Source organism: Dreissena polymorpha, chromosome 12 (assembly GCF_020536995.1).
Source record: "Dreissena polymorpha isolate Duluth1 chromosome 12, UMN_Dpol_1.0, whole genome shotgun sequence".
NCBI classification, from domain to species: Eukaryota; Metazoa; Mollusca; class Bivalvia; order Myida; family Dreissenidae; genus Dreissena; species Dreissena polymorpha.
In genome coordinates this window covers 2669062-2741150 of record NC_068366.1, presented here as the reverse complement: position 1 = coordinate 2741150, position 72089 = coordinate 2669062, and the positions used below count along the sequence as shown (strand labels likewise).

General features: G+C 34.8%; 1 protein-coding gene across 1 annotated transcript; it reads left to right on the top strand.

The window, feature by feature from the left end:
* Positions 1–20222: 20222 nt before the first annotated feature.
* LOC127854046 (cubilin-like) lies at positions 20223–50228 on the top strand. The gene is made up of 9 exons (XM_052388987.1): positions 20223–20367; positions 37757–37851; positions 38264–38468; positions 39492–39685; positions 40549–40737; positions 46505–46649; positions 47558–47640; positions 48120–48269; positions 48533–50228. Exons 2-9 carry the CDS (start codon positions 37788–37790, stop codon positions 49057–49059), a joined length of 1557 nt encoding a protein of 518 aa, XP_052244947.1. The 5' UTR covers positions 20223–20367; positions 37757–37787; the 3' UTR covers positions 49060–50228.
* The last annotated feature ends 21861 nt before the right edge of the window (positions 50229–72089 follow it).

Below are 72089 nucleotides of genomic sequence, written 5' to 3'. Positions count from 1 at the left end.
CCGTTTTGAAGTCCAGTTTCAGTCTCTGCCAGCAGTACGATATCGTCTGCATATAACAACAAACATAATTTTAAGATACCTTTATATAGCCCTCCGAAGTCACGTGATATAAAATATTCTTCAATGTCGTTAAGGTACATTGAAAATAAAAATGGTGAGAGCGATTCACCTTGTCTTACACCAAGAAAGCATTCAAAATCTTCACTCAGCTGATTTTTATTTTGTACTTGCGATCTGACGGTAATATACATCGCTTTAATTATATCAAGCATTTTACCTCTAACCCAAAATTTTATCAATTTTAACCAAATAACATCCCTAACCAAGTAATCAAATGCCTTAGTAAAATCGACAAAAGCTGCATATAATTTCTTACCATTTTTTATCAGATGCATAATAGCACTATGTAATACAAAAATGTTGTCTACTGTTCCCATTTTCCCTCTAAAACCTGCCTGTGCTTCGATATATACATTATATTTCTCTGCCAAATTATTTGACCTTTTATTAAGGAGTTTTGTAAACAATTTTCTGAATGTGCTTAATAACGTAATGCCCCTATACTTTTCTGGTAAAGATGCGTCCCCCTTTTTATAAATCGGCACTATATGCTCTTCCGCCCATTTATCTGGAAAATGACTAGCGTTAAACAATTTATTAAACAACTTCGCAGAACATTAATAAATGAAACATTTTGCACTCCGCATTTGAAGAATTCATTAAGAAGTTTATCTGATCCAGCGGACTTGCTATTGTTTAAAGTTGCACATGCCCTTTTAATTTCCTCTGCACTTATGTGACTATTCAGTTCATCGAACATCAACTGTAGTTCTCCGTTTAAATATCTTTCATTAAAGTATATAATGTCTTCGTCTGGTTGAAAAAACACAAATTGGGGATCATTTACAGATTTAAAATATTCAAAAAATTGTTGAGTACTTATGGGACTCTTATCTTGAACAACCGTTCCTTTTAATAGTTTCCTGTACATTTTAGCATTATCGAGTTTTTGCTTTTCTAATTTTTGAGTTTTATTTTCATCAAAGATATTTTTTTCTTTCTTACTGTGTTCTTATTAGTATTTCGTGCCTGTACCATTTCCTGTCTTGTTTCTATTTTCGGGTGATTCCTATAGGTATTAAGCCATTTATAATATTTTGATTTGGCATCGTTACAATCTTTATCAAAGTATAATTTGTTTTCGATATTTTTAAATTGTTTAGTTTTATTTATGTTTAATTGTTTTCTAAAAAGAGGACTACAAACACTTTCTACAATATCACAAAATGATTGAAGATTACAATCCAAATCACTACTACTATCAGATAAATCAATAGTTTCTGTAAGTTCATCAAATTTCCTTGTAATGTTTTCATCTGAGAGAGCATTAAGATATTCATCTTCCTTATTGGAATCCAATTTACATTTGCAAGGTAAAAAAGTTTGCATTATTTTCAAAAACAATTGCATTTTCATCATAAACAACAGCATTAATGCTAAAAGTTGTTACACAATGATCAGAAATAATATTGGGTTCTAGTACTTCAAAACTATTCACATGTTTAAAAAAAGTTGGTTTACACAATACATAATCAACAACACTACATCCTTGAGTACTTACAAATGTAAATTTTCCAATATTGCTATCAACACCACATCTCCCATTTAATATTCTCAACCATGTTGATTTACAAACATCTAATAAATTCTTGCCATGTTCATTAACACATTTATCCTGGCTCATTCTTGGTAATTCAACATCAAAAGCATATCCATCAGGTAAGATATTTGATACAAAAGAATTTTCATTTTCAACATAATCGGCTTTCCCCCCTACTCTAGAATTTAGATCTCCAGTAACAATAAAATGTAAGTCTTTTCCATACATTGTTTCAAATTTAATGATATCATCAGTAATTGTTTCAAAGATATTATTTTCGCTTAGTAAAAATCTGCTTCTCCCCTGAGGGACATTATATGTTAGAAATAATTAAGTATCTCTTTCTAGATTGAACAAGTTCCCTTTTTATTTTATCCATATAATACAATCATCAGAATTTTTACAAAGTCAACATACCCTTTTAAAGAATCATGTATGTAAACAATACATACCGCCGCTATTCCGTTTTGATCCTACTCGCTTGTCTCTATTTAATATAAATGAGTGAAAGTTTGGAACATCATAATTATAAAAATCATTAAGACATGTTTCCGTAAATAGCAAAATTGCGTGAGACGTAAACAGTCTTTTCATTTCTTCGTCATCTAATGTGTTATAGGTTTTACCCACAAGTCCTTGAACGTTCAATAAACACATTCTGTCCTCGTTTAACCCCATACCGCATTCCTAATTACGTTTTTGATTGGTCGATCTTTCTGCACTCCGTGCTTCCTCGGTGTCGACTTGCTGGGATCCCAGCGAGTAGTCACGTTTTACCTCATCGGACGGGTTTTCTTGTCTATTTTTAGATTCGCGTTTTGTCTTTGTCGCATTTCCACGTGGTTCCGGTTTTGATTTGTTTGTTGGCGTGTTCTTGTGCAAGTGTTTATTATCATTCTTGTTTTTGATTTGTGTTGACATTACCACTTCACTAAAGGATTGATAACGTCCTTCTGTAGCTGATGAATCTGGGCGTTTTTCAGCACAAGGTTTGTTATTGATTTCATATTGGTTTTCTCCATGGGTCGCTGTTTTATGTGATTTGTTTACTTTCGTGTGGGCGTTGCCCCTGTTACTTTCTTCGCAGCTGTGTTCGCGATTTTCGGCTACTTCGGCTACCTCGAACACTTCGTAATTTTCAGATTGACTTCTCCGATCTGCTCTTGTGATTGTACTGTTGACAACTGTGTCATTCGAATAAATACTAGTGTTTTCGTTCTTGGTTATCTCTTGTATTAGTCGTGGTATTACCCAGTCGGTCCATGTTCAGGGTTTCATACCAGTCTGGGAATTTATCCTCAACCATTTTCCCTTCAACATATAGTCTTGCAGGGTATCTGATCTGCATTTTTAAGCGTCTACTTCTCACGTCACGCGCTTCATGGCTATTGTACAGCTCTGATCGTGCTCCGGATATTTCCCTGGGATATTGCCTGTCAATGCCAAACGGTGTTCCTTTCAATTTATATACCTTTTCCATTATGATTCCTGTGTCAACATAATCCCTGAACCGTATAACCATCGGCCCCTTTCTTTCATTGGTTCGTGGGCCCTTTTCTATTCGATGTGCTCGCCCTATATACATTTCACTAATGTCAATATCTAGTTCATTCTCAATAAAGGCTCGAACTAAGTTGTTTGCATCCCTATGAATATTCTCTGCAAGGCCATATATAACTATATTATTTCTCATGTTTCTCGCTTCAGCGTCAATAGCTTTGTATGATAGCGCTGAAGACTGTAAAGCCTGTGTTTTGCATAGATTTTCCATTTTCTGTAGCCTATGATCTAAGTCCAGGTAACTCTGTTTGATATTTTTCATATCGTTGATGCATTTGATTTGCTTGCTTTCGATAGTTCTTATTTTGTCATACGTTTTGTTTGTTTGTTCAAAAATGCATACAAGTTTTTTATCAGTGTTCATACTCACAAAGGCATTTGTTGAACCGCTGCTTTGTTTTTTTTTCTAATTCTGTTGACAGGTTCAAAACCACCAGACCCGCCATGGCGTCTTTGTTTAAACCGGTTTGTTATGGGAACACTATATTCAAAAGTGATTTTCTCTTCACTCCCCAAAAAACACTAATCTTCCGTCACAACACTTAAACTATCCATTTGTTCCACTTGATATATTTATTTAGTTTTAATATAGTCTCATCATTTACAAACATTTACTACAATTTACTATAACTGTTATAAAAACAGAGACTTACACCACCGACCTTGACCTTTAAATACATCCGCTCTAAGCATGAGCATGCATCGTCGAGTGGTCTAGGCGGGAGTCTTTTTACTCCAGGACTCCAGGGGTCAGTGTTTCGAGCCCTGTTGAGGGTTGCTTTTTTCCTTTTTTAAAGTTGTATTCTTGTTGTTTTTTTCCTGGAGATTTTAGGGTCAAATGTTTAAATTTGCCAATATAAAGCATTTAATGACATGCTTCAATACATGCCAAAATCTTTAAAACGGCCCCTTTAAAGCGTATTGGATTTGAATGTGTGTACTCAAATTTTAGCACTATAATAGAAGCATATTTTTAAGTATTAGTTGAGTAAAAAGAATAAACTTAGACTGTAATGTTTCAAAATGCTATGGCAGAAAATAAACAACTTTAACATACATGAAGTTAAATTAACATATGTACTTTGCTGATCCGACTTTGTGTATTTAGACCATACTTTGTTACTAAAACATACATTAAATGATTATCTATCTGAGATCTGGTTATCGAAATACATGATTATCATTTATATGAAAATATCATCTCGTAGCATTAATCATTTTAAACTATCTTCATGTGGCATAACCAACAAGAATAATTAATTGATTTATTTTCGGAGAGATTTATCCTCTGTCAAAGTCGAGAGGTAAAATTCGTTCAGCAGCGTAATTTAGGTCCGAGAGCTTTAGTCCGATGGCTTTATGTTGCGATGCCGGCCCGATATGCTATACCGCACCTGCTTGACCGATTAATGTATTATTTTATTACATGAGAGCTTCAACAATGACACTAAGAGTTTTCCGTCGACATCTTCAATACTACGTAGCATTGTATCCGAAATTGTATGAATGTGTCTTATGCTTATCATAACAAATGATGAATGATGACATAATTGCTGTTTAAAATCGACGTTATAAAATAGTGCAATGCGCATATGTTGCTTTGTTACGTCTCTGGCGATCGAGTGATTCATTTTCTTAAACTGGATTAGAACAACAAGATCAAAGACCAAGAATGTTTGCTTCGGATGTCAGGGGACATAAATGGTCCAATATAAACATTGGTTATATGCCGACAAGCTCTTGACTTAGTTTGTCTTGAAACAGATTTGTATTTGATGGAATTCTGCCATCCCATGTAAATCAATATGCTCAATTTATTAGTTGAATGTATTTTAAGATTTGATTAAGCTTAATCATTAATTTGATAATACATTCAGCGTTCTGAGAAATGTGTTTGAGTTGTTCAGTGATATAAATAAATCGTGGCTGCTGTTTGAGGAATGTGAATTTGATTGTAGACCGATATCTAAGTATTTATTGTAGTTCAAATGACGTTCCTATTCTAAAATAAATTTTCTTTTTAAACCTAGCGAAATGGATATAAAAATTTTTACTCAGAATATTTTTAATAGTTTCTTGGACAATAAATAACAATGTTGCAAGAACGGAACAATCAACGTTTCTTAACCGATAATAATGCGAATATTATTTCGATTTTAACGTGACTTATCAAATGTTTGTGCAACACTATGTTGGAATGATGTTCTGGACTTCTTGTTTAATTAGTAAGATAACTATGTCCAAAAGACAATCGATTAGAATCTTAAATTCAACACTTAACCATACATTGAACAATATGCGGGCTGGAATACACATCCGACGATCACGTGTATTATCCCCGACTCTTTGTATTTACTTTTGGGTGCGTATGGATTATGAAATCTTTTGTTTGGCCGTTTTCTCCCAACTCTGATTCAAGTAGAACAGTTGTCAGTTACCTGCATAAATATGTACAATTAGCACTGGTCCCAACTAATCCAGGAAAAAGTGTATACCAGTGAACACTTGATATGTCTTAACTACTGTTGAAATCGGGGAAATTTAAAAAAAAGTAAACAAGCAATCGTTTAATATTCCCCTTTATTCCAGACACGTTCTATCTTGAGATCGCTTCTAACCAGCATGAACAAGCATTTATAATCATAAAGAATGGTACTGTATTAGAATCGAAGCAAATTATATCAAAAAGCTTAATAAACAAGCAAATTCGTTGAATTGATATCTCCCGCCAATATGCTTCTGGACACAAAAGTGTTATATTTGACTCTAAAAAAAGCATTTTTTCAAGCTACAAAGAGCCATATCTCCGTTATTAACAGATGCTGTACAATGCCATTTGGCGTGCATCATGCTCTTATCAATATATATACTCATACCAAGTTTCAATGAAATCCGCCAAAGCACTTCCAAGATATGGCTCCGGACGGACTGAAAGACGGACGGAAGGACGGAAAGACGGAAGGACGGAAAGACGGAAGGACGGAAAGACGGACGAACGGACAACACCAAAACAATATCCCTCCGCCTATGGCGGGGGGTAATTAGGTAACGCTAGACACAGATGAATTTAAGTAGTTAATTTGAAACTCCATTAACTTAAATAATTACTGGTGGTTTCATCAAGGAAACTTTTAATAGAATAATTGTATTCCGAAAACGTTCCACCTTTTGTTTTTCTTCACGAACACTGAATTTAACCAGGCAGAAGAAATCGTTTCGTATTGTCAGCACGTTATTGTAATCACATAGTTGGTGTATCATTAAATTAGTGACCACAATTTTCTAACGCTTATATTGATTTCTATTCATAACGTTTAGATTCGGTATTTGTCAGACACAAGATCCACGTTTCTACACTGTGTATGCCCACATGTCCCTAAATACACTGCAATTAATCGATGCCATCATTAAATAATCTCAGTTGACAGTGTTTCAAGTATAATCCATCATATATTATTTAATTAGTGTTTAATTATTTAATTGTGTTTGTCATTGAATAGAGCGTGTTTTTAGAACTACTATGTAACAATTAATCGAGCTGGTTAATTCAGTAGATGTCATACGTGTTGCATGCACAGACAATATACATTACAACTGATTTAGGACATTATTTGTTAACTTCCATTGCGCGTCCATATTTAATTACGTAAAACGGTTGTGATTAAAATTATATATTAACACTATGTTCTGGTTCATAGTGTTTGTTTTATCAAAACAACATTCGTATTGCTATGTATCAGAAACTTATATCTGTTAGATAATACGACTCTGCAAGCTATATATCATAACATAAACGTCATTTGCAATTACTTTATAAACTGGAACATGTTACAAACAGTGTTGTATGGAATGGTTTGCTATCAAAAAGACAATCACTTGACAACCACTAAAATGTATATAAAACATTAAAATGTTACAATATATTAAATTCACTATTAAAACAATTTAACCGAACACATTGTCTGCAAAAATGTCAGTTAAACGCTTGTTACCTTAAACATCGTCTGGTGAACAACCTGTCAAATTCTTGAAGCCTAAAATATCGTCTTGGAACGGTCGGTACAAGATTATTTCGTAGAACCTAAGGGTGTCACGGTACTCCGGGGGACGGTATATCGTAATAGTCTCCCCTCGGTACGGTTCACGATACGCCTCCGAGTCCATACGGTACGGTACGGTACGTCATTTTCCATGACGCATTTCAAGGGAAGTAACTGTAAATCGCCCAAAAAATGGCGGAAGTTTAATTGAAATCATCTCCAGCGAGCTTCTAATAAAAAAATATGAAAGAATGTTGTGTTATCAGAAGGAAAGTGGTAGGCGTTTATTTCGTATAAACATTTGTTTTATATCAAGACTTTAGTCGCTACGAATTTCCTAAGCAGGAGCTGTAATTTTGTGATTCCGCTGAGAATTTCGCAAATTCTTTGAAACCATTAAAATTAAATTTCAAAGTTTGAACACTCAAAAATGTGCTGTGTCGCCTACGTCACGAAACAAGGTGCAATATTTGACTGGTTCTAAGAATTGCGCTTGGAGTTTTGTTACCGCACAAGCAAAGATTGGCACAAGCCAGTTTGACTTGTTAGTAAACACGTTTTAATTTTACCTTAAATAATCTATCGCAGTAAAAGAAACTTAAAGCAGTCCGTATGTTTCAAACATATTCATAATTTCGTCTTCATATTTAATCAAAGTTTTAGATTTGTAAATAATAATAACAAATTGTCAATTCATGTACTTTCATGATATTATATGGTATTTTGTATATTGTAAGACACATATGTAGAGGTCTTTAAATAAAATTGAAAAATGGTTTAAAATGGTTTGTATGTTGTTTCCATCTGACGATACGTATCGCGATACGTATTGTATCGTACACACTGTACCACGATACGTATCGTATCGTAAGGTGAGCCGATCGTGACACCCTTTGTAGAAACACGTTTGAATCACGAATATTAGACATTTAAGTGTAAGTTATAAACCTGTTTGTGAAGTTTTATCTGATGTATGCTTTAAACATTCAAACCATACAATTAATAAATGTATGCATGTAAACTCATTGTCTGTTTCTAAAACTACGTATGTAGTAAGTAAACCACATTACATACAGTAACTTACAAATAACAATGTCAGGCACACCAAGATGAACGATACTACAGAGAGATAAACTTTCATTTCCCGTGTGGTCCCTTGCACATACGCAATCCTCTTTGACATATCTAATAAGTGCCAAATAGTTTCTAAACTGAGTCACGGCAATTGAATTACATGTCGGTAATAGTTTATTTAGTAATATTTCAAGTTTCTGATTCTCCACGTTCATAAAGCGATTGCGCATCGATTATGCTATTCGAATTCAAATCAAGAGTCCATTGGCAATGGTGAATGTTCAACTTTCTTCCTGAAATTGTGTTTAAGTATTTGACACAAGATGGTTGATGATAACACGTACTACTATTTCTTCAGGATTAATCTGGAGTGCGATATCAAAGATTACTATTGAAGAACGTTTGCATACTTTTGTTATGTTAATCCATGTGTTTATGCAATTTATGCAAAAACACGATAATCACTTCATATAATTTCCTCGTTTTGCGTATTATGCCATCGTGTCGAGTGTTTTTACGTGTACGATTGTTTTTAATATTAGTATAATTAAAATGAATCTCCATCAGGAGAGTAATTATTGCTATCATCCGCAAGTATTATACGATATTTTAAATACATACCGGTAATTCAGCCCACTGCCAAAACGATTAAAGCTGGAGGGCCACCACATTAAAATGGATAATGTATAGCATTTGGGTTTTAAACGGTTAAAATACTTAGCCCAGAAATAACAATAGACCATTGCCGGGTTGTCCTGCATCTTAAAAAGCCGTCATTCGTTGTTTAGAATGCAAAATTTTACAAATTGGTTATATGTCATTTTTATTTATAATTTTGAAATCTGCAATTTCATACCAGTCAAAAGATAGACAAACTGATATTAACAGTAATAAACTAGGTCTATGTCTAAAAATATATTTTTCCCATTGAGAACACCTTTTCGAATATGTCACCATATTTTAATTATATGTAAATTTTAACGCCAAATAGTATGTAACAGTTGGACGTTGTTGCAATTGACGTCATGTGATTTTGACGTCATTTCCTTTATTTTATTACAAAATGTTTACTATTGATGAAGGTCTTTGACCGTTTAGTGAATAAATATTGAAACACAATTAAGGTGTTTCTCTGTTTTATTATTATCACCATATTTTCAAAATTTTAATTCGACAATCTTCAAGCTATTCGATGTAATGTAATTTGTATTTTCTATAAAAACTGTTCTGTCCTGCATTTGCCGTACTACCTTTCCTTTCTGTTTCTGTTAACATGAAAATATCTAACGTCTACCGAGCTGATTTAATGTGATTATAGTACAGACAGTTGTACTTCACAGTTAATCACACGAATATTGCATCAAACACAAAATAGATACCGATTGGTTATACTTCCCAACTTGGATGTCTTGCTAAAATCAGAGCAAATTTATAATTGTTTTGTTTTGTTTTTGTTAGTTTTGTTTGTGTTGTTCTTAAAGTTTAATCAACAAAAGGTGTAATGAACATAAATAATCTAGAACACTTTATAGAAACTGCTGTAACAATGAAATGTCACACTACTGTGATTAAATAAAATAGATATTCGTATGAAATGCATTGGCTCTTTCCCTTCCGATGATTTAATAAGAATAAACACGATGCTTATTTTAAGATAAGCAGTTTCCGTGCTCAAATTAAACGTGACAGCATATCGCTCAATTCTAATTAATGAAAACCACTGTTAAAAACTGGTTTGTATTTAATGGTATATAAGTATACAGTATATGCTGTACGACACGAAAGTAATTCATACATCGTCACAATATTAACTATTCAACAAACTGGGTACTAAATGCAAAACAAGAACACACATGAAGACCATTTAACAATAAGTGTTTAATGATTTCATCTTAAATTTAAAAATTCAACACACAGTTGTGTTGTTTCTAGTAAAATAAATCAGCGCGAACAATAATGTATTACTTCTAAACGCATATTTCAAAATTACTCCGACGACTTTCGTGCAATTTTAGTCATTCTAGTTTACAAGCATATTCTTAACTACATTGTTAAATTACAAACAGAATGCATTTGTCATGAATGCTAATTATAACTTGCTTGCGAATCTTCATTTTAGAGTTCTTAGCCATAAATCCATATCTCGCAAATTGTTTAAATGATGTTAGGAGGCCAAATATATTTCACTAAAAAAAATTATGGTCACTGTTAAAATAAAAACCTTTAAACCCTTCATATACTGCTTCCGAATGTTGAATTTTAGGTCAAACATAAATGACACCTCAAATCCTGAAACAACTTTCAAGTACAAAGCTTAATAGCCGCGCCTATTAACAATGAATATCAAATAAGACATCTGAAATGGCAAGTGTTCCGAGGATGTTTTGCCGAGATCAATTAATTCAAGTATGAAGTCTCTGCTGTAAGCAGCGGCTCCTCGAGTTATCGAATTCTTTGAAGGAAGGTAGTTCAACGAACCTTGACTCTGAAGCCAAACCCAGACATTCGACAAGGCAGAATAGTGCTTCCATGCAAGGAAGTATCATATATTTGTAATAAAAATAATAATTTTTGCAATTCAACATTGTATCGAAAATGCGACGTTAATTCAGGATTATATCAGCAGATATGTTATAAACATCTGCTCATGATAGGCAATCATCTTTTATTATTTGCAGTAATGTATTGATGCTATTGTTAACAACAGAAACAAATGAAAGCGTTATTTTCACCTTTAAAATGCCTTATGTATGTTAAAATGCGCTGCAGTTTGTTTTTACATTTGAATGTCTTGCTCAATAGACCCTATTCACAATAGGCCAAAATTGATAAGAGCGCACAGTCACGTGACTCGCAGAACTCCAGAACGAGGCTGAACGTGTATAAATATCCAATAGTCCCGCGCAACGCGTCATCTGATTTTAACCTTTCACTCTTTTAAACATTTGGCGATGTAATGATTTAAAAAACACAATATGACATTGTCAGAATAAGTTATAAATATGTACTAGACATTATTAGTGTCAAAACATAAAAAAAAATGTCTTGATTAAAGTACTTGTTTTTCTTCTTGTTTTTTTTCACACATTTGACACGCTTTGTAAGAGCTTTTTATCGCGCTGTTTGAATAAAGATCTATCTTGTTTATTGATACATCTGTGGTTTAATAACCCCTGTGTTCCGGATAATCCCATTATCTCGTTATAATCAGATACTGGGCCGACAAAAACTAAATAACAGCATGGTGTCATATACCACCCGTGGTAGATGCCTGGTCATTGAAAACCATGTATGGTACCCCAATGTCTTTTCGTTGTAGAAGTATTACGTATAGTCATTTCTAATGTAACGCCAAATACTCAAACTAAATACAGTACTGGATTGATATTAGCCAGTTAATCATAATTATACAGTGAATGCTGGACATTCGTCCTAGCCTATTTTAAACACAGGCGGACATTCGTTCCTATGTTTTTTGACAACCTGAACATTCGTGCCATCGTTATTTTGACAATGCGGATAATGGTTTCTACATAATTTGGACAGCCCAGACATTCGTTCCTTCGTTATTTGGACAACCCGGAGATTCGTTCCTGAATAATTGATATCCCGGTCATTAGTATCACATTTTATCAAAATAATATGACACTAGTACTCTGGGCATTTTATCGGGTATTTTAATGTGTCATTGGAAAAAAGTTATAAAATGCTCATATTTTGTGTTATACTTTTTATTGTTGAAAGATTTTATCGTGATCATGAGAATGATAACGTTAAAATATATTCGATTATATCAACTTACACTTTGATCTGTAATTTTCCAAACCTTGCAGAAATCTGTGCGTTAAAACTATGTAGGAGTATATATCCGGTCTGTCAAAATAATATTGGAACGATTGTCCGGGATGTCTAAATAGCGTGGGAATGAATGTCCGGGTAGTTAAAACAACAAATAAACGAATGTCCGCCTTGTCAAAATTAGCGTAGGAACGATTTTCATTGTGTAAGAATTTTCGGATACATAATTAAGTGCTTAATACTTTTAAATACATTTGAAATATTCATAAGCTTTTATGCTAAACACGAAACCTATTTAGCGGGTACCGCTTAAATAAAACTCCGTCCTTACATAGTCTTATAAAGAGTGTTCGTTAGTGTATGGAAGAACACAATTAAAACAAGCATTTTCATTGACCACAAAGGGGTTAAAGAGTGTTTCCGAAAAATAAACACACACACACACACACACACACACACACACACACACACACACACACACACACAAGAGAGATTTATGACACTTTCGTTTTTTTTTCACCTGTATAAAAGAAGTCTTCAATTTTGTCTTTTTCATTAAAAGAACATTACTTAAAGTAAAAAAAAAATGACATAACATTTAAATAGATCATGTGCTTTGCATTTTCTATTGCTTTTTCGTATGATTGAGTCCACACACATTTTACACGTTCGATCGTTCGTGAAGTATATTACAGACCAACAAACATACCTTTGAGAATTTAAGTTATTTAATAATGTTTTGTGTTATACGACTTGTGTATATCTTTGTTTTGTGCAATTAGCAATTATTGTCTATTCTTCAGATCACATTTGCTCTGATGACAATGTGTATCTTGAATTTGAATCAAGATTAAATAAAATGTATATATACGTATAATATATACACTAGTGGTACTAAATAATATGGCTTTGAAATATGACTTAGGTGTGAGAATGTTTATTTTATAACCCCTGATCAATGTATTGACTAAACAACACATGCATGTGTGCATATGTTTGTCGTTATTGTTATCAGTGTCAATACTCATAAAAATCGCGAATGTAATAAATAAAATTCAACTGGTTACTAACCATCGATATTCTTCGCCAAAGATCTATACACGTTCAGCCTCGTTCTGAAATTCGACGCGTCACGTGATATCTAAAAATAGCAACAGCGGTAGTATTGTGTAACTAGTCTATTGTTGCATTTCACATATAGCTATGAAGAGCGTGTATGTGTCGCCGCAGTAATTTGTGTTAAATACAAATGCCAATCGAACGATGAAGAACATTACAATATGACTGAAAGAAAATCCCGTTTTCATGTGGCAATTCATACTTTGTAGGGATACATCGTCGTGAAATGTATGATAATGAAACCAAACATAAGTGGTGTCGTTGATGTAATAACCGTTTAGTATCAACATGTGTTCCAATATGAAAATACTTACACATCTTGCTAGCAGCAATCATATAAACTAACCTTAATTGCCAAAGTTATTTCATAAGAGCCTTTGTAGTAAGAAAATGGGTCTTATGAAATAAACGGCTTACGTCTTGCCTTGTCCGCTGAACCTCGCCGATCGCATATTGCATAAGACATCTTTTCGCAAACGAAATTGAAGGAATAACCCTAACCCTAACCCAAAAGAAATAGAAGAAATATCATCAATGTGCTAATTCGAATTAGAAAGGGTTTCCACGAGAAAACTTTTTTTTGTTTACTTTTCATAAAATGTTGACAACTTGTATCTATAAGTAAACATATGAAAACAATAACCTTCGAATCATTATCAGAATATAATGTTGTATTACAATCCGCAAGTATTTATTTAAGTGAACAATTGTGTAAACTTCCATGTGGATTATTGTTCATTTTGTAAAAAAAACAACATGAAAAGTGAAGATTTCTGGGTTTTTTCCACGGGCTAAGTTTAGGTATGAGCGAATGTCTTTGTAATTTAGTTCGGATATTATACCAAACAAAGTCCGTAGAACATTTCCCTGAGCTAGACCTAAGCCTTTCTAATTGCAGTCCAATTGATTTTATACAGGCTCACAACAAAATGATTTCCCACACAACAAATCTAATAAACAATCAGTTTTCTTCTATGTAAAATACAATGCATTATGCAAATTTAACGTATTGATTACTTTTCTGTAACCATGATAAAATTTATACAAATAAGGTAGGCAATGTAAACTTTTAGAACTTAACAAATACAATTTGGTGAAGGAAAACGAATCGTGTAAGACTCCATCGAATACAATGATCTGATAAGGTGGTTAGATTTTCATCAAAAGACATTATTATTGCCCAGCATTGTATGTTGCGATTCAGAAACCGAAAACATGAATACAAAACTACTTATGATAAAAAGGGATATAGTTTAGAATATCGTTCATGGATGTGCGAGCAAGCGTTTAACTGCATTGTAGTGGCCTCGAATAATAAGGTATATATGTGTGTTGTCCAAATTATAATAATGGTCAATCATCAGATACATATCTGAATGTTGTTACATTATAATCGCAATTTACCATTCAAATACCAACATTCACTATTGTAAGATAACATGTTTTATGCGTATCCAACATTTTGAAAAATTCATCATAATGGCCACGGTCATGAATTCTAATGAATACTTATCCATAGACAAATGACTTGGCCTATGCTTGTAGTTGTTTCTGCGTAGAGAGAAATAGGAAAATATAAATACGAATCTATTCGAATATAAAAATACAATTATTTATTAATATGTAATTTATTCTCCAGTTAGGGACTTGTTTCTCTTTAAAAAAAGCAAAGACCTAACGGTAATGGTGTACAAAGATGTACCTCTGCAGGATAAATTGTGTCCTACAAGTGAATACTTTGTATACTATTTATTTATAAATGAATTCGGATCATCGTACGACCCTTCGAAGAAATTTCCTTGGAGAGTATATACAAATAATTAATGAAATTACAACGAGCGCCTGGGGCATGCCTTATAAGATATATCGGACCCCTTATTTTACACAGAAAGTTTAACTGAGTGACGTCATTTTGCCTTGGAAGTTATTTACAAAAATAAACTGCTGTTGGTCAGTCAAATCATTTACCTTTGCAAAACTCTCCAGATGTGATTTTGTATTACGCTATATGTAACATACACAATATTAGCGTTAATTGTATAATACGGAAACAAGGTGTAGCACGTTAAATGTTTTCTTATTAAGTTTAATTTTATGTTCATACAACCTGTTTTAGTAGTGAAATTAAAGTACTACTTGCACAGCAGAAATAAACGAGGTCGTAAGTTTTTCTTAAAACGCTTGAACATAAGTTTTTCTCTGATATATATGTTTAAGGTATCTGCAATAATCGATTAAGTGAACGGTTTTGCATTCCATGTTTGAATCATGTTTTATTTACATGGCCACTTTTAGTGTCTGCAATCTTTATTGCTATTAGTGTTGTCACCCGTATTCTAGTTTGCTAGTTTATTCCCAAAATATGATGTTGATCTATTTGAGATAGTTTGAAAAAGAAATATGTTATTATAATATGTTTTATAGTATGTGTGTTAAAATAAAGAATTGAAACTCCAGCAGCTTGAGCAGTATTGTATTTTCATTATATACAATTAGTTGGTCCGTTATTTAAGGCAAGTGACCAATTGCCAAAAGAGTACGAAACAGAACAATACGAAACAAGATACATACATAGAAATATAAAGCTGGGGTCACCGCCTTGGAACGGTCAATGCAAAGCATTGAGGGTTTAAAACCGGTTTTAGAGCGCTCAACCTCACACTTGGTCCAGCAATAATCCATGTTACATATAAGTATAAATAAAATTTAACCTCATAGAATTGCAACTAAAATTAAACAAAAATAAAAGGGAACTAAAACGCATTAAATTCAATTACCATTTAATTACTCAATTGTAGGAAGGAGACCAGAGCAACAGAATTAACGATGAAATGAAATTGCAACCAAGTGTCAACTACAGCCCTTCTTTTTATTAAGCTTACAATGAGGCTGTTCTGAATACGTCACATGATTAGGCTTACAATGAGGCTGTACTGAATACGTCACGTGATTAGGCTTACAATGAGGCTGTACTGAATACGTCACGTGATTAGGCTTACAATGAGGCTGTACTGAATACGTCACGTGATTAGGCTTACAATGAGGCTGTAGTGAATACGTCACGTGATTAAGCTAACAATGAGGCTGTAGTGAATACGTCACGTGATTAGGCTTACAATGAGGCTGTAGTGAATACGTCACGTGATTAGGCTTACAATGAGGCTGTACTGAATACGTCACATGATTAAGCTTACAATGAGGCTGTACTGAATACGTCACGTGATTAAGCTTACAATGAGGCTGTACTGAATACGTCACGTCATTAAGCTTACAATGAGGCTGTAGTGAATACGTCACATGATTAAGCTTACAATGAGGCTGTAGTGAATACGTCACATGATTAAGCTTACAATGAGGCTGTACTGAATACGTCACGTCATTAAGCTTACAATGAGGCTGTAGTGAATACGTCACATGATTAAGCTTACAATGAGGCTGTAGTGAATACGTCACGTGATTAAGCTTACAATGAGGCTGTACTGAATACGTCACATGATTAAGCTTACAATGAGGCTGTACTGAATACGTCACATGATTAAGCTTACAATGAGGCTGTAGTGAATACGTCACGTGATTAAGCTTACAATGAGGCTGTACTGAATACGTCACGTGATTAGGCTTACAATGAGGCTGTAGTGAATACGTCACGTGATTAAGCCTACAATGAGGCTGTACTGAATACGTCACGTGATTAGGCTTACAATGAGGCTGTAGTGAATACGTCACGTGATTAAGCTTACAATGAGGCTGTAGTGAATACGTCACGTGATTAAGCTTACAATGAGGCTGTAGTGAATACGTCACATGATTAGGCTTACAATGAGGCTGTACTGAATACGTCACATGATTAAGCTTACAATGAGGCTGTACTAAATACGTCACGTGATTAAGCTTACAATGAGGCTGTTATGAATACGTCACGTGATTAGGCTTACAATGAGGCTGTACTGAATACGTCACGTGATTAAGCTTACAATGAGGCTCTTCTGAATACGTCACATGATTAGGCTTACAATGAGGCTGTTCTGAATACGTCACATGCTGGCTTACAATGAGGCTGTACTGAATACGTCACATGATTAAGCTTACAATGAGGCTGTACTGAATACGTCACATGATTAGGCTAACAATGAGTCTGTAGTGAATACGTCACGTGATTAAGCTTACAATGAGGCTGTACTGAATACGTCACATGATTAAGCTTACAATGAGGCTGTACTGAATACGTCACATGATTAAGCTTACAATGAGGCTGTAGTGAATACGTCACATGTTTAAGCTTACAATGAGGCTGTACTAAATACGTCACGTGATTAAGCTTACAATGAGGCTGTACTGAACACGTCACGTGATTAAGCTTACAATGAGGCTGTAGTGAATACGTCACATGATTAGGCTTACAATGAGGCTGTACTGAATACGTCACGTGATTAAGCTTACAATGAGGCTGTACTGAATACGTCACGTGATTAAGCTTACAATGAGGCTGTACTGAATACGTCACATGATTAAGCTTACAATGAGGCTGTAGTGAATACGTCACATGATTAAGCTTACAATGAGGCTGTACTGAATACGTCACGTGATTAAGCTTACAATGAGGCTGTAGTGAATACGTCACATGATTAAGCTTACAATGAGGCTGTACTGAATACGTCACGTGATTAAGCTTACAATTAGGTTTTGTGAATACGTCACATGATTAAGCTTACAATGAGGCTGTAGTGAATACGTCACGTGATTAAGCTTACAATGAGGCTGTAGTGAATACGTCACGTGATTAAGCTTACAATGAGGCTGTACTGAATACGTCACATGATTAAGCTTACAATGAGGCTGTACTGAATACGTCACATGATTGAGCTTACAATGAGGCTGTACTGAATACGTCACATGATTAGGCTTACAATGAGGCTGTACTGAATACGTCACATAATTAAGCTTACAATGAGGCTGTAGTTAATACGTCACGTGATTAAGCTTACAATGAGGCTGTACTGAATACGTCACATGATTAGGCTTACAATGAGGCTGTTCTGAATACGTCACATGATTAAGCTTACAATGAGGCTGTAGTGAATACGTCACATGATTAAGCTTACAATGAGGCTGTACTAAATACGTCACATGATTAGGCTTACAATGAGGCTGTTCTGAATACGTCACATGATTAAGCTTACAATGAGGCTGTAGTGAATACGTCACGTGATTAGGCTTACAATGAGGCTGTACTGAATACGTCACATGATTAAGCTTACAATGAGGCTGTAGTGAATACGTCACATGATTAAGCTTACAATGAGGCTGTAGTGAATACGCCACATGCTGGCTTACAATGAGGCTGTTCTGAATACGTCACATGATTAGACTTACAATGAGGCTGTAGTGAATACGTCACGTGATTAAGCTTACAATGAGGCTGTACTGAATACGTCACGTGATTATGCGAAGAACTATAAGTATCCTTATAACTCAACACCGCAAATAAACATTTAATATTGTATCGCAATTATAAGTTAAAACATTGATGTTTAAGTTCAAAATATTCAGTCAAAAATCAAGACTTATATGCCCAATGTTGCCGCATCAACCAAAACAATTGTTTCCTTTCTTCTTTGTGAGAATGGCAATTGTCTGCCTAAAAGCGACCAAATTATCTCAAAATTGCCGCTGAAGCCAACGATAAATTCAACGTCCATTCCCTTACATCAAAAATGTGTGAAAGCCAAGGGATCAATAATCGAGGCTTCTTCAGAAAGATTTGTCAAATTGGATATTTGGTTAGGAAGGACTTAAGAAGAATGCGTTGACCTCTTATGACAATAATCGAAAACGTTGATTAGGCGAAAGATGTTGGATTCAAAAGTGTGCCCACTGATTGAGTTTATAGTTCAAGACTAGATTTATCTGAGAGATTTGACTCAGAATCGTTCGTTTTGCTCATATGATTATTTTGTAACATATACAATTAAGCATCATTTAGTTTCATTGAAACATTTGATCAGACTTCAGCAAAAAGTTAACATGAAACATTCATCTAAAATTTCGTGTTTCGTTCAAACCAAAGGGAAAAAACACTCCAGCGGCATAAACAATCGCACCACAAGCCAAGCAACGCTTTGAAGATCGGTTTGACTTTTTCGTACACATATACAATAAAACGAGTCAATAAAACATATTGCATGATGACATATCAAACCATTACAAAAGAAAGCATGATGCCTAAACTAATGAGAACCTATATTAAAAGTGTCTTGTCAGAAACCGCAAAACCTTAAGATAAACAGTCTGTCAGGCGTTCGCCTGTATACCAGCTTCGATACATTCTTGGGAAACAAGTACTGCAAATTATGGCTCCATAGACGCAATTCTCCTATTTCATGCAAAATGGTGATTCAAACCAAATGTGTTGCATGAGTAAATACATTAAAGGTAACCGTCAATCTGTCATTTTTGCAAGGCCTTTGTTACTAACTAGTTCGAATAATAACTTTTACTGAATTTCAGTTAACTAATTGTTTCATAATATAATAGTATTTGGCTTTTGTTTGTTTTTCTACTGAGTTTTGTCTTTATTTATATTGTGAATATGAATGTTAGTCAACAAATTGATACTTCAATGCGTACGTTTACTTTTTGTGTCAATGTTTCCTTGGGCATAAGCGTCTGAAGTTATAGAGAACTCTGATTAATTGTCTTAAATAGACGTATGAACGAAAACGGCTATTTTTTATACAACGTCTAGTCTTCTTGTTAATGTTTTGCCTAATTGTTTACCTAATTGTTTGCCAAATTATCCGTCTATAAACCATAGAGGCACATGTTTCACACTCAAACAAAATGCTGAAAGGATGTTTCGCCAAGATCAATACAGAGTTAAGAATCTCCTGTGAACAAAGCTTGTTTGCGGTATCGAAATTCTTCTCCAGATGAGAGCCGGCGAACACAATCAGTCTTTAACAGAACGTGTATAACGAGGTGATATCGTTACATGCATGAAACACATATCTTTAAATTATTGTGAGTTTTGGTATGATTTGTACAACTGTTTACTGATTTCCTAAATGCTATTCTCGTGTGTTTTTAAAGCGGAACTATTGCATTCATCTTCTTATGGTAAGTTATACTTATGATCATAAATTATAAATGAAAAACAATGATTGTGTGTTCTATATCACATAAACTTCAAAAATTATAATTAAGTATTTATAAATCAATATTGATTTGAAAAGTGTGCTATGAAGAATAAAATTTTAACGACATAGTACTCCGTTGTTCCGTCATTATTTTTAACATGGAACGAGATCAGTTATAACTATTAACTTTGAGAGGTTTTTTATCAAAAGACGAGCTAGTGAATGTAAAAAAAAGTTATTTTTATCCAAGTACATTATCTACGTATAAAAATGCATGTGTTTAATGAAACTTTTCAAAATATTTAACTTTATGTGATGTACATAGAGCATGAACCGATGCTTATTTTTGGTCAAATGTGTATGTTCAAAAGTGTTCACTGGTATTTCTTTTATTTTTATGTCAGTATATTACGTGTTCAGTACCATCGACGATTTAGTTGTTATATTAAATAAAACAAACTTTCTGTTAATTAACAATATTGATCTTTTTATGTATACAATTCATTTTAATACGATAATCCTGCGCACCGTGTATATGTTATTGCACAGCTTGAGTATTTACAAGGCGCGATTGTGATACAAACATTACATATGTCTTGTTCTGATAAAACTGGGCATAACACGTGTGCGTAAAGTGTCGTCCCAGATTAGCCTGTGCAGTCCGCACAGCAATTTTTTCAAGCAATAAAACAGCTATGAGAAGGATTGTACTATAAATAATAAAAATAGAATATGGTGCTAAAAAATTAATTAAAGTGATAATATACTTTAAATATATGCACACAACTGAGTAGTACAGACACAATTGTATTACACTTTAGCAGTTTCTAGTGTTAAACAAAGAGAATATAAAAACTACGTGAATATATTAATGTTCTTGAGGGAAGAAATGCGATCATTTATCAGAACAGTGTTAATATATTAATGTTCTTGAGGGAAGAAATGCGATCATTTATCAGAACAGTGAATATATTAATGTTCTTGAGGGAAGAAATGCGATCATTTATCAGAACAGCGAATATATTAATGTTCTTGAGGGAAGAAATGCGATCATTTATCAGAACAGTGAATATATTAATGTTCTTGAGGGAAGAAATGCGATCATTTATCAGAACAGTGTCCATTCATAGTGCAGAGAAATGTGAATATTAAATTAACTTCATACACCTTTTAAGAACAAGAATTGTCCTGCGGAATAACTGAAGCAAACAAATTCCATTCATATGAAAATCTTATATCAGTAAATGAAGCTGCCTAAAAAGGTTGTTTGAATTATTTTACAGCGAGTATTTGCTGAAAATTAGACTGGTCTAGCAAGTCAAATATTGTTTAATTATTGAACAAAATTAGCGTTCAAATCCTCGAAGAAAACTCATGGCAAAAGAATTACATAGAAGAATGAACTTGTCTTCTGTTCAGAAATTGTCAAAGATTCCTAATACTATGTGGAAAATTAATTGAAGCAGAACGTTCATGTACAATGTCTTCCTATTTCGGCAAAAGTTCCAGTAATTTAGCATCTTCGTAGCTTGGTTTAATCATATATGCGTATTTGAAAAATATGTGTATTTCAAGACCCAATTAGCTACTGTTGTAAAATGAAATGTATGTATTAAAATACAATTTAGAAATATTTCAATTAATATCATGGAAGCTACATCTGTGTGTCCAACAAAAAACAACAATTAAATAAGTGTAGTATTAAAGCATATTAAATGTTGAGAGCAACTCAGGTTTACTATTCATATTAACGCAGACATTTGAGTGTAATTTAAATAATTAAAATCCAAGTATGCATTCATTTACAGCTACTATAATTCTTACCCACCAATCTATTTAATGGAAGTATATAGCAAGGTTAACATTAGCTTATACATTTTTTTTTAATTATTTGGTAATTAAAAATCCATCACACACTATTTATTTGGCTTAAAGTGTGTTCTATTACTGACATTTTGCAAATTATTTTGTCTTGGATCAATAGTTCTCTACTGTTCTAAAATCTGCGTTAATCCCCAGGAGAACTTTATTAACTTCTGAGAAATGTTTTATGCTCATCTTTCAAGATGCGTCTACAACTACCACTTTCAGATAATATCATTGGCGCACATTATATGAAACTTGCCAAGTACTTGCTATATGTGTGAGTTAATAATAATGTGTTATTGTTCTCCTTTATTACAGTTATATAATACATCAATGAAGTCTAGACCTTAATTATGTTACCGGCTTTGAGCATAACGATGTGGTTTGCTATGTGGTGCTACAAAGAGGAACGTATATTAACATGAACCGTTCCCAATCACTTCGGGTTTGATTTCAAATCATGCAAGTTCAGAAATCCATCTAGTGCATTACTAAGATATAAAATCCATAGGATGCTTTACTATGCGTAGTTACTAGAATAATACTGGAACAATTCTGCTTTACAAAGCATAGTAACTTGTAATATATTCAAACTAGGCTTTACTACACAGAGTCACAAGTATACAAATGAAACAAGGCTGCTTTACTTTGTAAAGGTACTAGTATGATATTCGAACTAGGCTTTACTACGCAGAGGCACTAGTATACAACTGGAACAAGGCTGCGTTACTTCGTATAGTTACTAGTATGATATTCGAACTAGGCTTTACTACGCAGAGTCACTTGTATACAACTGGAACAAGGCTGCTTTATTTCGTACAGTTACTAGTATGATATTCGAACTAGGATGCTTAACTTCGCATGGTTACTAGTATAAACTGGAACTATACTGCTTTTCTGCGCAGTTACTAGTATAAAACAACAACGATGCTGCTTTACTACGCATAGTTACAGGTATAATTCTGCACTAGGCTGCTTAACTACGCAAAGTTACTAGTATAATACTGAACTAGGCTGCTTAACTACGCATAGTTACTAGTATAATATATGCGATTTTCAGCACACAGTATTCTTTCAAACCAAGTGTTTGAGTTTTAAACAATACAGAATCCGCAGTGCAAAAACAACATAAATTCGAAATGATTAATCACTCATTGTTGTTTACAAACGCTAGTTTCCTGTAAATATTCGTGATTGTAGAGTGCGTTTTAATGTCGAGATACATCACCTTTTCTTGTAGTAGCACGCGACCGGAAACGTCTACTAATATTTTCTTCCGTTGTTTGCGTGTTCGAAATCCGAATATGAACATTTCATTTGAAATGATATAAATCTTTTCATTTATGCACGCATCAATAAGCATTAGTCCGTTTTACGCATTCCGCTTACGGTTCCATTATTTTAAGTTTAGAAAAACTCCATTCGGTTTAAGTACACGGTAATTTATTCAAAACATGTATCTCCGTATCTTTTTGTAAACGTGCTACACAAACATTTAAAGTTTGAAATGAAAAAGACGAAGTGTATAGTTTATGTTGTTGTTGTTGCTGTTGTTATCCTTTTGCGCTTATTTGCATTCAAACGGCCGTAACCAAATCATGAGTGATGAGACAGATATTAACTCGCGAAATAAATAAAGCAGCCAAAAATCATAGTTTACCATCTGACAACTGTAACAACCAAGCAAATAGCACTTAGGTTAAATATACTTGACTTGCTCTGCTGTTGATGCTAACCATATACATTCAAAGCCCACCTATCATATTCCGATAGTTCAGTTTGATTGCACACAATGATCAATGACACTTAAGAGCATTTTTGCCAGCAAATGTGTGTCGATAAATATAGAAAAGACAATAATTAACTTTTATTTAGACAGGACTATTTATAGACAGGACTATTTATAGACAGGACTATTTATCGTTAGAATGGTGAGTCTTAGAAAACATAAATGCTGGCTTACATCGTAATGTAACCTAGAAAAATGCACACATATTGGCACATCTCTATTAGAATAAATATATGTTTCCTGTCCGACAATAATAAATGTACGTAAATTATTTTATCAAATATTGACTTTATCAAAGAATCAGAAACATTTTCAGTGGTTCAATAAGGTTTTGCCACATCGGTTTTATTAATTTTATCCTCTAACGAAACCCATTTTAAATCGCCTTTGTAAAACTGTTAACAGTAATTATATTATTTAACTTTGAGCGCAATACGCAAATGAATAACAGATACATGTATTAGATAGATAGATAGATAGACAGACAGACAGACAGACAGACAGACAGACAGACAGACAGACAGACAGACAGACAGACAGACAGACAGACAGACAGACAGACAGACAGACAGACAGACAGACAGACAGACAGACAGACAGACAGACAGACAGACAGACAGACAGACAGACAGACAGACAGACAGACAGACAGACCGACAGACAGACAGACAGACAGACAGACAGACAGACAGACAGACAGACAGACAGACAGACAGATAGATAGATAGTTTATTTCAGACTTGTACATGGTACATCGTCTATAACACAAGAAATAGTTTACAAAGTGACAACGTGAATTTTACACACTAACAACATTTCATTTCAACAATGGTGTATAAGAAATACATTACAGCAATGGTTATTGAATAAACATACAGTTTATAAACAGTAAGAAAGAAGTAAGTATTATTCATGTAACAATAGTTAATTAGAGTCGGTTTATAAATGACTGCAATAGGCAGTGGAGATGAACAATTACACAATATTGTTATGAACGGCAGAACGTACACCTAATGCTTCTTTTATAAATGAAGATAATTTGATAAGTTCAATTCTATTTACACTTTTCAATAACTGTATATATTTAAACACTGATGGTCGTATACGATATTTCTTATTTATATACTTTTTTCTTAAATCGGAAAAGCAAGGACATTTACATACAAAGTGGTATTAATGTGTCTCCCAGTCTGAATTAGTAAAGGATTGGCAGACATTCTCAATCTACACAAATAATATCTTAGGCTTCTCAAGTTCACGCATTTTATTTTTGTAGTATATACGCTTTTTTTAGTAACAATATTTTTATACTCCTCTTTTGTTTCCAAAAATGTATTCTTAAAGCATCCGTCTTATGTATGTTAAATAATTTCAGGGCTTCTAAATAGCAAACACGCGCTTCTTTGCATTCGCTATCAAACCATTTTTCCTCGTGTTTATTTACATTAAAATTTACGTCATTTTTAAATTGCCTGTATTAGCATGTATTTTTTACCAACCACTCTACATATTCTTAAATGACTTTGATTCAAACGATTTTAACATAAAATATTTATTTTTTTGTTTTTACTACAAATTGCATAATTTATAATTGTGAAACAAATATATGGAATAATTTTAATAAGCTATAAATCAATTTGACACATCACACAAATATGATATTTAATACAAGTGACTGTCTCGCTCGAAAAGGTACGTGCATAACAACATAATGTAAATGTGTGTTATGCTATTGATTCATCAAAGTCGCATGATCTGTATATCCAATATGTAACTTTGAGAAGTTTTAAAAAGATAATGTTCTTGTTTATGTTTTGTAAAAGGCATTTCAAATATTGCGTAATCGTAGATATATAATCGTCACATGCATATGGACTTTTTCAACACATATTAATTTATATTATATATAATATTAAATATATATAAAATATTCTTCAGAATCATTACCAGAAGACATGCAGACACGTTTTTGTTACTATCCGAAAGTCTTTATTTTACACAATTGACCAATTGTGTGACCCTTAAAGTGGATATTTATGGATTTAGTGAAGAAACTAGCGAGGTGTACTCTTCAAGCGTTTCCACTGGAAAAGTTTAGTAATCAACGAATGTCTTTTTTATTATATACGCGTATTATACCTTTCAAAGTCATTCATTTCCTTATATAGACCTATGCCTCGCTTATTGCAGTCAAATTAATTTATATTGGTTCACAACGATAGGATCTTTTTTGTAAGTATTGTAAGTATTAGCAAGATCGATTGTCAGATGTTTGGTACATTACAAAAAGATCGATATTGAATTTCTAGAAGAGAGCTTATACTCATTTACCTCTTTATTACCGACTTTAATAACAATTCAACATATTCAATTTAATATTTCATAAACACTCAATCGATTAAAGAATGCAGTTGTTTTTGGACTATAAAGCTGTTCTTGTCAAGTCAAATTATAGCAAGTCATCCCACATGGCATCCAAAGATGCTGAGATGCTTTTCTCATGATCTCAGAGCTGAACAACAATTTGATAAAAAAACAACAAATCATCAATTGTCTTTTTCCGATTTTTCTCACCATTGAATTACTGTCCTTATATTACTTTTGTCAAAAATACTGCTTTGACGCTCAGGGTAGGAACTATTCTTTTTCAAAAAGCATAAACACTAAAAACTGCTTTGACGCACATATTTTTATATCGGCCGAAACAACAAACCCTTTCTGTTCACAAAACAACTTAAACAGCCCTTGTTTTACGTTTATACTACTATGGTGAGCGACTTTTGTGTTAAAATTGCTTATTTATTCATAATTGACTTGACCCGCGATTTTATAATCATGCATGAAACGTATCACACAATTATACATTATAATTAATTCGAACAAGAGATGTGTTTGTCAGAAACACAATGCCCCTCTTATGCGCCGCTTTTTTTGACATTTGACCTTGAAGGATGACCTTGACCTTTCACCATTCAAAATGTGCAGCTCCATGAGATACACATGCATGCCAAATATCAAGTTGCTATGTTCAATATTTTAAAAGTTATTGTAAAACTTTACTGTAAGGTTAAAGTTTTGGAACAGAATGACAGACAGAAAGAAAGACAGGCCAAAAACAATATTCCCCCGATCATTCGATACGGGGGCATAAAAAATCAATACAAATAACAGTGTTGTTGGTGTTATAGTAAAGAGACAGCACTAATGGCATAGTGTTTAAGGTGTACCCACATGATCCTCTGCGTGATAAATAGAGTATCTGACACAAGAAGTTGTTGCATTCCATATATTTATTAACAAATTCGAAACTTTTGGACAGCATTTGAATTAAATTCATAGACAATTTTATGACATAAGAGTATTATGACAACCAGTATCTGCGGCATGCATTTTAAAACAAAATGAAACGGACTTCCAATTTTACTCAAACAATCTGCACTTAAGTTACGTCATTTCGTCGAAATAAACTTAAGTGGTTTAACTTTATAAGAGTCTTTACATGTGCTAATTACTCCGAGATGTTATCTTACAGTAGTTATGGGTGGCATCAAAAATATCCGCCGAGGCGGTATTATACGGAAACATCCGAGGCGGTATTATACGGAAACAGCCGAGGCGGTATTATACGGAAACATGCTATAGCATGGTATTTTTTTCTCGTAAACATTTAAACTTGGCGTCTAGACATGCTGTTGAAACTAGTGAAATTGAAAAACAACCTGCACAGCAGAGATAAACGAGAAGTTTTTTTCGTAGAAATGCATGGAACATAAGTTTTTACTCGAGATATATTTTCAAGAATATGCAATAATTTATTGGGTGTACGTTTTAGCATTTAATGAACCATAATTTGTTAACATAACCACTTCTGATTTCCTATAATCATTAGTTTTGCTAATAATATTGTCATCCGTTTTCGAATTTGTTTGTTTATTTTTAAATAGTGTTCACTTGATATATTTCGATATTGCTTTCATAAAACAATCTGTTGACTTTTCATTATATACAGTTTTTCTTTTAACTGATCCGACAAGTCATATATTTATATTTAAGTATAAGTAATTGGTGTAGGCTTGTGTTAGCCATTTCATCTTTATTCGTTCCAGAGTGAGTGTACTAAAACGTCACGTTGCTTTATAAAGCATAAAGATTTTGATTGTATAACACCTCAGATAAATATAAAATATGTGTATAGAAAGTTGAAAATACATGGATATTTAAGTTTAAAATAATTAGTCAAACGTTATAGCGTACATCCCCAATACCACGATATCAACCAAAAGCACAATTTCAATATGTTGTGTAGATGGCATTTGTATGACCTAAACATACCAATATTATTCAATGTTTGCCACTGAATTCCCTAATAAATACGCCTTTCATTCCCTTACTTTTAAAATGTGTGAAAGTTAAGGGATCAATAATGCTTCTTCATGAAGATTTGTCCTGTTGGAAATTCGCTAATTAATCACTTCAGAAAAATGCTTCGAGAATAGTGGAAACAGCTGATTATGAACATTTGTAGATTTAAATAGTTTGCATTCTGGTTCGGTTTAAAGTTCCAAACAGGAATTATCTGAGCTATGTGTCTCAGAGAAATTCATTTTATATATGTGTTAAGTGGGAGAAAATCACATTTTAAATAGTTGATAAGACTTCCCCTATTACTTTACTTGAAACTAAAAGCTCTAACACATCTAGCTCAAATTAAACAAAACAAAATTCACATTCAAGCGCCATAAACAATATAGAAAAACCTACTAACCAAAAACATCATGGATCAGTTTGATTGTGTCCGTAAACATACAGTGAAATACTAACTAACCAATAAAACGAAATTTATTGCACCATTATAACAAATAAACGCACGTGATAAAAAAGAGAATGCTTTCTTAACTAATGATAAAGTATACAAAACATGTAAAGTTTGAAACCGCCAAACGTTTATAGAAATTTATGAGCGAGAGTCATCCGGTCTACAGACGTTCATCTTAATATCAGTTTGATAAAATTCCGATGCACTCTTGGGACCCGATGCGTTAATGTGCAAACCACAGAATTGTCATGCGAATCAAATGTGTTGCATAAATACATGTACATACATTAATGGCAATTGTCAATCTTACTATAATTTTTGCAAAGCATGTGTTACTGCCTAGTTCAAATAACACTTTTAGTTTAAAAACGGTTGCATTTATGATTATTATAAGGCTTTGTTGTGAACTATGTTTGTTGTGATTTTGTCTATGTTCGATTGTGTTATAAATCTTATTAGACTTATGTTTACGTTAATGCTCACCGTTAATGTTTGCGTTACGGTTGTTGAAGGGCTTTAAGATTGAATTCTATATATTGTAATTTAGTTGTGTAAAGAGATAGACAAATGACATAAAAACGATTTACATTTTGTCTTGTTCCAAAGATAATCGTTTATTTATGTTTTGCCTAATTGCTTGCCAAACTGTGAGTCTAAAAAAACGTTCGGACAAATGTTTTTGCACTCAAACTAAATGTTGAAAGGATGTTTCAACAAGATCAATAGAATATGGAATATCTTGCGAAAATATATGTTTGCTGTATCGAAATTCTTGTCGAGATGTTTTCCCATCCCACTCACAAAATTCATCTTTCAAAAAGTTCAGATGTATCGTGAATTACGTGGTGATATAATTGCATGAATGAAACATATATACTATTATTGATATGAGATGTGATATGATTTACGCAACACATTAGTTGTTGCCTGATAGCTATTTAAATGTGTTTGGAAAGCGGAACTGTTTCAATTACCTATTAATGGTAAGACAAAATTGTTATTGTTTTCATAATAACAATTTCAATGTGTGTTTTGTATACTATAAACTATCCATGATAAGTCTTGATTAACAATCAATTCACTTGGCTAAAATGTAAAATTGTTGATCTGAAAAAAGTAAATTACACTATTTGGTACTAATTATAAAATCAAATATTGTACGTTCAATTGTTCAATTATAACACAATAAAACAGAACTGAATATAATTGTATTGCACATAACCTTTACAGTTTCAAGTGTTAAACAAAGTGATATACAAAATACATAAAAATAGAAAGTTGTTTTTATAGACATTTTGTAAACTATTATTATATAAACTATATTGTTAATTAAACATAATATGTACATATGATCAGAGAATGGTGACTTGTAAATAAGCTTCAAACACCTTTAAAAGATATGAATTATTTACAAAAAAACAACAACAAAAACAACAACATTTCTTTCACATAAAATTCTCCTAGGTGTAATATTCCTATAAAGATTGTTCGAATTTTTACAGCGAGTATTTGCTGAAACTTGACGGAGTAAGCAACTTAATATAACACATTATATAAAAAATAAAATTATTTAACGTTCAAAGCTCTTAAGAAAATCATGGCAGAATATCATAGCAAATTGAATTTTTCCTCTGAACAGAAATTGTAAATTTTTCATTTATTTGGAAAACAATTCGTTGAAACAGTGCGTTAAATTAATATGCTTGCCTCTTTCGGCACAAGTTCAAGTAATTAAGCATTGTCGTAGTTTGTTCTTTATTTTTAGTCATAAATGCATCGTCAAACATTATTGGTTTTGAGACCAATTTGGTAACTGTTGTAAAATGAAATGTCTGTTTGAACGTAAAAGTTAAAACAAAACTTGATGAATATACTAAAAGTGCATTTGTGGTTTCCATTAAAAAATGAATTTTATTAACTAGTTACGCATAATAAAGTAAAAAAAGCTACTCTGGTTTACTATTCAAGTACAAATTAATTTTAGTGTATTCAAATACAAAAATTACTGATGTATTTATTTACAGCTATTATAATTTCCACCAACCCATTTATCTTAAAGCAGTATGTAGCAAAATGAACATTAGCTTAGACGTCATTGAAAATAAAAATGAGGTAATTAAAACAAATTTACATACAATTTACCTGTCTCAGAGCGTATTGTTTGCACAAGATCTCTTCTTTAACTATTCTGAACTCCAGCGGTAATTCTCATTAGAGATTTAGAAACATCTTAGACATGTTTTAACCTCAACGTTAAAGATGTGCATGCGCCTATCAGATCAAAACAATAACAGGTATTAACTGAGCGTTGACAACAACTTGCACGATAACTGTGTTAATAACAATTTGTAAGTGTTGTCCTTAATTAAAATAACGTGAGATTTTTGTAAAGTTAAGACGTGAATCATTTTACCTGAACTGATCATGTCGATGTGCTTGGTTATGAAAGTTACAAGGAGGAAACAGTATTTAATTGATATCCAATCACTAAACTACATCAAGTTGCCGATTGCATTGCTTTGTTTTAAGTCAGATTTTAGAAATCAGTCAAGTGCATTTATCGTGATGAGCAAATATCATATCTAGCACCGAAATATTCCGGGGAAGAAATGCAAAACCAGTCCGTACCTTCATTGTTGCTGGGACTACGCAGAGTTACTGGTATGATAATGGACCTGAGCTGCTTTACCTACAAATGTAAGCACGCAATTTACTCTGATATGCTCGTTCAAATTAAGAACATAATGAAATTTTTGGTGGTTTCAATGTACTACTATTATTATTATTATAATTCGTACACTTGACGGAAAGGGGCAGATGCCTTATTTACATACTGATATATCAGAAAATAGCAGTGTTGTTCTGTTTTCAAGACAATTATCTATAAAAACAAAAGTTAGGCGATTTGCGACTCAACATCGTTCCGATGCTTGTTATCAAACCACTCGGGCTACGCCCTCGTGGTTTAATTCCTACGCATCGGAACTCCATACCGTTGGTTATTACCGCAATAAGCAACGGTTACCCGTCGATTATTTCTTAAATATACAAATTAATAAATATAACACACATATAAAATATAGTTATTTAAAACAGACTGTATAGAAAAGTTCATTAGGTAAAAATGAATGGCATGTAGATAATACAGAAATATATACACATTTTATTGTTCACACGTTCAACTATGCACTTCATGTATTTGATTGACCTTGAAGAAAAAAAGTATTTCCACTTTAGGTAATTAATCAAAACGTTAATTTAATTATGAATACTGATGTATATTTCAATATGAAGAAAATCTGGCATTCTGGACACAACTCTGTAAATACACTTGAATGAAGTATTTAAGTGTTGGTATGGTTAAATTTCAAATCCCATTTGTTTAATTAGAAGCAATAATGCTCTTGAAGTTTTAATTTTAAGCCGAGCCTTAAGATATTACATTTAAGCTTGCATAGTGCGTTAATATATTTTGCTTCATTAATACAAGTTTACCTTACCGGTAAGATGTTGTCTTCTTTGTTTAGAATTCGACATCATATAACATACTGAGATAATTTAAGCTATTTTAATAACTTTGTATCCTCAATATCATGTGTTTGGTATCGTGTATTTGTATTCTACAATACAATATAATAATATTATCGACGTACTATAACAGAACATGCGGCTCTTACATCTAGTTGCATGAATAACGTATTAGAGACACCTCCGTCGTAATGTATTGTTGCAAACAAGAGAGTTCCTTTGAAAGAAGAAAAACCATAAAAGCGGAAAGAGTCGTCATTGATTACCCTGTACGGACTGCACAGGCAGTCGTCATTGATTACCCTGTACGGACTGCACAGGCAGTCGTCATTGATTGCCCTGTACGCACTGCACAGGCAGTCGTCATTGATTACCCTGTACGGACTGCACAGTCAGTCGTCATTGATTACCCTGTACGGACTGCACAGTCAGTCGTCATTGATTACCCTGTACGGACTGCACAGTCAGTCGTCATTGATTACCCTGTACGGACTGCACAGTCAGTCGTCATTGATTACCCTGTACGGACTGCACAGGCAGTCGTCATTGATTACCCTGTACGGACTGCACAGTCAGTCGTCATTGATTGCCCTGTACGGACTGCACAGGCAGTCGTCATTGATTACCCTGTACGCACTGCACAGGCAGTCGTCATTTATTACCCTGTACGTACTGCACAGGCAGTCGTCATTGATTACCCTGTACGCACTGCACAGGCAGTCGTCATTGATTACCCTGTACGCACTGCACAGTCAGTCGTCATTGATTACCCTGTACGGACTGCACAGTCAGTCGTCATTGATTACCCTGTACGGACTGCACAGTCAGTCGTCATTGATTACCCTGTACGGACTGCACAGGCAGTCGTCATTGATTACCCTGTACGCACTGCACAGGCAGTCGTCATTTATTACCCTGTACGTACTGCACAGGCAGTCGTCATTTATTACCCTGTACGGACTGCACTGGCTTATATTGGTCCACACTGACATATACATTTAACACCGTTTTCCCACAGCGAGGCTTATATACTGAAACAGTAGACAATGTTTCAGTGGGAATAAATAGCTGTGATCTTGTTACAACTTGCCTATCAACCCATTTATGCCTAGCGTCTAGAAAAAGGCCTTGACAAACAGCGAAGATGCGGCGTCTCATCAGTGTCTGCGATGTTTGCTTAAAGGAATTTCTGTAATGCCTAGTAGACTCTCCCATCCTTCTAAATTGGATCAATGTATTTCCAAAATTAGGGATGTATAGTATATTTATTTCTATATTTAGACTATTTCTTACAGAAATTCCTTTAAGCAAACAGCGCAGACCCTGATGAGACGCCGCATCATGCGGCGTCTCATCTGGGTCTACGCTCTTTGCCGGGGCCATTTTTCTAGACGCTAGACATGGATGTTTAAGATTTGTACACTGTTTTGGTTTAAACATATTTATTCCAATACTTCGGAAATGTTCAAACCAACAACATGTTAAAGAGTCCCTTTAATTAAGTATTTGCATATGATTACTACTGTGTCTTGCATTTATAATTTTATTTTCTATTTGTTTCTGAAAGTATATATTAATTTATACTATCGACCAAGAAGCTGAAAGTTAAGACAGTTGTACTTCACACTTTTATCACAAGAATACAGCCAATCATATCTAAACACAGAGGAAATTTGTTTTTTCTAACTCTGGTGAAATTATCAAATAATATGTCACGAGGACAGTCTTATATACAAAAATGGGCCGAATGAATGATATTTTGAATGATATAAGTGTATCCAGATGTATTGATGTTTTGTCGTTGTTTTTGGAATCTAGAACACATTACATAAACTGCGTTCACAATGATTTGAAGCCCCACTCGTTGTTTTTGGAATCTAGAACACTTTACATAAACTGCGTTCACAATGATTTGAAGCCCCACTCGTTGTTTTTGGAATCTAGAACACATTACATAAACTGCGTTCACAATGATTTGAAGCCCCACTCGTTGTTTTTGGAATCTAGAACACATTACATAAACTGCGTTCACAATGATTTGAAGCCCCACTCGTTGTTTTTGGAATCTAGAACACATTACATAAACTGCGTTCACAATGATTTGAAGCCCCACTCGGTATAACTAGAAAAGAGGTTCGTGTGCGATACAGTGCCTCTGTTCAGTCCGATTATTAAATAAGAAACAATAAATGTATTGTTGAGAATAATAATAATAATAATAATAATAATAATAATAATAATAATAATAATAATAATAATAATAATAATAATTTTATTTGTGCACATTACATAATACTACAATCCGTATAAACAGTTATTAACAAATCAGAAATATCACAGATAGTCACCATCATAGATAATAATACATATATATTAAAAATACGTATGTGATCATAGTAAACTGAAATGTAATTTGCAAACATAATTTATTGCTATTCTTATATAAAAACCTTACATTGCAAAAGTATTTGATAGTTATCCATGATATATTGAAAGTTGTTACCTATGAAACTTGTGTCTTTAATTACTTTCGCTCAAATTATGCATACAAAATTGCTAGTGTGCATATTGAATTCCAAATAATAATTGATTGCAACTAGCAAAGCTTACATCGTACGGTTTTATGTTATTTGAAAAATGTAATCATAGTTAAACTGTTGTTTTAAATCTGAAAATATTTTTGTTAAGAATCACTTGTGTGATACATAAATAAAGATTAAGTATTTTAGTGAAGTAAAATTTGCTTCAAAGGATGAAGGAATTCTATAGTTATTAAGTTTGTGGTTTTATAGCTATTGCAAGTTTTAAACATGAGACATTTGGTTTAAAAAGTATATGCATGTACATGTATTTAAAATTGATTGTATCATATATAACGACATGAATAAAAACTTTGAAAAAATACACCAAAAATAAGATTAATAATTGAATAAATGATTGTGCCAACTCTGAATCAAAAGTATAATTAATGATGCAATTCATTGTTGACATATGCGCATGAAATTATGTTTTTATTTGAATGATCATCTGCAGAGGTCAAAAAAGGCAAGACAGTTCTAGAAGTGTTAACAATCTGTTAATATTGGGGATAATTAAATACTAGTAATCAATTAAAGAAGGAATAAGTTGGTCGTATATGACGGAGGACAATACTTCAATGAGTTGTATAGGCTTGCCAAACATCGAACTTCGTACATAATAATTATAAAACCACGTGTCGAGTCATGTAGGATGAGAATGCTTTAAAATCTGCCAGATTAGACGTGCGTGAAGTCAATGCATTCAACAATACTATATTAAATTATTTACATGTCATGAAATATTGCGCAATGTTCGAAAACTGAAAATACATTGCAAAAGATGACATCTTTAGAAGGTATACGCAGTATTTTCGATACGCATGTATTTACATGCGATTTTAGTTAGAACATCTGTTACAGTTATCTCATTAATGAAACGGTACATGCTAATTGCTTCTGACATATGTTAAATACATTTTGTTTGCTTAATAAAGACATAATTATCTTGACATATGTTTTAACACCATATGCATTTATGTATAGATGTTATGTTCGCAGATGTTGTTAGAACTGGTAATATTCTCCCAGGGAGCAGCTCAGAAAGTATTTTGCAAACAATCGTGGATTAAGATATAAATACGACGTCTACCATGTGCAAGAAGCAAGACGATCTGACGTTCATTCCAAACAATATATGTCCAAGGCACCGTATGGAGTTGACAATTTGCCATATAAGAGAGACCTATTGAATAAACATTTTTATATGATCTGAACATAGTCAAGCCAAGCATATTAATGTCAAAAGATCTTCGTTTTGCAGCTTTAGATCCCGTCCAGTTTACACGTGCAATAAAATCATAAATCATTCATTTATTAAGTACATTTTAGTGAAGTGCAGACAATCGACAATGTAGTAACAATGAAGCAGCACTATCTTGATGATTCACATTATATAAAGAGCTATATCATTTAACAGACATAATGAAGATGAAACGAGAGTGATTTGAGTGTTTCAGAGATGATATCAGAGGAAATATGAGAGCGTGCTACGAAATGGTGACAAATAAAACACGGACACTGCAGACAGCTTTAATTGGATCCGATATCGGCCATCTAAAACAACATGTTCGACACGAATGTCGTTAATGCGATGATATAAAAGCCGCCGCTGATTGCATAGTGAAGTTTTGCATCAACATTATTAATGCGTCATTATTTACGATTCGCTCCATTGTGTTTTGCACAAACGATTGAGTTTCTATCAATTCATCTGAGTTCTGATAATAAGGTTGTTCACAAACAAGATTGCAATCGTATTAACAATACAATACTGGTAAAACACATATTGCTATATTGTATGTGTTTTGCAAGTCTTGTTGTCTTCACTTCGTATGAAATGTTCGAACCTTTAACAAACCATTTTCATAAGATTATTTAAGAATAATATATAGTATTATTGAGGATTTAAGTAAGATATTAGCAACGAGTTCAACAACAACAAAATTAAATGGCCCAATATATGAACAGTCACTGCATGATGATATATATTCATATGGAAGATTGGATTATAGAACTAATTTTTTTTATAAACATACAGGCATTGACCGTGTTTTAAATAAAAATAAGTTAATCTATTCATCGAAACGTTTTGCTTATTAAGAAACATGGAGGCAACTAAACGAAACGCTATTTCGTTTATGAAACAAAATTTAGCTTCCAACTTTTCGCATTCCAAATAAAAATGTCATGGCAGTTTTTACTTTCAAAGATATCGCGAAATCTGGTATATTCTGCAGATCAACTGTCTCCTTAAATTATGGATGCTATTGAACTTACCCAATTGTTTCGGTGATAAAACAATCTCCAGTTGTCGTTAGAATTCCCGATTCCATCTGAACGTTGTAAACATGTCGGGAAATATTCACACTGACATTTTTATTCGAAAGTAGCGGAGCTTACATTATTATAACCAGAGTTGCAAAAATGAAAAAAATGTGGTTTTGGTTTTTATATGGTGTATTCTTTTCATGCAAGAAAGTACATTTCTTTTTTAAAGGGTAGTTTTATTTAGAAAAAGTTATTGTGAACCGGAAATTACACATTTTTAAGAAATGTGTTCCATCCATTCTACGACTAAGGACATTAAGGATCATTCTATCGAAGAGTATATTTTCAAATTGTTTGTTTCGGGTTAATTTTAAAACAACCTAGTTGTACAAAATACGTTTACCCTATTATGATAGTCAAACTTCTGGATACGTTGCAGTGGAAGAAAAAACAAGATATATCAAAGACTGTTAAGAACTATTTTATAATTATTATATTTAAATTGTACCTGTTTCAATTCTAGCTAGACGACATGTCGCCATGTTTGATGCAGTATGACATCCGGTCTGCGCGCACTGATATTCGTCACCATGGTTACCGATATGGTCAGCTGTCAGGGTAGGTAATTGAAAGATCCAGTTATGCTTAGAATGTTCGTTGAAAAAGTGTAAAATTAGGTTGTATACTTCCTGAAAACATATAACGTCATTTTTTACCAAAGCTCAATGTTTGATATTGAGTTGCATAAGGGTTGGCATCAGTATGTTGTGACCTTAATTTGAACAGATGATTAAACATTTTGAAAGAATGCGTTCGAAACATAGGTTTTAATTTTGTTTTTATCATTTGACTAAGCTTCAAATGCTAACCCGGTTACAAACATCACTATTACGAGGAACACACAAATAAATAAAAAGTACTAAATAATTGAAAAAATTGCAATTCTGCAAAATATATTAAAATGATATTTCTAACATGAATACTATGTGAAGAAGGACTCCGACGGAACCTGTAACATGTTTTATCGCAGACTTCATCGAGTCCGTGGTTGACTCGTGTGCGGGTTGTGAACACAAGTACACGTTCCGTGGGTCGCGCACGGGTATCTTCACATCCCCGGGCTTTCCAGACAACTACCCGGAGCGCACCACGTGCTGTTACTTCTTCCACGCCAAAGACGAGGGCAGAGTCCGCATCGAGTTTGACTATTTTGAACTGGAAAAGTCGGAAAACGGGTACGGTGAAAACTAAGGCATTTCATATGTCATGTACTAGTCGTATAATATTTCATTCCGTAAAGAATTGATATTTAAATCAATTATTGGATTGAACAATTATTCAAGTTAGTTTTCGAAGCTTGATTTCGAGGTTTTATAATGTGTTGCAAAGGCATGAATTCCATTATTCCAATACTGAAGCAACATGAATCTGTTCGACCTTGTTATATAACTTATGAATAAAACAGATTTCAATCCTTACTTTACAGGCATCTACTGGTCTTCCGATGTTTGAAGTTTATAAGTCTGTTTCACTTTCGTGTCCGCTCATCATACATTCATTTTGACGTGTTTTTTTTAACTTGCCTCAAATGTTGAGGGCATTGAGACGATATCCTTATGGCATGAGTCAATCATACCGGCTGATGTTAAGGTCGAGCGTCAAGGTCCAAGGTCAAGGTCAATGGTTTGAGCCTCTATGTTCGTGTCGGCTCAATATATCTTATCGATCTTAGGGGAGTTTAGGCTGCAATGTTAAGGTCATAAAGACAATGTGAAAAAGGCGTGAGTCTAAATCGTCGGCTCAAAGTAAATGTCGAACTTCAAATGTCAAACTATTAGCCTCTATTTCGTACCAGTCCATTTATTTTATTCTTCTTGAATGATTTTACGAAACATTGATATGTTAAGTTTTGGTACAGAAGACATGAGTATTTAATGAGGCTTAAGGCCGTGGTCATATTTTAAGCATAGAATATTAAATATGTTTGTCTTCAATTCATATCTTCTTTACACAATGAAGGATTCTCACAACATGCTCCAATGTCTGTTTGACTACCTTGTTTATGCTTGTTTATATTTACAAGATTGTCTAATGTGATAGTTCATGTATATTATCCTGACAGCAAATATCTGTTAATTTATGCTCGCTTTTGACTTCGTGAAAATCCTTGATTCTTTTTTTTATGGATTGATAAAGGGACAGATTACCGTGTGTTATACGGATATGTGTTTCCAGTTGCTATTTATTTCCCGTTCTAGTTGTAACTATGACTACATCGAGATCTCCAGTATCAACATCCGGGGATTTAAAGAGCAGCCACGCGCTAAATACTGCGGCAAGACCACGCCTCCCCTCTACATCTCCACCCAATCAAAACTCGAGATTATCTTCCACTCTGACGTCACGACGAACGCTAAAGGATTCCTGGGACATTACGAGTTCATAGACAAGAGTGAGTTGTAGAACGATTATAATTGTATTCTCATTATATGCCAAATATATGGTACAACATATGTAAAATGTGCATGCTTTGTTTATGTCGGTTCTCATTTAGTTTTAGGAACGAGATAACTACATTGTGGGAACGATTCAGTGGACGAGTTAGCAAGTCGTGGTAATGAAATTGCTATATCATAACATAATTTTGAATAAACTATATGGGATGATGTGGCTCTTTTATATACTATTGAAATTAAATGTATTCTGATTGATCGATTATTTCGGTACCATTAGTTAATTTTCTCGAGTTAAGAAGTCGTTCGAATTACAAAGTCGTTCCCGCGAATTTGCAGGTTCGTAACCATGGCGCGATTGGTCGTTGTCGGCCCAGGTATCTTTAAGCACTTTAAGTATATTATATTGTGTCCCGGGTACGGGTAGTACGCTCAACGGCAACCCGTTATACTTCGGGTCACTTTTTAGTAAGTTCCCACGAAAAAGTTATATGGTTCCAACGAATTAAATGTCGTTGGTATGAATTACCAATGCTTGGTTGAACTATAAAACAACATGTACATGTCACAGCAGTACCATCATGTAAATATGTTAGTTGGATAATATATTTTCTTCAAACAGCAAAGCCCCGTAGAGCAAACCCATAGTTTCTCTGTTAACAACATGGCCTCAAAAAACATGCATGTACATATTAACATTTAATGGTAGCATGCACCGTGTTCATCTTCATATGGATATGATGTTAGATGATATACATCATCATTATTATAGACACAGATGCAAATAAGCGCTATAAAAATATTCACTTCAAAGGAAAAAGCACTAAAGCGTGTGTTGTCAATCGTTTTCATCTAATTTTAGACTGGCATCCTTTCCCACCGTCTACTATCGGGTGCGGTCAGGGGTACCTGACGGGATCTGGAGGCGACATCCGGTCGCCAGGTTTCCCGGGGCCATATCCGGCCGAAGCTGGGTGCACGTGGGTGCTGCAGGTGTTGCCCATGCAACGAATTCTGGTGACGATCATTGCCCTGCAAATAACCAATTCAGGTAGATAAAGTCGATAAACTAAAACCCATTCGTTGCTTACAAACCATGGTGATATTATCATCATTTATACATTATTCTCGTTATCAATTAAATAAATACATTAATAAGGAAACAATTTTTTAAGAATTTAAATAGAGATTTAACAAATAAGCCCGATCACTTGATTCGGATGTGAGAATATGTGTGTTCTCTGTAATGTTTGGGAAAATGTGTCTCTTGTCATATGCGACATCGTAGCTCTAGATTAGCATGCGTAGTCTCGTCAGGAGCTACCCTGTCCGCTATAAAGCAACCACAATTTCGTTGTCTCATTTAACGGACATGTATCTGGTGTAAGACTCATTTTCGAATGACGCTGCTAAAATTTCGTATCATTAATAAGAAACGGACACTGACGTGTTTCTTATGTATACTCTAATTCAAATAGACAATTGGTGTGTCTATGTCCTATCCTGTTATATAACCCGACTTGTTCAATGCACATCAAAAGAGACTTTAACATTTCCTGCTATTTCATGGTGCAGAAAAACTACGAAGATTGTCAGCTCACATAAGATTCATATTCATTATTATATTGATGGAACGCCTGTGTATTAAGTTGCGAACCTCATTTCGGAGCTTAAAATATCATAGATAGAGAATGTATGTTGGATTTGGTGGAATATCGATTTTAATTCACGAGTGATAATAAAAAAACAGCATCTATGGTTACGAGTGAATTAAAATCGATATTCCACCAAATCCAACAAATTGTCTTTTAAGTGTATGCTTACATATCGTTATTTTTGTATTTTTTGCCATTCCGGACAATATCATTCCCCGTTGGGCGCCACAAATTTTATTATATGTATGTTCAAGGGAAGCTTATCCGTATGCTTTAATAAACATTCAATGCATAGTAATCGCCCTTGGAAACATTTTGGGGTCACAATTACATGTAGGAAACCAAATATGTCTAAAAATAGTTCCGGTCAAACAATAAAAATTATCGATAATTTTCACTTTAATTTTTCACTGTTTGAAAAAGCCGTTTTAATTCACTGGTATTTCTTTATAAACTATCGGAAAGCATTAAATAAAGATAAGTAATGAGTGCAAACAAAATTATTTAATAGGATAGTTTGCTTGAACAGGACTTCATTACATAACATATTTTAATATTTAAAAAATATAATAATTAATTAATAGAATCACTTAACTGTTATATTTGAAATACATTACAATTATTATTTAACAAGGCGAACAGTTCGTGCCCCACTTCGAACCCGGGACCGATATAAGCAAAAGCTGATGTACTAACACTCTCCCAGTCGCGAACGTGCGTCATTGTACGGCGTATCTCAAAGCTTTTAGCACAAAAAATAACAGACTGTCACACAAGCTGTCTGGAATGGCGTAATGTCTGAAGTCAGATTGATTGGAAGTCTCAAAACATTAGCAGCGGGCGTGGTGAGCCCTACAGAGGTGTCTGCATGCAAGTACTCTCATTTCTGCAATAATGAGTTGCTGGGAACAAGTACAGAATGTAAGAAAAAACATCAGTCTTAAATTATCAGTTAGTATTTCAATGTATCCAGCCCAAATAGTACAATATGTATTTTTGCTTACGTGAAGTAGATGGCACGACTGTTCGTGTATGACCATTGTGCAGGAATACTTGGTAATTATAGAAGTAATAATACCGGAAGTTCGTAGTTTGTTTTCGAATAATCCACGGCCATAAGTTTAGTAGCATATAGGTTAAATCAAGAGTGCAAGTGGAGATTAACTCTTTCAGTGCTGGAACCGAAATTTGAAGGCCTTTGCAAACAGTTTGGATCCAGATGAGACGCCACAGAATGTGGCGTCTCATCAGGATCCAAACTGTTTGCTATTCTGATAGTATTCTTTGAAAACAAAGAAAATGCTAATTTTAGAAATTCAGCAGACAACGTTTTAGCAGACGACAAATTTCCCAGCATGCAAAGGGTTAATGTATCAGCGTAAGTGTTTTAATTTTGCGCGCTTGAATGTATGCTCAAAATAAATGCAATACATATTTAAAATAGCAATATATATGTGCTGGTTTGAGAGAAATGACCATGCGTCCACATTTACATTTTGACATGCGTGTTGTGTACTTGGTAACTAATTTTCAACCAGTGTTTGTTGTGCAAAGTTAACAAACGATTTATCTGACTTCTTCGGACTGAAAGCTATATCATTTTTCTTGAGGGAATCGCTGTCCTTAGAGTTGCATAATGCAAACCCACAGCTATAACTCATTTATATATTTAATTATCTTTTAGGTTTTATATCTCTAAAGTTGTCATCAATTTTCCGGTGGGCATAGAACGCACTGAAGTCGCAATATTTATTGTTATACCACCAGACGTACAAAACTATTCCTCTGGCACTAAGAATGTTCCCGACATTATTGGAACATAAAAACGCTTATTTTCTGCAGTCTACAAGAAAATGTGATTATCTGTCTCGCAGTGTTCTCTCCAGAGAAATACATTATGTTTCTTGATTGTAAAATATGGTCACGCGATTGGGGAACAAATAAAACAATCCTCCAGAGAGTGTTGAATATAAACAATAAAGTGTAAACGTAGGATTGCAAAATTAAATAACAGCGTCTATCTGCGACTGAAAACTGTTATAATCAACACAATTGTTGCCTTTTAGGTTTTGTTTTTGGTAAATACCGGTTATATGTATCCATAATAACCACGACGCATAACAAAATACGAACACAACTCAAAACTTACTTAAGTAAAACAAGGGGTAAAAATCGGTTTCATGGACGCCAAACGCATCCTAACTCCAGTAATATTCGCTTTTAAAAATGTTATACACTATTCAACACATTTGTTGAGAAAAAAATGATTTCGTATGCAAATGCCTATATCTGAAACTTATTGTCAGGAAAGTAGGATTCTGTTTTCAAAATGTCAATATGATAGTGGTGCATTATGGGAGAGGTATAATAATGCGTCGCGCCAGTGTTCACATAATCACACAATGGACTTTTTTAATAGTTAGGCATACTGTCCTGACTTCGACCGTGTTGAGATTTGTTGTTAAATCAGTTTAACTGCATGGTGAAGTTTCAAAGCGGAATAATTTATAAGGTTTCATAACTTTATCGAACCCATTAACCATCGGGTCAATAATACAATTTCCATGGTATTCAAGTTGTAAAATATGCAATTCACGTTGTAGCATATGAAATTAAAGTTGGTGCATATGCAATTCAAATCGTAGCATATGCTATTCAAGTTGCTGCATATGCAATTCAAATTGTAGCATATGCATTTTAAGTTGTAGAATATGCAATTCAAAATGTTTAATATTCAATTCAAGTCGTAGCATATGCAATGCAATATGTAGCACACCCAATTCAAATTTAAGCATATGCAATTCAATTCACATGGAGAGCATTTGATTCACTATACAATTCAACTGTAATAATGTTATATTTAGGTTGTCGTTCAGTACCATTTAATGGGATTCGCAATTATAAAAAATAATATTTAAATTTTTGAATTGTAATTTAATGTATACATTTGTGTGCATTAGTTTCGGATTGTCTTCAAATCGGTTAATTTAAACCCCAAATGTTTTGCTCACAGGTGCAAAAAGTTGACACAGTATTTGTAAAAATATTGCACGACATATACATTTCCAGAAAGGAAATTTATTTATGCGTTGAATAAGACCTAGATCGTGAAAATCGCTGCAAAATTGATGAAGTAATGGTTGTTCAGAGCGATGCACCCTGTCTTTGGGTGATTTTGAGTTGAATACCTTGTTATGTATATATATTTGATAGTGAGTTATTTTCAGAAAAGTTTATTTTTTGTTATAATATGTGTCTTGTTCTGAGAAAACTGGGCTTAATACATGTGCGTAAAGTGTCGTCCCAGATTAGCGTGTGCAATCCGCACAGGCTAATCAGGGACGACACTGTCCGCCTAAACTTGATTTTCGGTAAGAAGGGACTTCCTTGAAACTGAAAAATACCATTAAAGCGGAAAGTATCGTCCCTGATTAGCCTGTGCGGACGATACTTTACGCACATGAATTAAGCCCAGTTTTCTCAGAACAAGACACATATGATTATAAATCATTTAAAATGATGTTTTTACTAATTAATATCATAGCCACACTCTAACCACCTGTTGTTTTGCATGGACGTTTATCTATACGAAAATGTCATTTTATGTAGCGAGTTCAGAATGAGATCGTATGAATTTGGAACGACTGGATGTTTATGCATATTTATCGCCAGCCAATGTCCCCAGAGGCGAAATGTTTCTATTTGATTTGGGTAGCACACTGCTCGACCCAGCACACCAACAACGTATGCAATATGTATTGTAATTGCGGTGATTACATGTCTGTAGGTCTAGACGCTTTCATTGATGTTCTCACTTGAGAAATGTGAGCATGGGATGGGAACATTCTAATTGTGGCTATATACGAGTAGACATGAATGATAATGTAAAAATACGGGTTTGGTGTTAAGTAAATTGTCCGCCGTTGGGTCATCTCGATATTAAGATTACTTAGCTTATCATATCATATTTACTACGAAATGTTTGGAAAATATGAAATAAAACCAAATTATTTGTGCGTAACTTATTCCCTTTTTTAAGATTTGTTCTTTTGTTGTGTCAGTACGGGCCCGTGAGCACATTTGAATTGTGTATTCGTTAATTTGGGTTTTCTTCTATTGCGTTTTGATAACAATTGCCACAGGGATCTACAGTACGACAAATATCTTTTTTCTGGCAATCTTATTTTGTTTTTGAACAACAAACGTTTAATTTACTGCAAATAATACTTTTTCTGAGCCAGAGGGAAACTTGTTCTCAGACAAATGCTTGACGGCTGCTGTTCCTTTTTCATGCCGACTTCTGTATAGATATAACGAATAAGTCAGTTGATTGTAAAATGTTATGAAAAGTTATTTAAACGACATCGCGCTTCCAAAACGTACATTTAATTTTGTTTTTTATTAAAGCTATTTACTTTAGCTCGATTGCATCGAAAGCCTAAGGCTTATATAAACGCTCCCGAGTCCGTTTCCTGGGCCTAGAACCAGTACTTGGTGTCTTTGGGGTGATCTAAAGAACGCTCCCACGATGGGGATCGAACCCGTGACCTCCCACGGCGACCTAAAATTTTGTTTTCAAATAGCGACTGATCAAAATCATTGCAAAAAGAATATTGTTAAGGTTTTAACTTAATGATAATATCATAAGTTTCATGGCTTCTTGCTTACAATGAACGGTATGATCGAGGGTCAGTTAATTAATATTCCATATAGTGTTGATTATACTATCTATTTGAATGCCATACCATATCATAACTGTGCATAAGTTAACGAGCCACTCTAACTGTCGTTCTGGGGAACATAGTTACTATCTAATATGTATCACTTTAAGACACACAAACACAAATATTAAGTCCAGTAAAATCATTAAATTAGCTTTGTTCTCGGAAATTAGGGCTTTATGCATGTGCTTAAATGTAGTCCAGAATACATGTAGCCTTTGCAGTCCGGTCAGGCTAATCAGGGACTACCCGTTCTGCTTTCATGAAAGTTTTTGTCTAAAGAAGTTCTCTACATAACGAAAATCCCGTCAAGACGGAAAGCGTCATCCCTGATAAGCCTGTGCAGTCCACACAGGCTAATCTGGGTTGAAAATTAACACTCATGCATCGAGCCCAGATTTCCCAGAAAGATGTTAAGATGCTCAGAATGTGTGTGTTGCAGCGAAGTGTCAGGACACAAATCTGCTGATGTTGTTCGATGGTCACGTGACTCCAGAGCTGGATCCCGTCACTTATTGCGGTCAGTTGGACCAGGAACCAGTAGAGCGGCGAGAGTACCTATCTATCGGAGACAGACTGGTCATCAGGTCGGGATCACGTGAAATATGAGCCCCAATAATATATGTTTAATAAATATTTATGCAGTTCGCATAGGCTAATCAGGAACGGAACGACACGTTCTGCCTACACTAGATTTTCGCTAAAAATACACTTACCTTTATAAAAAATTGTCATAAACGCGAAAAGGGTCGTCCCCGATTAGCCTGTTCGGTCTACACACGATAATCTGGGACGACACTTTACGCTCATGCATTAATCCCTGTTTTCCTTGATTGAGGCTGAATAAGATCTCTTTAAAGTATTTTGCCTTGTGGTAGACTAAGTATCCTTACGAAACTAAAATACACAACGTAATTAAATTCATTAATAAAATAAAATATTAGGATGCCATGAAAGATGAGTAACATCATCACAACTGAAAACAAAGAAAAGCTTGATTTTTCTTAAGAATGCATGTTTAAAATAGAAAAATGATGTTAATAAAAGGTCAAATAAATAATGAAGTGTGATAAATAATTGGTAAATATTTATAGTCCTGTTGTACGAAGCGTAGTGTTATCATAGTTGATAAATAATTTGCGTCCACTTTTAATGTTGTTGAAAGTAGCGTAGTGTTATCAATATTAATAAATAATTTGCGTCCACTTATAGTGCCGCTGTAAGTAGCGTGGTGTTATCATTATTGACCAATAATTTGCGTCCACTTATAGTTCTGTTGTAAGTATCGCAGTGTTATCATAGTTGATAAATAATTGGCATCCACTTATAGTCATGTTGTAGGTAGCGCACCGTTTTCGTAGTTTATAAATATGTGTTGTCTATAATAGCTAAGCTATTGGCGTCTACATATAGTTCTATTGTAAGAAGCGTTGTGTTAAACATTTGCCGACTGCTTTTGTTTATTTATGAAACATTTCACCGGACTTCATTTCAGATTCCAGTCTGGAATGAACAACCTCGGTCGCCTGACTGGTTTCCATTTGAGTTGGACGGCGGTTACAATACACACTTATGGAGGTAAGGGACTATGGGTTATGTAAACAGAAAACAGGAAGTATTTGCTCCAATATGAAGAGCAACCATTATTTCATTATTTTGATAAACATATTTATTTCTATGTGTTTGTTTTTATTTTTGACAACAACGTAACAGTATATGAGCCTAGCTCTGGGACAACGGGGTTTAATGCATTTTGTAAGCGTATATGTCGTCCCAGATTAGCATTTGGAGTCCGCAAACACTAATAAGGCTACGAACTTTAAGTTTTTATGATATTTTTAGTTTAAAAGAAGTTTCCCCTCAGCGAAAATCCAGTATGCGAAAAGTGTCGTCCAGTGCGCACAGTATGCGAAAAGTGTCGTCCAGTGCGCACAGTATGCGAAAAGTGTCGTCCAGTGCGCACAGGCCAATCTGCGACGACACTTTTCGAACATGCCTTAAACAATGTTTTCCCAGAGCGAGACATATATATAGCAAATACCGCGTTTGTTTTTCAGGGCTATGTACGGGATTCCAGTGCGCCGGAAATTCCGGTCTGTGCGCGCGCAACATTGCGCATGAGCAGTGTCGTTTCTGTATCGACGCATCTTTAAAATGTAATGAGCTGCCTAATTGTGGGGCCAGGGACGAAAGTGACGAACATAAGTGTAAGTCATTGTGTTAGATTATAGTAATTCCCCGAGTACATCGCAATATGCTATGGGTATGTGTGTTCAGTATTGAAATTACAAAAATTACAAAAAAAAACATTTCAAATAAAATAATTGCTGCGTCCATTAGTTAAGACCGTTTCTTCATGAATTGTACATTCTACAACACCATTTAAGGATCTTTTCCAAATCGTATAAAACTGTTATTTTAATCACATGCTATTGTGTATGTAACATTCATGATGGTCCGATTCTTTCAGGCCTAAATCACATTTTCCGATACGTGGGTTACATCGGCGCCGGGGCCGCTGTCGCTCTGATCATTATCATAGTCATCATCGTCGTCTGCTGCTGTCGACGCTGGCGTCGACGACGGCACAATCGCATGAGGTACCACGTGCCGAAGAACCAGTCGGGCCTCTCCGCCCAATCGGTCACACGCTCGCTCCTGCCCGCGACAAGCCCCAGCGTCCCCGTGCGAACCCTGGACCGCAGCCCCCGGACCTCGAGTATCATGTACACGACGTCATTTACCGATTGTCGTCTGCAAAGTTTGAATGACGATAATGCCATATCCAATCATTCCAGCACCAAAGCGCTGCACACGTTTGGAAACTCTAAATCTCTTAATCATGTTAACATGGAAACAGATGGTGATTCTGACTCAGACGTTTTCCATCCGGTGGCAGAATCGTCAGCAACCTATAAGGGTCACCAAAAACGACCCTCATACCACATGATGCGAGAGCTGTGTTACCAGGACGGGAATGTGCTTCCGGATATATAGCTGCGCACACATTTCATCCGGATTTGAGAGATATATTCACTTCCGGTTTAAATGAGGAGCGCAGGGTCATGTGATAGTATCGTCATCAACGACACTTTTAACATTCATCAAATAATGCTTTGTTCAATTAGCTTTTAAACAAAGATATGCATGGATGGTTTTAATGCAATTTTTGTTCGGAAAACTTTGGAAATGTTTGGTTTGAAAATTAAAAAGTTCTATAATTGCTTTGAAGGAGGGTAAAAATGGTACAATTTCGGAAGCCGGATCTTGTTCCGGAATGAACGTAAGCGGTAGTCACGTGGAGTTCCGGTGTATATGTGTTACAGTGCATTTGTTTTTATAAAACGGACGTGTGTTTTATGAATAACGAATCATGCATATCAATATATGGAATTTATTGCAAGATGATGCATGTTTATCTCACGTTTTGATGGAATGTGTTACAGCAATCTTATAGTCAGCATTCATATTATTTATTGCATTATTGGCATTTTTCATTCGTACGGCATGCATATTAATTGCTCTTTAAATATATCTCACTGATCTTTGACAAAATCTTTAAAAAAAAAAGTATTTTGTATAAAAGTTGTTTTATTCGTCAATTATTTTTGTATAACTGTTGGTTTAATCGAGAAATTGATGTTCTATATGTGCTTGATAAACAGGAAAAAGGCCTATTATAACTATTCGATCAACCGGAAATTTGTTTGATACGCGCATTATAGTCAGGATCTACCATTGATACGCGCATTATAGTCAGGATCTACCATGTCCACTAATAAGACCAACAAACATGTAAATATTTTATGGCAGACAAGGATCATTTAGACAACCTGCGCTTACCGCATATGGCATAAGACCCATTTTCGCATGACGCTGTTCATAACAAAGACGGCTTTCGAGACTGTGACCGCATTTTTATGCGTTGATAGTGCGACCTCCAAAAATGACTAAGATAACATGCATACATGCACAAGGACATACCTGTTGAATTATTTTTTAAATGTATCATGTTCTAGAACAGAATTGTGCAATCATGCTGTGAGAAAAGCAAAAAAATTGTACTGTTTAATTGATATTTCAATTATTATAAGTGTAATTTTTAGTTTGCATGTAATACGAAGTGTATTATATTGAGTGATTTGAAAAATAAACAATGCCCATTAGTTATGTTGTTTCGATGACATGAACGCCAATATCTATCATTGATGTTCGTACGATCTAATAAATGAATGCGAATAAATATGAGCAGTGCTATGAACAAACGGGGATTCATTCATGTGCGGACTGCACAGGCTTATCTGGGAGTCAACTTTACTCACATACACGTATCTCCGTTTTCCCTGAGCAAGGCCCATGTGTGCATATAAGAGCAGCAAGTGTCGGCGCTATACTGAACTCTCCGAGTAAACTTGAATTGACGATACACCAAATAATTTTATAAAGGCCTGATAACAACGCCAACAAACATGAAGGTCCGTCCAGCGCTGTTGAAATGTGGTGTATGCGTATTTTACACGACATGTCCGCAAATAGTTTATGCGAAGAGATCCGTTAAACTATCTTATCACACGACAGATCGGTCAAATATCAGTTTACACGGCCGCTGTGTCGAGCAATAAATAAATTCGACATTACCTTCCAACAATCCTTTTACAAGATATTTTCAATTTACAGCGTCAAGCAATTGGTTTACACAACAGTTCCGGTAAGCAAGCAATTCACACGACAAGTCTGTTGAGCAATCAGTTTAAATGACAGGGCCGTCGAACAACTAGATTTACACGACAGGTATGTCGAACAATGGGTTCACTCGACATGTCTGTCAAATAAACAGGTATGTCGAACATTCAGGTCACACTACAGGTTCGTCAAAATGTCAATTACAAGATAGCTGAACGACAACGCACATTGATGATGTCTCATCGAAAGATAAATGGACGCATTGATTGTAGAATCTACTATGCTTACACGTGTCTTTCATCATACTAACTCATGAAACATATTTTTTGACCAGCATAATTTTTTGAGTCTATAATGACATCAATAGCATGATTGGCAGATCATAATGTTAAATACTACGGACTTAGCCTTTCTGGAAAGATATGTGTTGATATTTTCTGTTTAATTCTAATAATAATTTGTTAAATGTAAAAACTAAAAGTCTGTAAATAGCGTTAATACTTGTGTAAATTTGATTTCTGGCAAATCATGCGGCTACTTAACCTTTACAAACTTTTCTTAACAACCTTAGCCACGTTGAAAACAGCAACTGGCAACGCCCTTATGAAATCAGAGGTAAGGGAACGTGAAATGTTCAGGACCGGCTCCCACACAGTTCCTGAGTCTACCGATTGACAGTGTTTTGTCAAATGAGTTAGCCTGACTCTGATTATTGTTTACAAACAATAGCGTAAATTGTACCTAGATTGGCCTTATTATGCACTATAAAAGACCTATAAAAGAGGATTCCGTTTGGAAGAGACTTCCTTTAAACGACAAATTCAATGAAAGCAGAAAGTGCCGTCCCAGATTAGCCTGTGCGGACGCACACGCACCGGCAGAAAGTGCCGTCCCAGATAAGCCTGTGCGGACGCACACGCACCATTAGAAAATGCCGTCCCAGATAAGCCTGTGCGGACGCACACGCACCATTAGAAAATGCCGTCCCAGATTAGCCTGTGCGGACGCACACGCACCAGCAGAAAGTGCCGTCCCAGATTAGCCTGTGCGGACGCACACGCACCAGCAGAAAGTGCCGTCCCAGATAAGCCTGTGCGGACGCACACGCACCAGCAGAAAGTGCCGTCCCAGATAAGCCTGTGCGGACGCACACGCACCAGCAGAAAGTGCCGTCCCAGATAAGCCTGTGCGGACGCACACGCACCAGCAGAAAGTGCCGTCCCAGATAAGCCTGTGCGGACGCACACGCACCAGCAGAAAGTGCCGTCCCAGATTAGCCTGTGCGGACGCACACGCACCAGAAGAAAGTGCCGTCCCAGATTAGCCTGTGCGGACGCACACGCACCAGCAGAAAGTGCAGTCCCAGATTAGCCTGTGCGGACGCACACGCACCAGCAGAAAGTGCCGTCCCAGATTAGCCTGTGCGGACGCACACGCACAAATCGTTTACCAGAACGAGGCTCATATTCAAAGGGAAAAGACATTTTCTGATTATTGTAGCCCACACTAAACCTTTTGGAATAACATATCTTCGCCATAATTGTGTTTTCCATGTTCTCATTATGAAATTGCTATACCAAACAAGTTCAGTGTCAGAGAACCATTGTATTATTCCTTAATTTAAGTTTTGCAATTGCTATTTCTTATCTAAGACGTATTACTTCCAAATAATGACAGCATGTAGTCTACTGCAACACTATGGAGTGATTGACGACAGCATGCAGTCTACTGCAACACTATGGAGTGATTGACGACAGCATGCAGTCTACTGCAACACTATGGAGTGATTGACGACAGCATGCAGTCTACTGCAACACTATGGAGTGATTGACGACATGCAGTCTACTGCAACACTATGGAGTGATTGACGACAGCATGCAGTCTACTGCAACACTATGGAGTGATTGACGACATGCAGTCTACTGCAACACTATGGAGTGATTGACGACAGCATGCAGTCTACTGCAACACTATGGAGTGATTGACGACATGCAGTCTACTGAAACACTATGGAGTGATTGACGACATGCAGTCTACTGCAACACTATGGAGTGAATGACGACAGCATGCAGTCTACTGCAACACTATGGAGTGATTGACGACATGCAGTCTACTGCAACACTATGGAGTGATTGACGGCAGCATGCAGTCTACTGCAACACTATGGAGTGATTGACGGCAGCATGCAGTCTACTGCAACACTATGGAGTGATTGACGGCAGCATGCAGTCCACTGCAACACTATGGAGTGATTGACATGCAGTCTACTGCAACACTATGGAGTGATTGGCATGCAGTCTACTGCAACATTATGGAGTGATTTACATGCAGTCTACTGCAACACTATGGAGTGATTGACGACAGCATGCAGTCTACTGCAACACTATGGAGTAATTGACATGCAGTCTACTGCAACACTATGGAGTAATTGACGTCAGCATGCAGTCTACTGCAACACTACGGAGTGATTGACGACAGCATGCAGTCTACTGCAACACTATGGAGTGATTGACGACAGCATGCAGTCTACTGCAACACTATTGAGTGATTGACGACAGCATGCAGTCTACTGCAACACTATGGAGTGATTGACGACGGCATGCAGTCTACTGCAACACTATGGAGTGATTGACGACATGCAGTCTACTGCAACACTATGGAGTGATTGACGACATGCAGTCTACTGCAACACTATGGAGTGAATGACGACAGCATGCAGTCTACTGCAACACTATGGAGTGATTGACGACAGCATGCAGTCTACTGCAACACTATGGAGTGATTGACGGCAGCATGCAGTCTACTGCAACACTATGGAGTGATTGACGGCAGCATGCAGTCCACTGCAACACTATGGAGTGATTGACATGCAGTCTATTGCAACACTATGGAGTGATTGACATGCAGTCTACTGCAACACTATGGAGTGATTGACGACAGCATGCAGTCTACTGCAACACTATGGAGTGATTGACGACAGCATGCAGTCTACTGCAACACTATGGAGTGATTGACGACATACAGTCTACTGCAACACTATGGAGTGATTAACGACAGCATGCAGTCTGCTGCAACACTATGGAGTGCTTGACATGCAGTCTACTGCAACACTATGGAGTGATTGACATGCAGTCTACTGCAACACTATGGAGTGATTGACGACATCATACAGTCTACTGCAACACTATGGAGTGATTGACATGCAGTCTACTGCAACACTATGGAGTGATTGACGACAGCATTTAGTCTACTGCAACACTATGGAGTGATTGACGACATGCAGTCTTATGCAACGCTATGGAGTGATTGACGACATGCAGTCTACTGCAACACTATGGAGTGATTGACGGCAGCATGCAGTCTACTGCAACACTATGGAGTGATTGACGACAGCATGCAGTCTACTGCAACACTGTGGAGTGATTGACGGCAGCATGCAGTCTACTGCAACACTATGGAGTGATTGACGACATGCAGTCTACTGCAACACTATGGAGTGAATGACGACAGCATGCAGTCTACTGCAACACTATGGAGTGATTGACGACAGCATGCAGTCTACTGCAACACTATGGAGTGATTGACATGCAGTCTACTGCAACACTATGAAGTGATTGACGACATGCAGTCTACTGCAACACTATGGAGTGATTGACGACATGCAGTCTACTGCAACACTATGGAGTGATTGACGACATGCAGTCTACTGCAACACTATGGAGTGATTGACATGCAGTCTACTGCAACACTATTGAGTGATTGACGACAGCATGCAGTCTACTGCAACACTATGGAGTGATTGACGGCAGCATGCAGTCTACTGTAAAACCATGGAGTGATTGACATGCAGTCTACTTCAACACTTTGGAGTGATTGACGGCAGCATGCAGTCTACTGCAACACTATGGAGTGATTGACGGCAGCATGCAGTCTACTGAAACACATGGAGTGATTGACGGCAGCATGCAGTCTACTCAACAATATGGAGTGATTGACGGCAGCATGCAGTCTACTGCAACACTATGGAGTGATTGACATGGCAGCATGCAGTCTACTGCAACACTATGGAGTGATTGACACGGCAGCATGCAGTCTACTGCAACACTATAGAGTGATTGACACGGCAGCATGCAGTCTACTGCAACACTTTGGAGTGATTGACGACAAATGGAAAAATATTTTTGCTCTGATAACGTAACACACTGCTGTGGTTGTAAATCACAAATAATCGGTATGTTCAAGGTAGCAGCAAAATTTGTGTATTTAATGCTGCATTCAATAATAAAACGAGCGTAAACATGAGTCAGACACTTTGCATTTTCAAAGAAAGCTTTGATACCACAAATAAAATGCGTCATGCGAACATTTGTCTAATGCCATTTGTGACAAGCGTAGCTCAACAGTTTGGTCAGAACCTACCCTTTTCACTAATGAGACCACGAAACCTTGCGTGACATAATCGCGGATAGGGTAGCTCCTTACCAGACTGTGCGGATGCATACAGTTTAAGACCAATGTGTGCATGACTCAGGTATAATTATATTGTGTCTTGTTCTGATAAAACTGGACTTAATTCATGTGCGTAAAGTGTCGTCCCAGATTAGCCTGTGCAGTCCGCAAAGGCAAATTAAGTACGACAATTTCCGCTTTTATGGTATTTTTAGTTTCAAGGAAGTCCCTCCTTACCGAAAATCAAGTTTAGGCGGAAAGTGTCGTCTTTGATTAGCCTGTGCGGACTGCACAGGCTAATGTGGGACGACACTTTACGCACATGTATTATGCCCAGTTTTATCAGCACAAGACACAATTAATTAACAATGAAGAATACAGAATAAAAATGAAAAACGGCGCGAGATGTCATGCTTTGAAGGTCATGGGGGGAAAGTCAGACGTTGATGGTCATGGGTGAAGGTCAGACGACTTTTTATAATGAGAAAATCCGCTCATGTTTCAAGCTCTCCTCGGAGTGCCTGTCGTCAGCATTTTAAAATAAATTGTCATAATGTTAAATAAATCAATAATATACTTTCATTAAATATAGAATGTCATTCCGTTATCTTCTCATTAGGACCTGGCTTGTTATAGAACCCAACTTGCTTCTAGAATCATCGAAAATTGAAATTGATATGCTTTTGGAATCCGTCTGCTATTGGCGACATTTTATTTTTTAAGTAAATATTTATGCGTGTGTGGTGGTATGCTGGTGGGGAAGCCAATGTACTTGGTCGAAAGCCCGCTAACCCGAAACGGTGACTATCTGCAAAATTGCGACGAGTGGGGACGCACAAATTTGTCTTAAAGTTTTAATTGGAATTCACAAAAACAGTGATGCGAAACCATCATCTATAACACAAAGAAACTGCGGCCACAATTATATGTTACACATTTGCGCTTTAAGAGCAAAGAGGTTCGTAGGCAATACGCTGTCTTTTTCCCTTCCGATGATTTATTATACAAACAAACACCGATGATGAATATACTACTGAGAACATAAATATGTGCTGAAACCATATTGCGACAACAGATCGCTCAATTTTCCTCACATTATGAGACTGTTCCAAGACCGATCTGATTGTGTTGCTTAGATCTGTTTGTGATGATTCATTGTTTCACAATACCTGAAGCCTGTTTCTGGGACACTTTCCGCTTTGATGGAATTGATCATGCAAAAAAGTCTCTTTTAAACGACATTCCAGTATTTTCGGAAAGTGTCGTGAACGCACATGCAAATCTGAGACGACACTTATTGCACAAAAATTAAGCCAAGTTTTCCCAATACGGGGCTCCATGTTGCATTGGAAAGTCAATACTATATAGTCTAAATATATTTAGGTATTAACTTCAGCAATAGCGGCAACACGCCAATCATAAAAATGGCATCCATGCATTGGCACGATATTAATTATGAAGGTATTGTGTAGTAAACGCAAAACGATTTAAGCCTATATATTTGTTTCACATTATAGTATACTTGCATATTCAATTCAATAGTATATCACTTTGATTGAATACAAAAGGCGGTTGACATGAACGCTGATTATAACGTGCGAATCTTCATGTTTTAGTTATCAGCTATTATCCAGGTCTCGTAAATTGTTTAAAGTATCCCAGGAAGCAACACTTGTAAATCAATTGCATCAGTTTAACTTTGTTGCGTATCAAACAAAAGTTTGACCTTTGATATTTGTAAAATTCATGCAATTTACAAATCGTCTAGATCATACATTACATTTAATGAATAAAATTTACAACGCGTTTACAGCAAATGGCATAATCTGTATCGTTTTCATAATTAAACCTCATCGGATAATGTATATTGTTCATGTACTACACACATAAACAATCATAAACAATTATGGTGGAATAATGCTCATAGTTATGTCATTCATTTGTTCAAGTCTGCCCTCCTATAATTGCTGCACTTTGCAAAGATAATTCGCGTTTTATATACATGTAGTATAATACATTATACGACTTCTAATGCAAAAAAAACAGTGTGGATATTCATGATATACATAGTATCTTCCAGGCTCAAAATTGCGCTGAACTATTGCAATGAAGGACTGCGACTGTTTACGGAAACTATTGATATTCTTATATGAACTGCACTTAGTCAAACATTTTAAAGAGCTAAAAAGGATCTTCATTTTGCAGCTCGAAATCGCGTTCTTTTTAAATGTACAATATTGAAAATATTATTATCATGAAAATATATCATCTATTCACTGCGTATTAGTTAAATGAAACCAGACAATAAATTAATGATGTAGCAATATTATCTTGACGATTCACATACTATAACAAGTGATATCATTAAACAAGACATAAAAACAGATGGCAAAAATGGCTAGAGTGGTCGAGAGATGATATCAAAGTGAAATATGAGAGTGTTCCAGGAAAATTACAATTAAATAGAGAACAACCCATTCAGTTTTAATAGGAATCGGTATCAGTCATCTAAAATAACATGTGAGCTACATGAATGTCGTTATTTACGACTCCCCCAGGTGTGTTTAGCACAAACGATTCATTTTCTATTATTATATCTGAGTCGCAGCTAAAGTTACGATGACCTTGATGAAACATGATCAACAATCGGATAGTTTTATGTACACACATAATTGCGCTCATATTTACAACTACTTATTTGTAAAAAAACATTGTTATATTTCATATGTGATGTGCATTGCTCTTCTATCTGTCTTCACTGTGGATACAATATACCAAAATTTAATCAATCTTTTTCTTACGAAAATTTTAAAAAATCATCTTCTGGTAGATTAAGGTACAATATAAACAAAAGTTTCAACAAAAACTTGCTACTGCATTTGAATATATAATAATATATATTCCCATAGTCGATTGGGTGTTAAAGTAAAGTAGTCTAATTCTTTATAATAATACACACTTCGAACGTGGTCTTAATTAAAACCAATTATATATTTTATCTCGACGTATTGCTTAATCATTATCATAGAAAAAGTACTAATGGGAACGTTTTACTGTATAGGAAGAATTCTGTTTAGCGTCAACCTTTTCGCAGATTAAATTGAAAATGTCAAGGTCGTTTTTCACTTTCAAGATTATATCACAATCTCGTAATTTTGGGGGTCAGCTGTATGCGTAAATTACGGATGGTATCGAACTCAACCAATTGTTTCGGTGATAAAACAATCTCCAGTTGTCTTTAGAATTCACAATCAATTCCATCTGAACGTCGTAAATATGTCTGGAAATAACCACAATGACATTTTTATTCGAAAGTAGGAGAGCTGACATAATCATAACAAACGTGTCCTCTGATAAGAAAATGTGTTGTTGGCTGTTATGTGATGTTATTTTTTTCCTGACAGAGAATTCACTTATTTTTGGAAGGGATATGTTGTTAATAAATAAATATATCGAGAAACCTTGTGAACTGAAAATTGCAAATGTTAAATAAAGGGATATTTTTATAACAATCAACTCTGTCCACTTTGTTAGTCCATTGCAATGAAGGAGATTAAGGGGCACACTTTCTAAGGTTTCATTTTAACTGTGTTTGTTTTATATTTAACTTTAAAGCAACCTAGGTTTACAAATAATTTTTATTTTTAATCATAGTAAAACATCTTGATAAGTTTAAGTAGATAGAAAGCATGATATATCAAAGACTGTTATAAACAGGTTCAGTACAATTATACGCAATGATACTGATTGCTATTCTAGCTAGACGACATGTCGCTATGTTTGATCCAGTATGACTTCCGGTCTTTGCGCGCTGATCTTTGTCACCATTGTTACCAATATGGTCAGCCGTCAGGGTAAGTATTCGAAAGATTCATGTATGATTTAGATGTTTTGAGATAACACTGCACTAATTTATTGAGAATGAAAATGTAAAAAAGATCACTCGATTTACTAGCCGATCTGTTGACCAAAAACGACTCCCGATATGGGTTTTCGACCAGTGTGAAGAGGAAGCTTCGGTTTTCACTAACAAATCATTGTTAAAACGTGTATAGTAATGGGGTCACTTCGTGGCAAATATTGACTTCATTTGATATCAAATTTAAAGGTTTTACATAAATATGTTTAATGTAACTGTTCAAAACTGATATTATAATTTAGTTGTGTCACGAACATTGGAAATAAAGTTCGACCATGCTACAAAGGCGTACAAGGTTATAAACGTCACCATTAAGGGAGAAATCGGTAGAAGTAAATAGTACTAAATAAGTGTATTCCATTTAACTTCTGCAAAATATATCGTATATATTCCGTCAGTCCGTCAGTCTGTCCGAAACACTTTCGTGGCCGCTCCTAATCCACTACACTCTACGACTGATTTTTATGAAACTTGCCTCAAATGTTTAGGGAATTGAGATAATATGCATAAGAGATGTATGAGTCATGCCGGCTAAAGGTCCAGGTCGTACTTTAAGGTCAAACATTTAAGCCTTCATGTTCGGGTCCAATCCATATCTGATGTACACTCTGGAGGACTTTTTCACATGTAATTTGTCAACAGCGTGTAGGTCATTGAGAATATTTTCAGAAGAAATGAGTCACGGTAATACATGTACCTGTCTTTATATTTAAACCCATTGAAGGATTTTCATGAAACTTGGTTGCATTTTTAAGGTGACGTAGACTTTATGCAGAAGACATTAGTTTTTCTCGAGGCTTAAGTCGAGGTCACACGTCATGGTCAAACATTTGACTCTTTGTTTCGTGTTCGGTCGATTAGGTTAGCAAATACAGAAGACATTAGTCAGTCATTGTGGCTTAAATTCGAGGTTACCACTTAGGGGTAAAAATATATCGGCTGGGCAATAGTTTTCTCTGGGACTGCCTTGATTATAATTGCTTGGTCTTACAATAGTTTATATTATGATTGATTAATACCCTTATAGAAAAGATCCCTTTATTGATGAAAGCTCTTGACTTCACAAACATCCCTGATATTTGTATTTCACCCTTATAGAAAAGATCGCTTTATTGATGAACGCTCTTGACTTCACAAACATCCTTGATATTTGTATTTCACCCTTACAGAAAAGATCCCTTTATTTATGAACGCTCTTGACTTCACAAACATCCTTCATATGTGTACATGTATTTCATATAAATATAGATAGATGGAAACATATTTTAATACTGCTATTTGTGTTTCCGGTTGCTATGTTTTTCCCGTTCCAGATGTAACTATGATTACATCGATATCTAAGGTATCAACATCCGGGATTTTAAGCAGCAGCCACGAACTGAATACTGCGGCAAGACCACGCCTCCCCCTTCATCTCTACCCAATCAATACTCGAGATTGTCTCCCACTCTGACGTCACGATGAACGATTAGGAATTCCTGGGACATTACGAATTCACAGACAAGAGTGAGCACATATGTAAGATATGCATGTTTTTGTCAGTACTTATTTAGTCATGGGAACGAGATAATTTAGTCGCGAGAACGATTCAGATAGTGGGTGGACCACTTTGAAAGTCGTTTCAATGGAATCACCTTCACATGAGAACGACAACGTACGTCTTGAAAACGAGATACCTCTTTCGTGGGAGCAACATCACGAGACAATCAGAATGCATGTTATTAAAAGCCATTTCAACATGATACAATTGAAGCTATCGTAATTATGTATAAAATATTTCGAAATTTAGCGCTTGCAAACGCTTTTCAAAGACAATGCATTCTGGTTGATTCATTATATTGTTACCACTAGTTAATTGTCTCATTCCTTGGATTTACTTAGCCGTTTCCATAAGTATGTTATATCGTAAGAAGTCGTACGAATTTTCACTTTCATTACCACGACTTACCACGATTTACTAAGGCGTTTCCACTATTTTGTAAGTAGTTCCCAAGAGTTAGTAATTTCGTTGCAACGAATTAATACGTCACGATAATTAATTAATAAAGCTTGGTGATAACATAATTAAAAACATGCACATGCAATATCAGCAGCGTCATAGAAGAAGGTAAAGTGGAGAACACATTTATTCAAATAAGCGTAACCCCGTATAGGATACCCCAAGTAACCAATATGGACTCATTAAAAGTATATGATTATATGAACATGTTATGGTAACTGGCAGCATGTTGATCTTCATGGATATATAATACTTTATGATATTCATTATTATAGACACATAGTAATGCTGAGTGCACAGGTTAATATGTGACGAAACTTCAAGCACATGCGTTAAGCCAAGTTTTTGCAGAAAAAGGCTAAAAAAAGTCTATCTCAGATTAGCCTCTATTTACGCCGTCTTCTATCGGGTGCGGCGAGAGTTACCTGACGGGGCGCTGGAGGTGACATCCGATCTCCAAGCTCACGTGGGTGTTGAAGTAGGTTTTGGCAGTGCAACGAATTCTGGTGACAATTATTGCCCCTTGGACAAACATTAGGTAGCTACAGTCGTAAACATGAAATCATTCATAACTTCTTCTTCCGATACAGCAGTCTTTCTTTTAAACAAATTGTGCCAAGAAGATCGTGTGCCCATTTCAAAATTGTGAAAGTATTGTTCTATACATGACTTTAGTTAGTTTTTGAGTAACATATAAGAATTACAAACGGACACTGATTTGTTTCTTATTGATAATCCAAATCTAACTCGACAATTGATATGTTTATTTTCTAACATATTATATAACACAAACTTTGCACTATGTATCATTTGACAGACTGAAATATGTCCTGCTATTTCATAATGCAGAGTTACCAGTCCTGCTATTTCATAATGCAGAGTAACCAATCCTGCTATTTCAAAATGCAGAGTAACCAGTCCTGCTATTTCATAATGCAGAGTAACCAGTCCTGCTATTTCATAATGCAGAGTAACCAGTCCTGCTATTTCATAATGCAGAGTAACCAGTCCTGCTATTTCATAATGCAGAGTAACCAGTCCTGCTATTTCATATTACAGAGTAACCAGTCCTGCTATTTCATAATGCAGAGTAACCAGTCCTGCTATTTTATAATGCAGAGTAACCAGTCCTGCTATTTCATAATGCAGAGTAACCACTGCTATTTCATAATGCAGAGTAACCAGTCCTGCTATTTCATAATGCAGAGTAACCAGTCCTGCTATTTCATAATGCAGAGTAACCCGGAAAGAGGAAGGACTTTAATGTTTTGTAGTACGGTTTCAATAGATATGATGTTAAAGCATGAAAAGAAATACCACGTTTTTTTTTACTTTTAATAATCGATTTATATTTGTAATTCTGCTTGAAGGTATTTGTCATTTATTGACAATTGTCAGGCTCAGATGGCATCACTTCAGAGTTTTTCAAAATTTTCTGGAAGGATCTTAAATTTTTTATTATCAGAAGTCTAAATTATGCCTTCATCTCAAGATCCTTATCAATCACTAAAAAACAGGGAATCGTAACATGCATACCAAAAGAAAACAAACCAAGACAATTCTTACAAAATCTTAGACCCTTAACACTTTTAAATGTTGTTTATAAGATAGCCTCAAGTACAATTGCAAATAGATTAAAAACTGTTCTAGATAAACTTATTTCCAACGACCAAACTGGCTTTAATAAAGGTAGATATATAGGAGAAAGCACAAGACTACTATACGATATTTTAAAATACACAGAAGATAACAAAATACCTGGACTTTTAATGACATTGGACTTTTAAAAGGCCTTCGATACACTCTCATTTAATTTTATTGAAAAAAACCTTACGGCATTTTAATTTTGATACTATGCTCAGAAAATGGGTCCATATCTTCTTATATAACACCATGGTAACTATTCAGATAAATGGGTGTCAATCAGATTTCATAAGCATTGAAAGAGGATGCCGTCAAGGTGACCCAATCAGCTCATATATCTTTATTTTAAGCGCAGAAATTTTGGCTATTCTAATTCGAAACTCAAAAAACATAAAAGGAATAAAAATAGAAAATGTTGAATGTAAGATATCTCAATTTGCAGATGACACCTCTCTTTTCTAAGATTGTTCTGATATCTGATATATCTCTTAATGGTTGAGCTCGTCGGTGACTTTATTTGGCAGTGTTAATGTTAGGAAATATAAAATATATAATATATAAAATATGATAAATATATCTAATGTTTTCCAATAATTTTACTTTACAGAATATTTGGCTTTAAAATAACTTGATCACAGATTTTTTGGAAATTTTCATTTTTATTTATTTACTAACGAATCTGTAAAAATTGTCAATTTGGAATACTTTTAAATAAGTATAATGAAAATTAGAAAGGGGCCTCTAGAAACACAAATTGCTTGCTACCACTACACCGCAAATTCTTATATAATTTATAAATAAACAACTCATCGATGAATACACGTTATACCTTTGTTATCGATGAAAATCATAACACACGCTAAATTTTTACGATTTCGTATGGTGATTATCAATAAACGACAATATGATTGTCTTAATCACGAGTGTTATTTTTCTTTTGCATATACTGCATGTTTTCCTTTCAAGCTATCTAAAAAATCACAAATTTTTAGCTTGTCCAAGTCTCTTTAAACTCGATGTGATATCCCAGTCGCGAACGTGCGTGAGTGTTCCGCGTTTCTTACGGATTTTACCACAAGAAAAAAAAATGTCACACGAGCTGACTGGGATACCGTTATGTCTGAAGTAAGATTGATGTGATGTCTTGAAAACATTAGCGGCGGACGTGGTCAGCCCATCAGAGGTGACAAATGTATGTCTGCATGCAAGCCAAAAGAACACATATTTCCGATAACCAATAAAGACTACATGTCAGTTATCGTAGCAAAACATATACATGACTATAATATTGGGGCCGCGCTCTGTGAAAATGGGTGTTTAATGCATGTGCGTAAAGTGCCGTCCCATATTAGCCTGTGCAGTCCACTCTGGCTTATCAGGGACGACACTTACCGCCTAAAATGGATTTTTGCTTAGAAGAGACTCTATGTACACGAAAAATATCATACAAGCGAAAAGTGCGTCCCTGATTAGTCTGTGCGGACTGCACAGGCTAATCTGGGACGACACTTTGCGCACATGCATTAAACCCCATTTTCACAGAGCATGACACATTTATTTGAGATAATGATGTTGTGTATGGAATGAGTGATGTATTGGACGTCATCATTGATGACGTTCATTCGAACGAATGATAAAGGGGGCTAAGTTTCGTTAAGTTGAGGCATATAGCCGCGATTTGAGCGCCTTGAAAACTGGCCGAACACGTTTGCTGAAATTTGACATGTATATGGACAAGAATGCGATCTACCTGTTGGCATAGGCGTTATACCTGGCAAAAATCAAGTTTTCGAGTATTTTGTGTTTAAATACTTTTATGGGAAAGGGCACGCGCACAGATAAACATTGTGACGTCACTTCACAAACAGCGTTAGACATCCGCCATCTTGTAACGCGACAAAGAAACTCAGTGTTATTAATTCAATAAACACAGAAAATATGATTGTGTTTAATTATCATTAATACAAATGTCTATATTTTGTGCAGCGGATGTTTATTCAGACGGATACGACAGAATTACGTAAGTATCATTGTGTACTTTACAGTAGATTTTACTACGGAAGAAATTTATTATATCTTACTCAGTCACTGACAAAATGAGCTTGACACATAAACAACAACCGGATCGGATTTACATCCACATAATATTGTGCGAATCCGATGCAATTCAAATTACTAATGTTTGATAACGTTTGATGAATTCGTTATATCAATATGCATTAACTTTCAAGGGGAATAATTATAATTGAAATGTGCGATTCAATGACAGTGTTATATTGGGATAATTAGTCGTTTAGCCGTAACAGATAAGTATTTAGTTTGTTGTGTTTCATTTTCAACATAGTTTTACCGTTTTTTCCTAAAAGTAAAACAGTTCAGTCGTCATTATATCTTGAATTTTAAATATTGAAATACATGTCGGATATTTCATATTTTCGGACGTTGCTACGTAAGCTAGTTGTCAACATAATTATTAAGATACATATTTACCTTTTACCATACAGTTGTGCAGCTGATGTCTAATTAATGACGCGCTGTTTAATGTCAATAATGTTTTTCTGCCCGTGATGATAATAAGTATTTAAATCAACAAACCCCAGCAATGTCAATGGTCTGTCAACATTAGAAAAATATTAGCTAAAGAAACTTCAGCGTACAATTTATATGGTATTGACATACCTGTACTCTGAAGCCAACTCTGTATCGAAAGTCAACCAGAGTCGTAACATATTTATGTCACGCTATAAATCAAAGAATACTCATTTTCTTGGATACATTTCTACATATATTGGTGAATGAATATAAATTACTGCATCGAGGAATGTTTTAAGGTTTAAATGTTTCAAATGCATCTAACAATAGATGAAAATAACTCTCATCAGTCTGAAATTCACAATTTTGAAGCCATTGTCGCTTTGTCCAAGACTAGTTTTCATTTGGATACTGTCGGATCATCCTTGACATCTTTTGCTAATATTGTAAACATTGCCTTTGTTTTCTGAAATCTATTATTTGTGATTAACAACATACGTCTGGTGGATTATAAAACTGATTTCAGTGTGAATCGGGTAGTTTTAAATATTTACTTTGAGTTTGTATTTACACTACAATTTGTTAACAACACAAGCCAGAATATTCTAAAATACCGGGAAATGTCATTCTGAATTTGAAAACACTTGAGCACATGGTATACAAATATACAAATACAAATTTTATTTTAAGTCAGTTTGTACATAACAAGTATAACATTAACATCTACATTTTCACAACAATAACACGTATACTGAAAGCGCTTGGACAAAGCGGAAACTCTGGGTATTTCGGACGAGGGTATTTCCGGGACAGATTTACTCAATATGCAAAGGAAAAATATGATATGCCTAATCGACAATTTCAATTGGGTTTCGGAACGCATGGTTTTATTTTTCTATGCGTAATCGGCAATTTTACATTGGGTATTTACACAAATGCGCACCTAATCTGTAGCTCTGTTACAGTAATCTGTGAAACAACGTCATTAATAAAACAAAAAATATGTTTGACCACAACGGTGGCTAATAATGTTTAGGAAAAATTACCAACAATATAGATTTATCTATAACATAACATGTTAGAATTTTATCATGCATTTATAATCACTCATAATGAGATTTCAATATACAGTTACATGCATAGACAGCTTTTTTAAGCCAGTGCCTTTTGAATTCAGAAAATAAGCAAGATAAACCATAAAATTGGGAAAAATAGATAGTAAACCATAAAATGGAGAAAAATGAGGCATTATTAATATGATTATAAATAACAGAATCACAATAATATTGTTTTTAAGTGCATGATTTAGTGCATTTTTAAATTTATATTATAAAATGCTGCTTGAATTTCTTTTTACCTTTCATATGTAAAAAAGAAATATCATCTGCTAGTGCAAAATATGACTGGTCATTTCGTAGCAAAAGAGAAGAAAATAAGTGCATTAAATAAATGAATTAATATTTTTGTATCTGGAATAGTTGTATTTTAAATTGATCCTCCACCCTATTATGGCCGAATAAGGGCTAAATTGCTTTCCAACTTGAAATGAAAAGGCATATTGGTTGATCGTGTAGCGTTTATGTGCAAAATTTGAGGGCCAATTGATAAAGCTTGTTGATGCCAAAACAGGTAATAATAATAATTTATTATCAGGTACATGTACACAAGCAAATAAGTATATTTAACCCTTTCAGTGCGGGAACCGAATTTTAAAGGCCTTTGAAAACAGTTTGGATTCAGATGAGACGCCACACAACGTGGCGTCTCATCAGGATCCAAACTGTTTGCTATTCTGATAGTATTCTTTGATAAAAAATCGAAGAAAATGCTAATTTTAGAAATTCAGCAGACGACATTTTAGCAGACGACAAATTTCCCAGCATGCAAAGGGTTAAGATGCTTAAGGTGTGGAAGACTCATAATCAGGTTTGGTGTCCCTCAAACCCTAAGCGTCTTGTTATTTCTTATGCAGTTTGTATAGATAGTGCCACATCCTGACACGTAAAGCTTGTGCTTTGTTGGCAGCGTTAGTTGGCTGTTAACAGGTTCATTGTGGTTATCTCCACCATCAGTCTGTCCGTCTGTCCTAGCCACTATCTCTTACACCATAAGCACTAGAACCATGAAACTTAAACACATGGTAGCTATGAGCATTATGTGCGACCCTGCACTATTTGGAATTTTGATCTGACCCCTGACCTCGCAAACCAAATAATGTTTCTTTAAAAAAATCTATGGCGGTAAAAAGTTAATGTGCAACGTCGCGGAAAATATTATACTTGACGACGTCATACAATGATGCGACTTTTAACAATTTAAGATTTAAAATTAAATCACATTAATGATTTAACAATGAGTTTTGATTATATAAATGCCATTGAACAGAAAATTGACATAAATGTGACCATATATTAATATTTGTACAAAATAGCCGACAACAACCGATTAAGTGTTAAAATTCCCGGGTACATTTTAGTATATTTACCGTACCCAGGGTACGAGCCTTACTAACTGTATTATTATTATATCTCACCGACTACAAGGTACCTTTACCTTGTTGTGTTTATCAACCTGGAATTTATGTAAAATCCGGCTTTCTTTACTTTTATTTTTCATTCATTTGATTAAGCAATTGTTGACGTATCTCGTGGAACATTATTTGAATCTTGGGATTTTAATGGCGACAAGCTGTAAGTGTCAATTTATTTTAAAAACAAATCTAAGATTTTAAGTTTTGTGTGTTTGTCATGCATAATTCAGTGTTTTCCAAAAAAAATTGAGTAGCCAGTTATATGGCCAGCAACAATGCAGTAAAACTAAAGCATTTGTGACATTTTACTTGATATACTTGGGGAAAGTAGTTGGCGTCTAGAGTAAATGTAACCGGCGAAATGGCCCGCTGCCGGTCTTACAGAGAACACTGATAATGGTAAACTAAATAAAAAAAACTCGCTGCAACTGGATTACGGGTTTGTAAAATTGTTTTTTGGGTCATAATATGGTTAGCATTCAATACAAATGTTATTATAAAGTATTGTGGTTTAAAATTCATTTTGAGAATAGGATGGAAGAACAGAAAATGAAAGGGTATACAGGGATGAAAATTAGTGGTTTCCCGTGAGCCCAGGACAAGTAGTTTTGGCCTGGGCAACTCAATTTCCAAAGTTGATAGTCCGGCCGGGCAACTTGTTTTTTTTTTAAAGCTTAAAACAATTCAGTGCAATAAAAATTGAATAACAATTGACCACCATGGATCAATACTAGTTAAATAACATTCATTATTTAGGAATAGGAAATAATTAAATTCAGGCTCATAATAAAACATCAAACATTGAGTATTGCAATGTCAGCAAATTTATTTAATTATCTATTATTTTATTAAAAGAAAGTATAATATACACATGTACATATTTCTGGGCTCGTTATTCTTTATCTGGGCAACCAAAATACTAAAGATGGTTGCCAGTGCAGGCAACCAATAGTAATAAGTTAGTTTTAATCAATGAAATATCATTGTAACTTTATTGTTATAAGCATTGCATTAAAGTTGTGATTGAGGTAAGCTTGTTGTTAATAATATAGTATATTTACTTTTTAGCTCGACTATTATATATGAAATATATAAAGTGGAGCTATCCTACTCACCCCGGCATTGGCGTTAGCGTGCAAATGTTATAGTTTGCGTACCACCCCAAATATTTCCTATGTCCCTTGACATATTGCTTCCATATTTTGCATATTTCTTAACCAACATGACCCCAACCTAAATACAAGAGCAGACAACTGTATCACTTGCATTTTATAAGAATTATGACACTTTTTCCATGTAGAATATGCATATTATTGATAACTCTACAATGTTCGAAATTCGCACTAGCCCGGAGCTAGTTGATCTTGTTTCGGGCTACTGAATTTCAATGGGTACTAGCCCGATTGGGCTATTGATTTTTCGAACTTTTGAAATTAAAAATGCTCAAAAATATTATTTTCATCCATCGTTTGAACCATACCTTAGAGGGTTTATTTAGCTTCGTATCGCGTTTCCTCACCCTTCCGATTATGTTGACATGACGAGAGTTTGAATGACAATTTTTTTTTGATACCGTGCAAATAAAATGCGGATCTACCCAGGTTGTTCAATTTGCTGTACTTTCAGAAAACCATACAAGTCTACAAATGTTTTAAATGTCCGCCATCTTGGATTTGTAATGATCTATTGACGAATTAACGCATTGCAATATCATATTTTAATAGAATATGTCAACCAAATTATATATTGATAGCGTAGTTGCTTGGTTACTTTTTACTGGTTTTCAGTTTTGGCAGTCAAACGTTATGCATATTTTATTTCACGTGCAAGGACTTACATTGATTGTTTTTGGACAGTTGTTTCAGGATACGGTATTATCTGTCGATTTTAATTTATTTTCGACATTCTTGATAAAAAAATATCTAGAATGATGAATACACATGCGATGTTACGGATGGTCTGGTTGATAATTTTTCACATTGTACTCACCAGAATTGGACCTAGAAAGACTATAAAAAAAAACAGTAAGCTAGGGGGAGGAGACACTGCCCTCTATTCGCTTTATCATACGGCCTAAGACTTTCGGCTAAATGTTTCGGATTTCAAATTTGGGACAATTGACATCTAAAATTATTTACAGACTGGATATAAACCTTTGCATCTTGACTGCATGTAAGGTATTGATTGACGAATATCGTCATACATAAATATTATAATCGTATTGTGTCATTGAAAATGAAATATTATAATAACATTTCCAGTTAATTGGGATCAACTGTTAGTTGCAATCCTCATCAATTACACCCTACCTGCAATAAAAACTACCCAGAACCGCAAAAATATAAACTTATTTTAAAAACTTGTGATAAACAGTTCGGGTTAGTAAACTTTGGTTCGGGCTAGTGAAAAATTCCATCTGGTAGCCCGAACGGGCTAGTGGTTTCAAATGTGAAATTCGCACACTGACTCTTTGTTAAAGTGTGCGTACCACCCCAAATATTTCCTATATCCCTTGATATATTGCTTTCATATCTTGAATAATGTTAACGTGCATATTTTGTATTAACGTCTTGTTATTGTAGTGTACATATTTTTCGGATTTCGGACAGCCCATTCATTGAGTATTATTGTTGTGGTTTTGTGAGTACTCTTCATGTAAAATACTGCTGTTTAGATGTTCATTTTTAGTCGTATATATATCAGGATTCAATACCTATACCTTAGTGAAAATGGCATCGGAAGAACATTTGTTCATTGTACTAGATAAAAGTAAACATTATATCTATCCATCTTATTGTTTATTGCAGTTTCAGTAATATTCTGTCTAAAAATGATTTCAACATGATATAATTATAAATCATTGCTAGGAAATGTGTATATATGAAGCAAAAATTAAAAATAGATGGTTCATTTTTTCCCATTTACATGTATGTATATTTATCTATGTATACATCTTTTGTTGTAAACAGTTATGCGACATGTTGGAAACGCCCAGGACAAATATATCGACGTAATGATTTTTTCACTCATGTGGGTGTATGTTGGCTCCACTTCACACGATACAGTCATTGTAGTTTAATTGAAAAATGCATCTTACAATGTGAGATGAGTTCTGGGTTCAAGCCCCAGCAGTGGCCTATCAAGTGTGAAATACGGAGCCATTATGATTAAATATACACAGTTATCTTTTTAAACAATACAATTAAATATAAGGAATAATGTTAAAGGGGAATTGCTGCTTAGCTATTTTTGACATTGAATAACAGGGTTTATATACACCCCAAGGATAAATGCTTCTAAATTTGTAAAAAAAACAAAAAACAAGTCGAAGTGTGCAGAATATTAAACATTTGCAACTTTCTGATGTCTAAAAGTCATCAAATGCCACTTGAAGTTTACTTTTTTTTTGTACAAAATAACCCATTTTGTGCTGTCCATTATCGGTTAATGTTTTACGCTGTCAGGTCCAGAAGCGCTCATTCTGTAGCATGTTTGGACCATAATGTATAATGTGACCAAGTTTCAGCAGATTCAGCCCAGTGGTTCTGATTTTATACGCTGTGCCTAGCTTTTATTGAGTATAAGTACTATTACTCACTGATTTATGCATATGAGCTTGGCTGTTTTCGAACAAAACCTGAGGTTTTGTCATAGCAAGCTCATTGTGTCATGAAGTGTCTTTTCGCCATCCGGCGTCCGCCATGCTAAAACCTTAACATGAACCCATTGTACCCACATATTTTTTCGTACCCATTTTTTTCGTACCCAAATATTTTTCGTAATCAAATGTTTTTCGTACCCAAATTTTTTTTGTACCCATTTTTTTCCTACCAAATTTTTTTTTCGTACCCATTTTTTTCGTACCCAAATTTTTTCGTACCCAATTTTTTTTTTCGTACCCATTTATTTCGTACCCAAATTTTTTTCGTACCCAATTTTTTTTCGTACCCACATGTTTTCGTACCCAAATTTTTTTTCATACCCTTTTTTTTGTACCCAAACTTTTTCGTACCCACTCTTTTTCGTACCCACTCTTTTTTTTTAACCCAAAATTTTTCGTACCCAATTTTTTTCGTACCCAAATTTTTTTCGTTCCCATTTTTTTACTACCCAAATTTTTCGTACCCAAATTTTTTCATACCCAATTATTTTTTGGTTCCCATTTTTTTCGTACCCAATTTTTTTTCGTATCCAAACGTTTTCGTACCCACATTTGTATATTCTTACCCATTTATTTTTTTCGTACCCAAATGTTTTTCGTACCCAATTTT

Bases quoted from the DNA above. Each gene is read 5' to 3' on its own strand.
- LOC127854046 (XM_052388987.1), top strand. From the start codon at position 37,788: ATGACATCCGGTCTGCGCGCACTGATATTCGTCACCATGGTTACCGAT. The intron at 38,469-39,491 runs GTACGGTGAAAA...TTCCCGTTCTAG, and splicing joins CTGGAAAAGTCGGAAAACGG to TTGTAACTATGACTACATCG. The intron at 39,686-40,548 runs GTGAGTTGTAGA...ATCTAATTTTAG, and splicing joins TTACGAGTTCATAGACAAGA to ACTGGCATCCTTTCCCACCG.